The 60,948-nt window shown below is 51.0% G+C and overlaps 2 protein-coding genes and 1 pseudogene across 4 annotated transcripts; 1 reads left to right on the top strand and 2 right to left on the bottom strand.

Annotated features, from left to right (window-relative positions):
• Positions 1 to 5,397: 5,397 nt before the first annotated feature.
• LOC112322016 (RNA-binding protein 8A pseudogene) lies at positions 5,398 to 6,246 on the bottom strand (annotated as a pseudogene).
• Positions 6,247 to 10,663: 4,417 nt separating this feature from the next.
• On the bottom strand, positions 10,664 to 33,882 carry EIF3L (eukaryotic translation initiation factor 3 subunit L). 2 transcript variants are annotated; one of them, XM_024579068.3, is made up of 13 exons: positions 33,716 to 33,882; positions 33,156 to 33,204; positions 31,831 to 32,041; positions 29,775 to 29,854; positions 27,632 to 27,693; positions 24,890 to 24,959; positions 24,427 to 24,500; positions 21,179 to 21,350; positions 19,508 to 19,662; positions 18,646 to 18,816; positions 17,143 to 17,640; positions 11,971 to 12,051; positions 10,664 to 10,879 (listed from the first exon to the last, which is right to left on the bottom strand). In XM_024579068.3, exons 1-13 carry the CDS (start codon positions 33,746 to 33,748, stop codon positions 10,841 to 10,843), a joined length of 1,695 nt encoding a protein of 564 aa, XP_024434836.1. In that variant the 5' UTR covers positions 33,749 to 33,882; the 3' UTR covers positions 10,664 to 10,840. The 2 variants fall into 2 exon arrangements, with proteins under 2 accessions (XP_024434836.1, XP_045043172.1); XM_045187237.3 differs by lacking the exons at positions 29,775 to 29,854; positions 33,156 to 33,204; positions 33,716 to 33,882 and having other exon boundaries at positions 31,831 to 32,039.
• Positions 33,883 to 42,513: 8,631 nt separating this feature from the next.
• ANKRD54 (ankyrin repeat domain 54) lies at positions 42,514 to 53,268 on the top strand. 2 transcript variants are annotated; one of them, XM_045187100.3, is made up of 8 exons: positions 42,514 to 43,040; positions 44,705 to 44,752; positions 48,718 to 48,816; positions 50,739 to 50,810; positions 51,318 to 51,365; positions 51,440 to 51,564; positions 51,758 to 51,865; positions 52,149 to 53,268. In XM_045187100.3, exons 1-8 carry the CDS (start codon positions 42,716 to 42,718, stop codon positions 52,221 to 52,223), a joined length of 900 nt encoding a protein of 299 aa, XP_045043035.2. In that variant the 5' UTR covers positions 42,514 to 42,715; the 3' UTR covers positions 52,224 to 53,268. The 2 variants fall into 2 exon arrangements, with proteins under 2 accessions (XP_045043035.2, XP_045043037.1); XM_045187102.2 differs by having other exon boundaries at positions 42,901 to 43,040; positions 48,723 to 48,816.
• The last annotated feature ends 7,680 nt before the right edge of the window (positions 53,269 to 60,948 follow it).

Here is a 60,948-nt window from a genome sequence, read left to right as displayed (position 1 = left end):
TCATTTATTTTTAGAGAGGGGGAAAGGAGAGAGAAAGAGAGGAAACGTCGATCAGTTGCCTCTCGCACACCTCCAACTGGTTATAGGCCCGCAACCCCAGACTGTGCCCTGGCTGGGAATTGAACCGGCAACCTTTTGGGCCATAGGCCAGCACTCAATCCACTGAGCCACACCAGCCAGGGCTGTTTCTTGCTTTCTCTTGTTTTTGTTTCACTATAAGTCGCCAGGAAGAAAGGACACCTGCCCAGATGCTGGCAGTGGTTCACTTTGAGAGTGAGGTTGATGTGGCGACTCGCAGTTTACAAGTCACTACGGCTTGAATTTATAACAACAACAGATAAGTTTTTTAAGGAATTCACACACCATAAACTTCACTCTTTTAAAGCATGCAGTTCAGGGTTTTTTCGTATGTTCCCCGAGTTGCGCAACATTACCACTACTTCATTTAGGACACTTTCATTGCTCCAAACACTCTACCGGTTGGCACGACATTCACTCCCAATTTCCCTCCCCCTCGCCGCCCCTGCTCCTGGCAACCACCACTCTACTCTCTGTGTATTGGCTACTCCAGGTGCCTCATATAAGTGGAGTCACTGTATTGGTTGCTAATTAATGTTTAAACTGTTACTCTGTCATAGTGTTAACCAGTTGCTTGGAAAAAAAGTCACTGTAACTCTTTCATACCAGCACGCTGTTTGTGCTTTCACGTTGCTAGAAGCAAATCAGGCTCCAGTTTCAAAACAAAACCAGCCCCAAATTGACAAGAGGAAATCTGTCCACACAGCACCGGAGCCCGCTGATCACTGCAGGATGAGAGTAAGACAGGTGGAACAAATGTAGCTTTATGATGAAAGAAATAAAAGATGAGGGAGGGGGGGCTTTGTGAACTGGCCCATCCCCTCAGTCCCGGCAGCCTGGGGCCTCAGCACCTGCAGTCTTCAATCCTGGGATTTTGTTTTTCGAAGCTATCCTGCCTGCCAGATCGCAGGATTCTCCGAATTCCATGCGGGCCTGCCCACTGTGCTTTTCTACCTATCCATGCCCCCAGATTCAGGGCCTTTTTCTGGCCCTGGGCTCTGAGCTGCTCCCTGGGGGGCGGCCTGGCAGAGCTGTGGACGAGGAGCATTGTGGGACCTTGGGAGTGGGGGCTGGGGTGCAGCAGGAGGCCTGTGTGAGGCTTCAGTAGCAGAAGTAGCAGCTGTTTTGCAGCTCCCCTCTGTCCTTGCTGGGCCAGAGGCACGCCCTGAGCAAGCCAGGATGTCCTGAGCCCCAGCCTGCCTAGATGAGGCCTGGGTCCCCTGAACCCCAGCTATGTCTGAGGATAGTTCAGCTCTCCCAAGCCTTTCTCCACAGACCATGCCGCTGCCCACATACACACATAGACACACTGTGGAACATCCATCCAGGACTGGGCAAGTGGGCTTGCATCCTTACTTACCCCCAAGCCAAACATCCACTAACCTCCAGAACAGAGAGGACCACATGCCACCTGAGAGGGGAGACTGGAGCCCAAGGAGTGCATGTGTTTGCCCAGGGAGGCAGAGGCGCTTAGAGGGGGGCTGGGACTAAAGCCCCTCCCCCGACCCTCCCCCTCTGTGACACAGGTGAACTCTCAGCCTGCCACACTGTCCCTTACTCCTTTTGTCTGCCCCTGAAATGTCTATCGCTGCTGTTCCAATCCTACACAGCCTTCAAGGTCCAGCATAGCCATCAACTCCTCCCTGAAGCCTTCCCTGATAAGCCCGGACAGAAGCCACAACGGCAGGTCTTCTCACAGAGTCCCATCCTTGTAATTAGATGGAGCGCTGGCTGATGTGGCTCAGTTGGTTGGAGCATTGTCCCGTGCACCGAAGGGTCATGGGTTTGATTCCCTGTTGGGCATGTGCTCGGGTTGCAGGTTCAGTCCCTGGTCAGGCAGGTGCAGGAGGCAACTGATAGATGTTTCTCTCTCCCTCTCTCTCTCTCTCTCTCTCATGAATAAATGTATGTTTGGGTGCAAATTTAAAAATTAAAAAAAAAAAAAAAAAAGAATCAGATGGAAGCCAGAGGGGTCTCACATGGGAATTTCCCCGTGCCTCCCCTGGAGGGACTGCAGGCCGGTGTGGGAGACAAACATGGAAACAACTGCAATAAACAGTCACAGAAAGACAAGGGGAGGGACGTGATGGACAGATGAGCCAAGTGCAACGGGGCTTCCAGCAGGGGCCTCTCGTCTGCCTGGGGACTGAGGGTACATCCCTGAAGGCTGTGTGGAGCAGGTGGCATTTGAACAATGGCCTTGCCTACATTTTGTGGCATTTATTTCTTCCTATGCGTCTCTCCCCACTGGACTGTAAGATCCTTAACAGTACTGACAGCTCGCTCACCTTTATGAGCCTCACTAACCACACGGTAGCTATAGTGCGCGTTTGCTGTTCATTACACTGCCTCTTTGAGTCCCCACGGCCACTCTATGAGCGAAGGACTAGCACGTTAGTCCCACTCACCGATGAGCATAAGGCCTGCTTGGAGCCACGCGGCTGTCGGAGGTGCGGTCGGGACTTCGGCTAGCTCTCCCTGACTTCACAAAGAACTTCCGCAGCAGAGATGTGTCTCTGGTGGACGGAGGCAGGCACTTTGCCCGGGGCCCCAAACAGCCAGTTTCCACTGTAAAATCACGCGTGGCTATTTGTTGGGCTGGCTGAAAAGTTCGTTTTGTTTTTGCCGTACGATGGCTCTAGTGGTGCTTAATTGTCTTTAACTTCATTCAAAACGATTTTGTTCAATTGTATTGTGACAGCTGTCATATCAGCATGCATTTTTTAAAAAGCATCAGAATTGGTGAATTTTTGTGCAGTCATTTTAACACTGAAGCTGGAAGAAGATACATAACATTTTCAGAGTATTATGCTTTATTTCAAGAAAGGCAAAAACGCCACTGACACGCAAAAAATGATGTGCGGTGTATGGAGAAGGTGTGGTGACTGGTCGAAGGTGTCGGAAGCAGTTTGTGAAGTATCTTGGGACTACTGATATTTTGGCCAAATAATCCTTTGCTGTGGGGCCGTCTCATGCATTGGAAGATGTTTAGCAGCACCCTTGGCCTCTACCCACTGGAAGCCAATAGCGGGAGATAGCCAACATACTCAACATATCCAAATCATTAAAGTTATTGGTGAAAATGAAAAATGTGTCTTTTATTTTACACAAAAGGCTAAATGGACTTTTTGGCCAACCCTGTATGTGCTGGTGAGCCTGGTGAGAACAACCCTCCCAGCCCCACAGCCCCCAGCACCCCACACACAGGCCCGGCTCACTCACAGCTGCAATCGACGTGCTGGCTCCTGGGACCCCCCAGCAGGCCTGCAGGGCCCTGCTAGGGTGCTGAAATAGTACTCAGGGCATGAGTAGGTGTGCTCCCACTGCTCCACAGAGAGGCTCAGGGGCAGTGGTGTGGCAGGAAGGACAGGAGGGAGACTGGGCCGTCTGACTCGGGGTTGGGTCTGCAAAACCAGCCCATTAATGTGTTGATGCTTTGGGGTGACTAGGGGTTAGGGTGGAGATCACGAGGGCTAGAGCCCTCCCGACGCGCCCTCAGTATCAACCCGGCCAGCTCTGCATGTCACAGTAGGCGGAGTGGGAAACGGTTTCTGAGCCTTCCTGGCTTACCTCTTCTCTGCGGACCCAGCGTCAGGCAGGAGAGAGCTCCGCTAGCCAGAAGGGAGGGTCTGTGACAAGACTGTCAGACACTAGAAAGGCACTGTTTGTGTCCCCCTAACCTGAGTGTGCCAACAGGACGGTGAGCAACAACGCAGCTCTTCCTGTCCGAAACAGAAAGTGAGACTCGCCTGGCGAAGCTCTGCCAGTGAGTTGCTTTTTTCCCCTAAATAGAACAGAGGTTAGAGAGGGCGCACCTCATCTCCAGGTAACACAATACAACCAGGATGGGTATGAGTAACACCAAACACAACTCACACTCACAGCTTTATGGGCTGAGACGTAGAAGGGCCAGGCACAGGCACGTGGGGGAGAATTACTACTCAAGAGGAAGTAGAGGCTCAGAGAATTTGAGCAACGTGCCTGAAATCTCCCAGCTTCTAAGGGGGCAGCATCAGGCTGAACCTAAGTTCCCTGCCACTTCCCAACCGTGACCAGAAAGTGCAGTCCACTCTCCCAGGTCCAATGGCCCCAGGGAACTTTATGGAGGGTGTGGGTGGGGGCAGAAGGGAGGTACCTTGACCTTGATCAAGTGGCTGGAAAGGAACAGGGTGGGGCCAGAAATAAGGAAAAGCTGGGATTTCCAGCTGCTGGCTTGACAGGAACCTGCAGCCACAGGAACCTGGATGACTTGCTGCTTCCTCTGCCTGCCTCTTTCCGGAAAACATCAGGAAATTGCTGGTCAGGCTTTGGATCTTCAAATTCCCACCCCCCAGCCTCTTCTACTGCCTTTCTCTCATACCAGAGGCCAGCTCCTGACCCCCAGCCACAGCACACCCCAGGCCCTCTCCTGTCCCCAGGGCAGGCTGGAGGTGGGGATGAAAGGCCACTGGAAGGAAGAGCCAGGGACAGCATAGGTGGTTTTCATTTGCTAAAAGACTGCAGGGCAGAGCATACCTTCAACGCTTATTCATTCTATGCTTCTATGTTCTAGAAAGGCACACCATCACTTACTCATACAGTAAGTCTTCACTTCACGTCGTCGACAGGCTCTTGGAATCTGCGTGAGGCACAACGAAACCAGTTTTACTTACCCTCAGCTAACGGACACGAGAGCTCAGTTCCTACAGCCTATTTCTGGTCACAAAAACATCAGCAAACTTCTAAATAACTACCCCAAACACTTCTAATATTAAGCATTGAAAAAAATGTAAGCTATGCATACATTCAAGACAGATGAATAATAACAACTAAGAGAATTATTTTCCAACCCGCTTATTTTAATTCAGGAACATGGGTGGCCTCTCCCAGCAGCTCAAGGACCCATTGCCCCGAATCAGATGCCCGAATCAGTGAGGGTGCACTCACACACACCTCTACTCACTCAGAGGGCACAATGCGGACATGCCAACTCCCCCACCGTGCACACCTTTGGGATGTAAGAGGAACCTGGAGTCCCCACAGAAAACCTGCAGAGACGTGGGAGACTGTGCAAACTCCATTCAGGCAGTGGCTCCCACTGGGAGTTATTTTTTTTTTTAGAAAACAAAAATGGGACACTTATTCTAAAAAAAACTGAAGTCTTTTTATAACTAAAAAAAGAAAACCCACAAAACAACAGGGTAAGACATTAAATATAACCAGTGAGCTCCATCCCAGCCCTATTTCTCTAAGGCTATATGGTGGATGGAATCTCTGGAGAGGATGTCCGCACAACAGGGGGCCGTCAGTGGTGCCTCCTCCTGGGCTCCTGCTGCATCTTCAGTGGCCCTTGCCCTTGGGTGGACCCCGAACAAAACACCAGTGTGGCCCTGGTGTGGCTCATTGAGTGCCAGCCTGCAAATCGAAGGGTCACTGGTTCGATTCCTAGTCAGGGCACATGCCTGGGTTGCAGTCCAGGTCTCCAGTAGGGGATGCACAAGAGGCAACCACACATCGATGCTTCTCTACCTCTCTTTCTCCCTCCCCCAGCCCCCTAAAAGTAAAAAAATAGAATCTAAAAAAACCCCCACACCAGTGCACGCAGATCGGCTGTCCTATCAAATCCTGTGCGCTGCACCACTCTAGACAGGTGGCCATTGAGTCCCTCCATAGCAGCCTGGGCCTCCATGTATGTCTCTTACTCAACTGGAGTACACCCTGTCTGGTATCTTGTATGCCCGCCCAGGTCGAGGTGGATGTTTTTTATTTCCCCATACTCTGCAAATTTGTCATGGATGTCTTCTTTGGTAGCTTCCTCATGGGCTGCAGCAACAAGAGAATCCAGCCTTCAGCAGAGTGTGGTGGTCCGGGTCGTCTCCCTCCTGATCCACGCTGCCATAACCCTCATGCATCCACACTCGAGACCCCTCTGCAGAGCCAAAGCTGCAGCCCTTCCGTTTCTTCACTCCCTTCAGTTTGTGGGTGCTCTTGTCCCCCTCCTCATCCATGGGGAAATCCTCACCCCGGCCTCATAAAGATCTAGCACGTCCGCCATCTTGTCTTTGTTGTCAGGAATTGATTTTATTTTTTCTCATCAACTTGAAACCAAAATGTCAATGAACGAAACATTATTCAGGACCTGCTGTACGTTTTTATTCTTTCATTCAATCCTCGCTCACTCACCTCCTCATGCATTCATTGTTTATTCACGCAACAAATTCTTTTCACCATAAAGGCCACTGATCCTGGGTGCTGCCTCTTTTCTCAGGGGGTCAGGGGCTCCTGGCCCAGTCCTGGCTGTGACCTGGAATTCTGGAACTGCAGGGCTGAGGCCCTTGGACAGAGGCGGCCTCGTTTTGCAGATGAGGTCATTTTGCAGATAAGGTCAAGGCCATTCTGAGAAGAGAAACGGGTTCTGAGCTCTAGGGTATGAAGGTAAGGGTTCCAGCCCCAGCGGCTCACTGCTTCTGCCCAAAGTCTTATGCCCAGGGCATCTCCACCAGATGTCTTGTAAGTGCCTCAAACTCTCATGCAAACCCAGTTCTCTACCCACCTGCATTTGCCGCCTGTTCCAAACCTGCCCCACCCACCTCATCTCTGCGTGGCTCCACTACCTCCCCAGCTGCAAACACCTGAGGCCTGAGCATCTCCCTCCCCCATCCCCCACTTGGCCAACTGCCAAGTCCTGTCCTTTGTAACCTTCCAGGTTGCTTGTGTCCCCTGCCTCTCCCCAGGCCGGCTGTCCCACTGTGTGCGGCCTGCCCCCTGTGCGGCTGGACCACTCCAGACAGGTGCCTCAGCCTCTCTGTGAGCCAGTCTCCACTGTCTCTACACAGACCTGCCTTGGGCCCCTAGAGGGATCAGGGCTGGAAAAGCCCCTGGGTGAGAGTCTGGAGGCTGAGTCCCATGCCAGCTCCACCACAAGGCAGCCATGCAGATCTATACGTGACCTTTCTGCTTCTACATGCTGACTTCCAAGGTCACGGACAGCTAATAATAATGGCCTTCACTCCCCAATCACACCCCATGGCCAGGTGCTGTGCTGGTACTTTACCAACAGAACAAACCTGAGGCAGGTGCTATCCCCATTTTATAGGTGAGGAGAGTGGGAAGCTACACAGCTTGGCCCCTGGTTACGCCGCTAGTATGTGGGATTCAAAGCCAGGTCTGACCAAGCCCCAGACCGCACACTCGGCTCTTCTACCTTCTCCTGCTGGTGCAGGGACTTAAGGAACTGGAGCACCCAGTGCTCGCTGTTCCGTAACTGGCAAAACCTCACCTGTTATGCTTGGGAGGATTCTGTACCTACTTCCTCCACTCTGGGCAGCAAGAATAAAAACCCAGCGAGTTGGCTGCAGCTGCTGAATGCCCTGCATTCCTTGAGCAGTGAGTACCAGGCAGAGTCCAGCCGTGCCTGTCCCCTCACAAAGGCTGCTGGTGCCCAGCACTGCCACTGGACCTGAACCAAGCCATGGGAAACGGCCCCACACTGGGCACACACACGCTGTGTCTGTGACCCGGGCTCCTGGAACTGCCCACTGCCCAGCAAGGCGAGAAGAGCACAGAGTCGCTGTGTCAGAGGCAGCACGCCTTGACCTGGCATAATTTTCACAACAGGGACAGGAGACCAGGGCTGCTCAGGTGGGTCTGAATTCCTGTAAGCCCCATCGCCAAGTGTCAGGCCAGGCAGAAGAGATGGTGCTGGAGAGGATGCTCTTTAGGAGGCCAGGGAACCGGGCAGTGAGGCACTGTGGCAGGCAGGGGCAAGGGGACCTGGCTGGCCCTGGGCTGGCCATCAAAACCATTGGCAGGATCCCGACTCTGCACTCAGTAGGACCCGACAGGGTTACAAATGAAGTGCTGGGGAAGCTGCAGAGAGCACTAGGAATGTTTGGACTTACTCCTTATTCAGTGAGGCTGCTTAGCTTCTTCCCTCCTTTGGGGGGAGGGGTGGGGCTGAGCTGCAGGCTGGTGCCCCGGAGACAGCACAGGCCTTACAACCAAGCTGACCGGGGTTTGATCCTGGCCCCTCCGCAGCCCTGGGAACTCGGACAAATCTCTAACCTCCCTGGTCAGGAATGGCTTCCCACCTCAGTCAGACTCAGCCATAGTCCTTATAGCCATGTACAGGGCCCTGTATGTATGGCTGGGAGCTGCCCCAGTCTCTGGCCCCTCGTCCCCCCTTCTGCTTTACTCACTCTGCTCCATCTGACCTTTTCACTGCATCCCCTCAACACACAAACAGGGCCCTCTGCCCTGGGCTCCCCGGGTATACGCAACGTCGCTTCCTCGCCCACGTCAGGTCTCTGCCCAGAAACACCGATCGTCGGCACGCTGTTTTCGGACTATCCTCCTCAGGCGGCACCTCCTACCCTTGACTTTCCTCCATAACAAGCATCTCCACCCCACGTACAGAATATGGTTCATCACTTGTCTCCACCCATTACAATTCAAACCCATGAGGACAAGGACTTAATTAACTTTTTTGGTGTTACTTTAGGGATTTTGTCTTTGATGTACGTCCATTTCCCCCTTGCCTAGCAGTGCCTGGCAGGCTCACTCGGAGCGAAAGGGTCAACCCCCGCACAAAGCCCTAAACCGTGCCTGACTCATAGCGGGCGCTGCTACCTTCCGAGGGCTGCTGTAACTGCTGTGAACTTCACAGTCCTGGAGGCCGATGGCCCCAAGTCAAGGTGTCAGCTCCAGGGGAGGGCCGTCGTCACCTCTTCCAGCCTCTGGCGTTAGGACACGGACCTGTCTTTTCAGGGACTGGCGTTCAGCATTCAACCCATCGCAGCACTAGACGGTGGCTGGCTGCCACAAGAGCCACAAGAACGGGGAGATCCAGAAAAGCTCAGGGAGTCTAATTGTGAGGGAGGAGTAACAACTGCGTGTGCACTGTAGCCCAGGCATCGTACTGGCCACTCGAATGTCATCTCACTCATTCCTCACAACTGCCCAGTGCGGCAGATCCCACATCCTCCTTTAGAAACAAGAAACAGGGCTGACAGGCGCAGAAATATGCAAGCAGGCACTTCCACCCCAAAGCCACACTGGTGCCCACCTCAGGGAACAGGCACAGCACTAACCCCGGGGATAAGGGAAGCCCTTTCGCCCAGCTCCCACTGCTGCCTGCAGTCGGGCTCACCGGGACAAGCCCCCGGGGCAGGCCCAGCCCTGGCTGGCAGCAGGCACTACCTAAGGCCCCCCAGGCGTACTGCACGCCAGTGGGTGACAGGGCACCTGCACGCCCATTACATCTCACAACCTGGGGACACAGAGCTTTCATTTTCAGACAAGGCTACCAGCCCAGAGAGGTCACAGAGAGAATCCGTGACACAATTCAGACTTGAATCCGGGTGGCATGCCTTCAAGTCAACGGTTCCTTCCAGGCTCGCAAGCTCCCTTCCTACTCCCTTCCTACCGGGACACGCAGGAGACTGACCACACACCGGGTAAGCACAAAGCCTAGCTCGGAAGTCACACCAGCCCTGGCTCTGGGAGGTAGGGACGGCCTCACCAGCTGTGTCCTTCCAAGTCACAGGAAATACCTCTTCTCTTCGGGCTAACACACACCAATTTTCATAGGTTATCAGTTCCCGTTTCACCACTGTGTCAGTCTCACGGTAGCCCTTTCTAAACTACCAGCACAAGTTTGGGTAACAAAAGCCCTGTCTTCACTACCTACTACCCTGACCTCGGTTGGACAAGCTATGTAATCACTCCAGGCCTCACCTTCCTCAACAAGGTAAGGATACCGAGTCCACCTATCGTCAGTGAGGTGGCGCATGCTGTGTGGAGACCCGCACAGGGCCAAGAACACTTCATCTTTGCCGGGTAGGTCGGGGACATGGCCGAGACAACCAGCCTCAATCAGGTTTTTAATTGTGGTGGGTCTGCACTATCTGCGCTTTGTCAGAAAAGCTTAGAGATCGGCTCCAACGGTGAACAGTGTGGGCTACTAGGTTTTGAGGTGCAGAAGACGCCATCTCAGGGAAGTCCCCAAGATGGCAGGTCCCATCAGGGCGGCTAACTGGAGGGAAGGCAGCGAGAGTGCAGACCGACCCGCTCAGCTGGGACCGGCTGTGAAGGCGACGGCAGGCCCGCTGGAGTGCCCAAGGCACTGAGGGTGCGAGAGGCTGCACTCGGGGAAGGAGTCAGAAGACCCGGCCAGCAGGACAGTGGAAAAATGTAGTCATTTGGAGTCAACTCTTGGCCTTTACAGAACTATGTGACCGCGACTGAGTCACTCAACCCCTGAGCCCGTTTCCTCGTCAACCAGAAGGGCGTACTGCCGCTAAAGCTGAGCCACGAGGCATGAGCAAGCACGTGGACTCCTCTCGGCAGCGGGGGTGGCGCTGCCGCTAGCGTGCACACAGATTCCGGCAGGCAGCTCAATGCGCACAGGTTCCAGCGAGGTGCAGGTACGACACCGAATGCGCAAGTGTCCCGAGAGCTGTGCGGTGCTGTGTGACACGGATCAAAGGATTCAGGGCGCGCACCAGCAACCGACGCACTGGGAGAGAGCGTCATGCACACGGGAGATGACCTACTGTTGCCCTCGCCCACAGCTGCTCCCCAACAATAACGAGATGACAAATCTGGCTCCAGAGAAGATCCTTTACTGAGACTTATTCCAAACATGTCAGTCTTTGAAGCGAATAAACTTCAACTCGTTGACAGGCTGATGGCGGAGCTACGGAAGCACTTCGCAGTGGCCAGAAACACTCCCCACCGAGGACGACAGGAACACAGGCTCCTGACTAATGCAGGCGTGAATGACTCAGGGTCTCTGTCCCATCTTCTTCAGGGTTCGATTGAGCTAGGAGAGAGAGAAAAGCAGAGTTACACAGGGAGCTTGCACCAAACCTTTCCTACAGCATGAGCGATCGCCAGGTCAAAGACCTCGGGCCAGCCCCCTAAAGCCAGGGAAGGGGTCTCTGATGTGAGCGTGGGCGGACACTCCGTGTAAAGCCCCGGTCAGGTCCTCCATCAGGCATTAAGAGGGCCTCTCACAGTCCTTGCAGGGGGTTCTTCTACCCGCACTCCCACTCAGCACACACATCCTACACTGCTCTGCCCACGGCAGACACAGGAAAGGGATCGGAGTGGCCAGACTTGCCAGAGCCACATCACGACCCTGGAGGAGGAGCCTGGTGGCATGGACCACAGCACAGCAGTGATCTCTGCCGGAGGATTCAAAGCACCAGGACACAGTGGCTCCAGCTATGGCCACAAAGAGACCCAGTCCCCTTGGAGTGTTTGGCCGGACCCACAAGACCTCTCGTAGGTCTTGGAATGCACCAAGTCTGTCAAAACAGAGCTGCGCCCTGTGCTCTGCCTGCAGGAGCTGGCCAGACCTGTCTGGGCTGCAGAGTAAGTGCCAAACGGGGAGGGATGGGCGAGAGCAGGCAGCAAATCCACCCATATTAGGAAATAGCAGGGAGGGAGAGAAGGCTCGGTGGCCATCCACAGAGGGAGATCTTGGAAAGAGATGCCCCAGAGAAGGCTGACACAGCAACTCCTAAAGGCCCAACCCCGTTCCCCAAACCCCAAGCAGCCAGCCAGTCTAGCTCAGAAACTTAAAGGGTCAATTTTGGGCTTTCTTTTTTTAAAAAAGAATTTATTTATTTATTTTTAGAGAGAAGGAAAGGGAAGGAGAAAGAGAAGGAGAAACATCAATGTATGGTTGCCTCTCTCACGCCCCCTACTGGGGACCTGGCCCACAACCCAGGCATGTGCCCCGACCGGGAACTAAATCGGCAACCCTTTAGTTTGTAGCCCAGCATTCAATCCACTGAGCCACACCAGCCAGGAAAAGTTTGGACTTTCTTAAAAATAAAAGTGAAAACTCCTCACCCAGTTCCCGACCTCTGTCCCCAGGCCACACCCCCTCACTCTCAGACCTCTCACCTCCTCAAATTTGTGAATCTGCCGGATGAAAAAATCCCCATAGCGCCTGGCGACTTTGGTGTCTGCGATGTGGATCATGTCCTGTGGGAAAAGCACAGTCAGATGACAGCGGTGAGGCGGAGCCGCTCACGGACTTGCAGATAACCAGGGCGCTAATCACCGCCCAGAAAGTGCTCTCCCAGCTCATGGCAGCTCCTTCTTTCTGGGTGACCGACTCCATTTTCTTCTTGTTAACTCACTATTGTTTTCTAGTCTTTTTCAGTGAACGTGAATCTTGCGGCAATAAAAACATTTAAAACAGCACTCTATTCTCACGCACAGACTGCAAATGAGGCCAGATTTGACGTGCTGTTCTTTAGCTCAGAGTATTTTGTTGAACACCATCTTACTTCTAAATTCCTACATAATCCAAGTTAAGACCCGAGAACCTTCTGAATCATTGACAGGACTTTTTTTCAAGTCGAGATTGAAAAAACAAAGCACCCTGCCCCTAACGTCAACAAAGAAAGCAGCACTTTGCCAAAGATAAACCTGAACCAGGAAGCGGAACAATAATAAAAACAAAATGTGCAACTAAACCTTTTTCACGCAGGGACTCTGAATCGTATCACTGTTATCAATTTAACCTAAGTATAATTTCATAGCAAAATTTCATTAATTATAGTCAAGCTAATTCTTGGGAGATGTGTTAAAGACGATCCAGATACCTGGCACTAGTCCATCTGGGTCGCCAGGATGTAGGAGAGTAGCAGGTTGCTGATAGCGCCAAGAATGCGCGTAAGCAAGCCGCTGGGAATACACTGAACGGGTGCGCGAGGTTGCTGATGTGAGACCACAGGGGACAGACAGTTTTGTTTGATTTTTTAAAAGCACGATTTAAAACACTGAGAAACTTCCACTACTGATGTGTTTCTTCTTTTGTTGAGAGTGTTCATATCGAGGACACTTGTGACAAACACCAAGTCTTCCAAAAGCCATAAAGTCTAAACGAGAGGGTTAGGTCTAACAGGACGAGCTTCCAGAAACAGACAACCCAAACCGACCCGGCAACCAGGTGTATACCCGAGAGCATGTTCACACGAAAATGTGCGTGCAATGTTCACAGCAGCATCACGCGCAAGAGCCAGAAGGTGAAAACTCAAAGTAATGAACAGACAAAACATGACACTGTCTCACCGTGGCCACACTCGGGAGTCAGGTGCCGACACGCGCTACAGCCCAATGAAACGTGCAAATATGCTCGATGAAGGAAGTCAGGCGCAAAGCCCACGTGTTTTATGATTCCATTTTTATGAAATATCGGGAACAGACAAATCCAGAGACAGAAAGCAGATTACTGGTTGGCAGAGATTAGGGGGAAGGGGGAACTGGGAATGCCTGCTAACGGGCAGGGAGTTCGTTTTTGGGGTGAGAGAAGTGCTGTGGGATTACAGTGGAGACAGTTACACGACATTGTGAACACACTAACAGCCATCTAAAAAAACTGTCAAAAAAGTTATTATGTTTACATCAACACACTTCCTGAAAACAACTAAAAATGTAGGAAAAATTATTTTTTTAAATCTCCTTATAGCATCAAAGAATTGAAAAGAGAATGAAGAACTATTTGAAAGAAAACAGAAGCTATTCTCCCCAAGCACAGAAGCTCCATCTGTGCTGAGGGCATTTGCTAACCCTACAAACTTGGACAGAAGGGACAGACCACGGCCAGGGCCATTCTTAACAGAAGACCCTCCTCATAATGCTGGGATCCTACAGGGCTCCATCCTCAAGCTCAAAGGAAACCCGAAGAGACCTGCCATCCCACTCTGGACACCAAGCAATGCTTGTGAGTGTGGGGAGGGGCATAAAAGAAAAACAAAAAAAGAGACCCACCCCTGAGACGTTAGAAACACAGGGTGATTCTTCTGACAATCTATAGCCTGGGCTTGTCTCCTAGCTGGTCCAGGGTTCATTCAACAGGCTGTGAGCTCAGTCCTCAGTGGTCCCATACCAATGACATTCCTAGGTGCCTTTAAGAGGCAAAAGCAAATACTCCTCAGAGAAATTAGTATTCTCCCTAGTCTTCAAAGAATGCCAACAAATTTTATTTCATTGACAATGAACCCTCCGCAGTAAAAAATAACCAGGCACATAAGGACTCACTGCACCATGACTAAAAAAATATTAGAGAAAGAAAGAAACAGAGCTGAAGAGATTAATTAGGGTTACAGTGATCAATCATAGGAAAATTATCCAAAATAAAGGAAAGAGATGGAAGAAGGGTTTAAGAGACATAAAGAATAGAGTGAGATCTACGTACATTAAATTGAAACTCCAGAAGGAAAAGAGAGCAGAGACAATATGGAGGGAATATCAGCAAAGGATATTCTAGAAGAGATGGAAGATACCAGTCCACTGATTTTAACAGACTGTTATTAAGTCCTTATCAAGGTTCCTAGTATGTCTGAATATTTTCTTTATTTATAAGTATAGACAATGGGTTGGCCAAGAAGTTCATTTGTTTTTTTTCTGTGTGATGGTTCTAGTAGAGCTTAGCTGTCTTTAATTTCATTCGAAACAATTCTGTCCTGTTCTAGTTGTTTGCTTAGTTTTTGTTTTTATTCTTTGGGTTTAGCTGTTGATAGTTTTTAAGTTTGTTGTCATTCTACTGTTCATAGTTTTGATCATCTTCTTTTTCTTAGGTAAGTCCCTTTAACATGTCATATAATAAGGGCTTGGTGATGATGAACTCCTTTAACTTGACCTTCTCTGGGAAGCATTTTATCTGCCCTTCCATTCTAAATGATAGCTTTGCTGAAGAGAGTAATCTTGGTCCTTGCCTTTCATGACTTGGAATACTTCTTTCCAGCCCCTTCTTGCCTGCAAGGTTTCTTTTGAGAAATCAGCTGATAGCCTTATGGGAACTCCTTTGTAGGTAACTGTCCCCTTTTCTCTTGTTGCTTTTAAGATTCTCTCCTTATCTTTAATCTTGGGTAATGTAATTATGATGTACCTTGGTGTGTGCTTCCTAGGGTCCAACTTCTTTGGGACTCTCTGAGCTTCCTGGACTTCCTGGAAGTGTACTTCCTTTGCCAGATTAGGGAAGTTCTCCTTCATTATTTATTCAAGTAAGTTTTCCATTTCTTGCTCTTCCTCTTCTCCTTCTGGCACCCCTATGATTCGGATGTTGGAACATTTAAAGTTGCCCCAGAGGTTCCTAAGCCTCTCCTCATTTTTTTGAATTCTTGTTTCTTTGTTCTGTTCTGGTTGAATGTTTACTTCTTCCTTTTGCTCCAAACTGTTGATTTGAGTCCCAGTTTCCTTCCCATCACTGTCGGTTCCATGTACCTTTTCCTTCATTTCACTTTTCATAGTCTTCACTTTTTCCTCTATTTTATGACCATACTCAACCAATTCGGTGAACATCCTGATTACCACTGTTTTTAATTCTGCATCTGATAGGTTGGCTATCTCTTCATCGCTTAGTTGTATTTTTTCTGGAACTTTGATCTGTTCATTTGGGCCATTTTTTGTATTTGCACCAAAACAATTTTATTAAATTATTTTGACAGCTGTCATTATCAGTGTGCATTTTAAAAATAAATCAAAATTGGTGAATTTTTGTGTAGCCATTTTAATATTAAAGATGGAAGAAAATATGCAATATTTTGGGCATATTATGCTTTATTATTTGAAGAAAGGTAAAAATGCAAAAAAAAAAAAGGTACAAAAAAAAAATTTGTTCAGTGTATGAAGAAGGTGCTGTGACTGATCAAATGTGTCAAAAGTGGTTTGTGAAGTTTTTGCTGAAGATTTCTTGCTGGATGATGCTCCACAATCAGGCAGACTAGTTGAAGTTGATAGCAATCAAATAGAGACATTAACTGAGATCAACATTATACCATGCAGGAAACAGCCAACGTACTCAAAATATCCAAACCAATAAAGTTATGGGTGAAAATGAAAAAACGTGTCTTTAATTTTATGGAAAAAACAATAGTTTTTACGGACGTGTTGGCCGGCCCAGTAGATGGGGAAACAAAGAGGGGAGATAATGTTTCACGGAAGAGCGGTCCTAGGAGTCTAGCATATTTTAGGTCTGAAAAACACCTCAAGAAAACAAAACAACTTACTTCTTTAAAAAAAAAGCTCACTGGGTCATTAAAATGCCCAACTTGGACTCAAAATCCCAGCAGTGAAAACCAATACTGTTCCTCACCCTACCTCTCCCCTGGGGAGGAAACCACTGCTACGCTGATTGTGCACCCTTCCGGAAGCAACTCTGCCTACACAAGCCTATACGGTACCTAAAAACAAACAAAAACTAGACGGACCATCGACAATAAAGCCATACTTGTCCTTGCTGTAATAGCCCAAACCACCCAAACACCCATTAGCAGCAAGAATGAAAAGCGGCAGGCAGTGACTGCAGTGGATGCTGGACTATCACAGAGCAGTGAGCATGAATGCGCTGCCGCTTCGCGCAGCCACACCGGAGGCGAGGCTCTCAAACACAAAGCTGAGCAAGAGAAGCTAGACGCGAAAACAGCACATACCGTACAATTCCATTGTAAGGGGCTCAAAACCAGGCAGCACTGATCCGGGATGGTACAAGTCAGGGCGACGGCTTTCCACTCGCTAAGTGCTTCCAACAGTCAGCCTACAACACCCCTGCCCCCACCTTTCTTCTCCCCATCTCACCTCCAGCTGCGGCCTCCTCTCAGGCCTCTCCACACACCGTGCTGTCCCTCACACACACACCACACCCCGGGGCTCACTCCCGCCCCAGGGCCTGAGCTCTAACTGCTCCCTCTGTGTGGAATGCTCTGTCCCCAAATATTTGGCAAAGCGCCTCACCTCCTGCAAACCTTAGCTTCAATCTCACTCTCTCAACAAAGCTGATCCTGAGCACCTAATTTAACACTCGCCCTGTGCCCTCCACCGCCATTGCCCTGACTCCACAGCACCTGGCAACTTCTAACCTACGTGGTTTGCTTAGTTACAAGGTTTACGTCTGTTTCTTAAAACTTGCACATCAGCAAAAGGGCAGAGACCTTTGTTGATCTGGTTCACGGATACATCCCAAACTCCCAGAGCAGTGGCTGGAAGACAGTGGTGGCTTAATGCATATTTACTGCTAATGGGTGACCAGAGAGGGCCCCGGAGAACCCAGCCCAGGGGCGGCCATACCTTATCGATGTAGAAGTCAACCTCAGAGGCTGACTGAAATTCGCCATCTAGGGCGGAGATGCCACTGGTCCACACCAAGTTCTTCATTTTGTGCTTGAAGACAAGCAGCTGGATCCGGAACTCCTGCTCGGTGAGGTCCAGGAAGCCGGCCAGCTTGGCCACAGGCATAGTGGTGTAGAGCTTCAGGAAGCTGCGGATGGTTGAGAGCTGGGCCTGCTGCTGCACTTCATCAGAAAACACCTTCAGCTGCTGCAAGAAGGGCTCCTTGTGGTAGTTGGGGTGCACATTGTCATAGTTGGGCACCACGGGAGACAGGAATTTGGGGCAGGAATAGCTGAAAAGTTCCTCGTAGACCTGTGGGTCACCTTTCTGCATGCGCAGCATCTTATCCCCGTATTTCTCCCGCAGCTGGAGGTGAATGCTCTCGTCGATACGCATGGGGTACATGGTGAGGGCGATGGCCAGCAGCGCATGCATCTGCTCGTTCTGCTTGTTAATCTGAGGGTGGGGGTGAGATTGGCGCAGCGTCAAATGAAGAGAACTTTCTGAGGCCCTGCCATCCCCACAAGCACACTGCCCAGATCTCTGACTTCTCCCCTAGTCTTGTACCAGGTAGTTAACTTTTCCAACGTCTCTCCCAAGCCTCCCTCCAGCTCCGTTCAATCCCGGCCTAGTTCTGGGTCCCCCTCAGTTGGATTCTTCACTGGTAACGCTTAGTCTCTCCATCTGCCACTCACATCACTGGCAGGCCATGCTTCCCACACCAGTTATGACTGAGTCACCCAGAAGCCTTTGCTGGCACCTCAATGCCTACAGTATAAAGACTAAATACTTCAGCTGTGTAATGAAGGCTGCCCCAGAATCTAACCCTTCAATTCAACTACTCTTCTGCTCTCCAGCCAAAAGGGTTTATTGTATCGCTCCATCACCACATATTCCCAAGTCTCAACAGCTCAGCTCTGCCTAGGATCCATTCTCCTCCATGCAAACTGCTTGAGCGAAACACCCATATCTAACTCACTTTTAAACACCCACAGCAAATTGTTCCTGAATAAATAAATGTAGGCACTGCCCTGGCTGGTGTGGCTCAGTGGATTGAGTGCCGGCCTGCGAACCAAGGGGTTGCTGGTTCGATTTCTGGTCAGGGCACATGCCTGGGTTTCAGGCCAGGTCCCTGGTAGGGGCGGTGTGAGAGGCAACCACACATTGATGTTTTTCTCCCTCCCTTTCCCTCTCTCTAAAAATAAACAAATAAAATCTTAACAAAATAAAAATGAAAAAAATAAATGTAGGCACTGATGGAGGATAAACCAGAGTTAAAGGATACTATCATCAAGGTGTTAATATCTGAGGTAACAGACTTAACAAAAAACTCCTCGAGGAGGCCAGCCGTAAAGACATCATTGCGTAGGAAAAGCACACTAAAAGGGCCCAAGTTTAGATGGTGTTCACCAAAAACTGGGCACAGGCGCCGAGGGGTCAGGCGCTCGGAGGCCCCCTTACCATCTCATACTTGTACGTGGTCCTCTGGAACATGCTCTTGGTCCTCTGGATGTAGAGGAGGATGTTGGCAAAGACCCGGATGGCGTCCTGGTAGCGACGCATCATCAGATATGCAAAGCCAACGTAATAGTAGGTGGTTACCTGGCACTCAGGCACACGGGAGTACATGCTCTGTGGAAGGAGAGGGAAGAAGCCTGCGTGAGGCCCAGACCAATTCGTCCCAGGTGGGACCTGAACACCAGGGGCGCCTGACGTCAGCTGGAGGCAGAGGCCCTGGCCACAGACCGGACTGCTCTCCAGTCATGTCACGTGACCCAAGGCCTCCACGTTCACAGCTGCAACAAAGGGACTGGCCCAGGTGACCAGAGCTAAAATCTTTCAGCTCTAAACCCTCTACACCTCAGTGTTTTTTCTTCCTTGCTTTCTACTACTTGCTTTTGTAAATAAGCCGTAAATAAGTCCTATAAGGAAACAGACATGTCAATGACAGACACATGCAAGTCAAACAAAAAGGTACTGGTATTTATGTGGCTAGGAAACACCACCTCGGTTAATCATATCACCATTTAAACCACCTTAGAACTAAGTCCTTTCGTTAATTAAGACTAGGGAAACGTGAGGAGTAAAAATCTGCCATTATCACTCTGTCGTGGAAGCAGCATCAAAGGACTACTGCATAGTTCAGGTACGCATCAGCGAGAAACCCCCTTGTCCGGGCCAGGTGTTCACTGCAGCGGTGTCCCAGTTCTCAGTTCTCCTCTGGCCTGGGGAAGAGTTCTCTTTCACCCCCTGACACTTGTCCCAACAGATGCAGATGGACTTTCTGGCCCTGAGGAGATGGGCAGAGGAAACAGGTAATTACCTTCTTGTTCAGCTCAATATTCTCTAGCACCTTGATGGCCTGGTAGTAATCCCCCAGCAGGGAGTGCAGACGCAGCAGCCCCACCAGGCTGAAGTAGCCAAGCATCTTGTAGAGGGAGTGCCGTCCATACTCCCCAGCCACGCTCTCGGGGTCCCCTGAGAGAGACAGACACCGAACGCTGCAGCGGGACAGGTGAAGACGGGCAAGCTGGGCCCAGCCCGACTGTCACTCAGTAAACTCCTCCCTCACTGGCAGCCTCTCCAGCTTCCTGCCGTAGGGAGTAACTCTGCCTTCGGAGAACTACCAAGGAACAGCGTGCCTGGCCCTCTGCTGATCTTGTATTTACCTATAGTTGGGTGGAGGGCAGCCGGTCTTTTATTTTTTGGCTCCAACACACCTGAGAATATGAAAGGCCCCTCTCATCAATGAGTGACTTGTCCAGGCCCCTCCTTTTGGGAAGCTCACGAGGTCAAAACGATTCTCCTAATAACACGAAGATGCTCTCTGCCTTTCCCGCTCAGCTGAAACTGGCACCAATGATGCAAAAACAGGGCCGGGAAACACTACTGACCACTGGGCATCAGCCAGGTGGTGGTCGCAGCTGTACCAGCAGTCACTCTATTCTTTACCCCACACACCTGCAGTAAAAAAAACTAGCTAATTTTTCACAGAACACCATTTTTACTTAAAAGAATAATGGATGCACAAACTAAAGTTACTTAGATTTGGGTAATTAGCAGTCATTTTCTCAAAAATGAATAAAGGCCAGCCTGTTACACTTCAGTGAAAGCAACTGACAATGTCTGCTGCCAAAGAAAAAATTGGGCTTTTAAGAAAAAACAGACGTTTATAAAACTTGTATCCACCACTATGAGCTCAACCGCTTCCAAACAGACTCATCTTTTGAGGCTGATGGTAAAAGTGGCGAAGAAGTCTATATAAAGCTGTACCACGGCACATGTCAGTCCCTGCAAAGTCCTCACAGCTCAGTGTCCCAGTGTCTCACAAAGGTGTGCACGCGTGAAAGGCCCACTCAAGCCGCAGGAGAACCCAGGAAACTTTAACGCGCCAAAGTAAAAGCTTGCTGCTCAGGCTTCAGACCCTCCCTGCCGCTGGCCTGCAGACCCCAGCACTCGTCAGGCCCCACTGCGGCGTCAGAGCCCACCCACACCCCCGGAAAGGCTGCTGAAAGCCTCTCCCTGCACCAGCTAAGAACCTGCAATGCCACATTCCCTCATCTACTTTGGGCAAAACAGCAAATTGCAACAGATTGGAAACAGGAATAGAAATGAGAATCCATTCTCTTCTAGAAGCCAGACACTAAAGACACTTGCAAAAATGCCACTGCTCTCACTGAAAAATTTACATAGATAAATATACACCACTCTGTGATTCTCTCGATCTACTAGGAGCGCACAGTGGTCCCGACAGCAGAGAGCTAGAACAGTGTGTACTCTCCGCAAGGGCCCCGGAGAGACAGCAGGAGAGCCTGAACGCACGTCTCTGAAGCGCTGCTTCGGGCCGCCAGCCGACCACTGCCGAGCCAGTCGGCTACCGCTCCCCTCCAGACACCGAAGGGGAACCACAGCCCACTGCCCGGGAGGAGGTGGTGGCTCCTCCGCACTCCGTGTGGCCCCTGCTCACCGGGAACACGTGGCAGGCAGCACTCACCCCCGCTCGTGTACACCTCCAACTGCCGGTTGATGTTGGACTTGTCTACCAGGGAGTGAAGGACGTTGAGGACACTGTGAACATTCCAGATTTTGGGGTTGGAACGAAGGAAGTCGATCTCCTCCTCCGACTTCTTGGCGGTCTTACAGCGGTACTGACTGAATGACTGAAACTGGGGAGGAAGAAGGGAAAGACGGATGCAGCAGTGGCAGAAAACCCGAGTGGCAGCCCGGGGCACAATGACTGCTGCCACTCACGCCGCACCTCTCGGAGCACCGCTTGTTTTTCAGAGCCGTCTTGGTTTAATTTAAGCTCTGAGTTTTGTCATTACTAAATGTGTTGGCTATTCCACAACTAAGTAAAAATCTCTAAGGTTAGAGGTAGTTTGTGGGGAAAATAACATTCACTTGGGAGTCAGACACAGCCTGACGTCACTTCGTGTCTCTGAGCCCCACAACGCAGTTAGCCAGGCCACCAGAACCAGGTGGTTCCTGACAGGCCGCTGTTCACAGGCGGCTCTGCACATGAGCGGCGATGCGGCGGAGAGGTGGCAGGTGCCCGTGTGTGTGAGTCTTCTCTACCAGAGCTGCCCATTAACTCTCCTGGAACAGGAACCAAGCCGAGCCACCTCTGTGCCGATCCCAGAGCCTAGCCAAACGTAAGACAGACGCCGGGAATACGCCACAGGCCTTCGCGTGGGACAGCGGTTCTACCGGACCGGCATGGGGAGAACAGCACGAGGCCGCCTGCTCAATCAATCAGAGTTTTTAAAAGCGCCCTGGCCGATGCTGGCGCACACTCAGGTCTGGAAACCAGCGACACAGAAAGCTCTGTGTCCTGCACGGCCCAAGATCGTGCTTCAACTCTAAAGTGCTATCTTCCCCTAGGAGTGCGCAGTGGTCCCGACAGCGGAGAGCTAAAACAGTGCGTACTCTCCGCAAGGGCCCGGAGAGACAGCAGTGCCTGCACGCACGACTCAGAAGCGCTGCTTCTGGCCGCCAGCCGACCACTGCCGAGCCAGTCGGCTACCGCTCCCCTCCGAACACCGAAGGGTATAGGAGAGAAGACTGTCAAATTTACAATAAACAAAGAACAATATCCAGAATACATAAGTAATTCTCATAAATTAGTACGATAACCCAATAGAAAAATAGGCAAAGGATACTGATGTTCAAAGAAAAACAGGATTAGTCTATGCACAGGGGAAAGTGCTCAGTCTCTTTGCTTATCAGCAAAATGTAAATTAAATTGAAAGTACCATCTTCTCCATAAAACTGACAAAAATTAGACCAACAGCATCCAGTATAGAGAGCGAGCTCCCAAAGGCTGCTGGTAGTAGCATAATTTGATACAGCCTTTCCAGAGGGAAATGTATTACGCTCTGTTGAAATTCAAACTGACTGCAACGTTCTGTATCTTGATTGTGGTTGTGGGTACTCTCGTCGTATTTCATCAATTACACCCTTAAATCGACACATTTATTGTATGTGAATTGTGCCTCTATAAAGTCGACTTTTTAAAATTTAAAAAGCAAATATCCTTCAACCAACAACCATACTTTTAGCGGTCCCTTGGGATACGCCTGTGTTTAACACACAAGGATGCACACTGTTCCGGTGCCTGTCACAGTGAAAACCAAGAGCCCACACGGCCACCACCGGAGGGGCACACCCGCACCAGTGCACCGCACCACAGGACACGGCAGGTCTCCGCACAGCCATGTTCAGTGTTGCTCCAAGCCGTAGCACAGCGCACGTATAGCAGGCGCCGTTCTCAAGTGCTGTATTTTACACGCACACGTTAACGTAAACGCCGGAGAAACACTAGCCCAGTCCCTGTCTCTCCAGACAAGACCTGACGCTTCTGCAGAGGAAGACACTTTCCTCTTATCTGCAGTTTAGAAAAACATAGACTGTCTAAAACACTATGAGCCCGTTCATGTATCACTTGTAGCGATAAAAACAAACAGAAGAGGGTGGCAGGAAGAGCCGCTCAGCTCACGGGGCACCCACCTGGCTGGGAGGAATTGCCAGGCCTTCACTGGCCAGTCTTGGTTAGAAAGGGAGCACCTCAAGCCCCTTAGCAAGAGAACGCCAGCTAAATAAACCGAGGGAATTACGATGACCTTAAGAGGGATGAAGAAGCTTAGCACCGATGATCTTCCCTGACGTGCTGCAAGCCCACGGGACTGCCAACCTTCTACAATCTGCCAGATCAGGGGCTGACACAGGCCGAGGAGCCAGAGAGGAAAAAGGCCGGTGTGGTGGGCGGCCTAAACCGCACAAAGGCGCTGAAGCCTCACCTAGAGTGGAAAGCGTCTTTTTTTTTAAAAAAAAAAGAAGCTTCTTTCTCAGAGAGCCCCCAGAAGGTTTTCTCAGCTCACCGATCACAACTTAGCAGCACTTTGGTCCATGTTCAAATGTCATCTTTAAGAAACTGATTCCCCTGAAATACACAGTGTGACTGTCCCCATAAAACACATGGAAAACAGGTATTTTTCCAAAATTAATTATTTTATTTTTTTATCTGTTACATTTTAAAGAATAAAACTGGGCTAAAAGAAGGTGAACAACAGTGACACTGGCCACAACCACACAACACACACCGAGTGGCTACACCGTGACAGGCACTGCGCTAAGGACTTCACACCTAACCCCCAGTCACCCTTCAACAACCCGTGTTATGGAAACCAAGGCACACTGTGGTCAGTAATGTGCCCAAGGTCCAGGGCTTGTGAACAGCCAAACTGGACAGTCTGCCCCAGGCTCCATGGCCGCAGCACCCCACGTCGGCCACCGTTCTCAGTGGAACGTCAGCACAGTGCCCCGAGTGGGTGAGATTTTATTCTGATCTAGCATGTACCTAGGTAACCACTATCAGGATACAGAACATTTCTGCTTCTGTAGGCAAGGAAAGTGAGGCTTGGAAAGCTTAACTAGCATTTCACCGTTACAGAGCGACCAGGTGGCACCTGGCCCCCAAACCTGGAAGACCCCTGTTCTTCCTGCCACACCACCTCTCAAGGTCAGTTAAAAGCTCAACTCTTCTGACTTCCAAGTTCCTCCCTGGAGCTCTTAGGCCTCAGTGACTCTTCAGAGAACCACGACAGAGGAGCCCACCGCCACGGGCGATTTCAGACTGCGGTGGGTGTGTTTTCACACGGTGCCCCTTTCAACAACACAGGCAATGGCAGCAGCACCCTTTGCTCTAACAAGTTACTTCAAACCAGGCCAAGGACTGACAGATACCTGGTAGATGAACTCATCGATGATGTCCCAGAGCCACTGGTTGGGTAGTTCAAGGGGAGCAGGACCATCAGCATCTACACAGAAAATCACACGGAAGTCAGACCAGAGGAAAGGACTACGCCCACTCAGTAAGGCTGCAGAGCACTTTGCAATTTTTCTCTTAAAAAGGCTGGCCCTGACTGGTGCGGCTCAGTGGGTTGGGTGTGGCCCTGCAGACTGAAATGTCACAGGTTGGATTCCTGGTCAGGGCACACACCTGGGTTTCAGGCCAGGCCCCCAGGTCGGGGCGTGCGAGAGGCACATTCCTTTCACACATTGATGTTTCTATCCCTCTCTTTTGCCCTCCCTTCCCCTCTTAAGGCATCCGCCCCCCCTCCTGCACATTAAATCCTGCTAAATTAAACTGTACGCCAATACTAGGCTTTATCACACCCTCCCCAACTCGGCCAAACCCTAGACTCACTTAGAATGTAGTTGAAGAGATTGCAGTAGTTATAATAGGATTCAAACCTCTGCTCCAAGGAAGGTCCCCCCTGTAAATAAAGAGAGCAGAGACATCAGGACATACGTAATTCATTTAAATGTTACTCATGGCCTGCCATGATGGCTGAACACAAATACAGGTGAGCTGATGTCTGCTCTCCCCTTAGTACGCAAAGGGCACTGAAGTGAGTAAGTGCGGTAGCAATTCAAAGGAGCACTGAATGCCAGTCTTCATGGTAACAACCCCAACCAAACATTAGGGAACAGGCATGCAGACCTGGTAAAGCAGAGGAGGGAAGGTGTTTCAGCAAAGACAGTACTAACAAAGGCAAAGCAGTAAAGTGAAGGCTGGAGTAAGAGGAGACAACGCTGCACGGGCTACAGTGAACTACACCGGCCCACAGAGGGAGAGGTTTTCCAGGGCCAGATAAGAATCTAGGCCGGGGGGGGGGGGGGGGGGGGGGGGCGAGCAAATCCTCCACCACCTGTTTCTGCAAATAAAAAGTTTTACTGGAACACAGTGGTGAGCGCTCACCGGCTACGGCTGCTCGAAAGGCACAGCGGGATAAATCCGACAGAGACCACCGCGGCCCTTAGTCTGAAACACTCTGGCACTTCACACAGGAGGCCACTGACCCCCAGTCAAGACTGGAATGGTGCAGGCGCCTGAGAACCACTGCGGGTTTCTGAGCTGGGGAACGTGATGCATGATGCATCCACACTGGAGCGGAGAGAACACTGCCTGGCCACCTCAGCTGCACCGCTTAGGAACGCAGCGTCCTGACAAGGTGTGCCGTCTCTCTAACAGGAGATCATGTAGTGCCCGAGAGGGGAATGCTCTCTCAATGAAGAGCCTCCCTCTAGGCTTTCAAACTGGTCACGTATTTGGTGCCCAGCAAAGAGGTTACAGGGTCAATAAACCTCTGCTCAATCTTCATCTACCGACCACAGGGAAGACCAGAGGTGGTCAGACCAGCTACACTATGCACTCCGACGCCTTGGTCTTCCACAAGCAGCCGTATCACACAGGAGGCTAGATCCTCAGCCTAGCCCTCCCAGTACCTGCCCCACAGCGTCAGTGGTAGGGGGGACTCTACCGTCTCAGATAAGGTACTCAGAGATCTCACAGGGATGCCAGAAGAACATGGCGCCCTGCGTTACTCTGGCAACAGAACTCCTCCAGCTCCCACTCCTGATGGCTGCTCCTCCCCAGCAGGAATCTAGTCAGCCAAGTGGTCCTCGGGGACAAGAGGTGAGCAACTGTGAGTAGCTGGGACCTCGTTTCTAAGGAGAGAGATCACAGTGCCAGTTTCTTTCCCTCGCACAGCCACACACACGCTCCAACGATTAACGTGTCGCCCTCAAGGGTCAGGCACCGGATCAGGGCAGAGAACAGGACAAGGCCCCTGCCCTGGTGGAGCTTACCCCTTCAAGGAGGAAGCAGACAAAAAGCACGTAAACAAATTATAAAATATCAGCTAGTGACACGTGCTCCGAAGTGCCACAGAGTATGGCCAGGAGCCCCGGGAAAGTGCCAGGAAATGAAACTGGCAAGTTGAGTCAAGGGCCAGTTCCCGCGCGACCCTAAGACTTGGCATTGTACTCTAAGCAGGACGGGAAGTCATGACAGGATTGAGGAAGGGGGTTTAGTGACGAGACCGGGATCAAAGGATCATGCTGGTTACCAGGCTGAGAAAAAGCCCAAGTGGGGAAGAGTGGAAAGCGACACCAGCTGAGAGGCTCCGCAGTGGTTCAGGTGTGAGGGGCCCAGCCTTGAACTAAGGCGGCAGCAGTGGTGGCGGAAAGAAGTAGTTGGTTTGAAGAAGTATGTTAAAGGTACGGCTGAACAGGATTTCCTGCAAGACTGTTGTGAAATGAGAGAAAAGTCAAGAATGATACAAGTAACTGGGGGAACAGTGGTATCATTTACTGAGACCATCGACATGGACAAACAGGTTGAGAGAGAAAACAGAGTTCCGTTCGGGGCATGTCACACCTGCGATGACGGTCGGACAGCCAAAGGCAGGTGCCGAGCACGCAAGCGATCACGTCGGGATCGGGAAGGACCGGCCCTAAGACGAGATCTTTAAGTCACAGGTGTACACAAGCAGTGCAGACGGTATTTTAAGAGGCCTCCGGCACTAAACTTTCGAATTAGGAAGTTAAGAATCAAACGAGTGCCCGAAGTTGAGGTAGGGCAGTAAAAAGAACACCGGCGTCACAGTAAGGCAGGTCTGGGTTCGAGTTTTGTCACTTGACTAATGCTGGGAATTGGAGAGAAAGCACCTCTCTGCACCTCAGCCTGCCCCCCTCACAGGACCACTGCGAGGGTTCGAGAGGTGCAGGTGCCTGCGCCCAGCTTCACTCATGTTTCAGGGGAAGGCGGCTCAGGGGCGATGCGCTCAGGGGCAAAAGAAAAGACACCCCAAACAAAGGCTGTGATGCACCATGAGCGCGGCAGCCTGCAACTCAGCGCACGGCCACTCGCACCCGGCCCAGGGGAGTGGGCGTGGGGAAGTGAAAGAGGACGCACAGGCCCCACAGTGTCCCAGTCTGGCTGGGACACATGCCAGCCTTCCAGGCTCAGTTGTCCCACTGCCACTTCTTACAAGAAAATATGCCCACTGCTTTTGGACACTGAACCAGTATCAACTAGCAACCGTGTTTAGGGAACAAAATGGCACGAAGTTAAAAAAACTGCCAGCAACACTGAGATACTCACACTGACTTTGGCATATATGTGCCTGTAGTAGAGTTCTTTGTACAAAATCAGGAAGACAGCATCTGGAAGAGATGGCAGAGGGGGACTCGGTGACCCACAGAACTAGGGTCTTCGGGCAGGTTCAGCCCCCTGGGGGCAGTAAAGGAATAACCGCGATTTTAGAGAACACTACAGCTTCCACCTAAGAATACATACAAGAAAATTCGTTTCTCGAGGGACAGAGACTTGACTTCAGGTGGTGAGCATACAACAGACAAACAGATGTCTTATGATAAAGTTGTACACCTGACGTTTTTGTGATGTTATTAACCAATAAATTTAATCGAGAAAAGAAAATTCATTTCTCATTTTACTCTTTCAACCTCAGGTCAATCTAATTCAGGCCCATTTCCGTTCACCATCTAGGGACCTTGGGCACACAGCTGCTTAAGTAAGTCCGCACAGTAGTCCTGGCTACGGCTCCGTGAAAAGCGGCACGAGGCTACCCGTCAACACTGCAGACACGCAGTATCACTGACCTAGCCGGACCTCAGCTGGCATGTGGGGACCCAGATTTCTGGGGGGTTCCCACCACCCTGGTAAGGGCATTCTCTCTGCTGTGCCTAAACTGTGCCAACACGGTTTACTCTGAGCACCTCCTTTTCCTTCAGCGAGTCTGGGATTTCGGTAACTGTTAGGCAGGGCGTGTGCTTACATGACGAGCCCCCCACAAAACCCCTGGACACTGAGTCTGTAATAAGCTTCTCTGGTAGATGACTTGTCACAGCTGTCGTTACAATTCCTTGCTTGAGGAATTAAGCGCTCCTGAGTGACTACACAGGAATGGAAACTGGCGCCTGGCTTCCTCTGGATTTCTGGGCACGTGCTTTTCCCTTTGCTGATTTTGCTGTGTCCTTTCGCTGCAAACCCTGAGAGCGTGGGGACAACTGTATGCCGAGTACTGAGTCCTCCTAGCAAATTGTCAAACCTGGGGATGGTCTTAGGAACCCTGGAGATGAAGAATCCCCTCCAAAAATACAACAAATAAAAAAATGGAAAGGGACATTCAGTCCATGTAAAGAAAGGAACAAACCAGTTACAGGTAAGCCTTTAATAGCACAGGTTTGAACCGCGCAGGGTCACTTACATGTGGAACTTCTTCAGTGAACACCTGTACTGTTTCGATTGTGGTCGGGGGTCCGCAGATGAAAAGGACCAACTACACGCAGTGATCTACGCCAGTTGACATAGGGGACTTGAGCATTCGTGCATTTTGGTATTTGCAGGGGGTGCTAGAGTCAAACCCCTGCAGATACGAAGGGACAACTTATGTTTCTGGGGAATCAGAAGTTACATGCACTCCTGGCCAATGTGATTCAGCTGGTTGGAATGCTGTCCCATAAACCAAACGGTCACAGGTTCGATTCCTGGTCAGGATATATGCCTCAGTTGTGGATTTGGACCCTGGTGGGGGCCCGGATGAGAGGCAAACAAACGCTCCATGTTTCGCTCCCTCTCTCCCCGCCTCCCTTCCCCCTCTCTAAAACCAATAAGCATGTTCCAGGTTGAGGATGAGGAAAAAGTAAAGTTACATGCAGCTTTGCCTGTATGCAGGCTCAGCACTCCTAACCCCTGCACTGTTCAGCAATCAGCTGTATCCTTATTTGCATATATATGTATAGAGTACCACGGGAAGGATAAACAAAAAGAATGATAATACTAGATGGCTCCAGAGAATGAAACTAAAGACTTGGGGACAGAAGTGGGTTGGGGTTGGGGGAAGACGGGTGGTTACACCAAATCTCCTTTTATACTCTAGAGTACTATGAATCCTTACCTGTTTAAAAACACATGATGAGCCCTGGCTGGTGTGGCTCAGTGGATTGAGCACCAGCCTGCAAACCGAAAGGTTGCTGGTTTGATTCCCAGTCAGGGCACATGCCTGGGCTGCGGGCCAGGTCCCCAGTGGGGGGCGCTCAAGAAGCAACCACACATTGATGTTTCTCTCCCTCTCTTTCTCCCTCCCTTCCCCTCTCATGAAAAATAATAAAAAACATTTTTTTTTTAAGTGAACAAAACAGACACAGATCATCCCAAGCTTCCAATGACCCCCAGTCATAGGATCCCATCCAGCACCCAGGACAAAGGGCTCACTCACACCTACCGTTGCCAACCTGCGGAGCAATGGCTTCTGCCTCAGGCCAAGGTGTATTCTTGAAGAATCTTTCTGTCAGCTTTGTCCAGCTGAAAGCCAAGCAGAAAAATTCTAGAACTCAAAAGCAAGGACCAGAGAGAGGCATTTTTACGGACAACGACCTAAGCTCCGAAAAGGGAAGATGTCAGAGAAACAGAGTAGGCCTGAGCCTTCCACACCTACAAGTCGCCTCAACCCAACTCTGCCTCAGACTGTCTTTCTTAACGCAGTAGAACACCCCCTTTCTATCAGTGAGGTGCCCACAGCACTCTTCAGGGTCATCTCTTGCCTCTGCACATGAACACCGGCGCTTGCTATTCCCTGATCTGAGAACTACTCTTCAGACACTCCCACCCCTCCCTTAGCAATACCAGTTCCACTTCTAGAGCACTGTGCCTCTTCCCCTCTGGATTGAGCACTGGACTGCGAACCAAAGGGTCACTGGTTTGATTCCCAGTCAGGACACATGCCTGGGTTGCAGGCCAGGTCCCCTGTAGGGGGCGCGTGAGAGGCAACCGCACAATGATGTTTCTCTCTCTCTCTCTCCTTTCCTTCCCCTCTAAAAATAAATAAATAAATAAAATCTTTATTAAAAAAACCAAAAAACAAAACTTAGCTCAGTTATTGGAAAACTTTACAGTTTTGGAACAATCAGGTATATGAATTTACTTTTCTAACTGTGAATGTTAAGAAATCTAAACAGAAATCAAGTATTTCTACTGCACACAAATTGAGATGTTATAAATGTAAAAGATGGGTTTTAAAAAACTTAGTACAAAGTAAAATATCTTAATAATTTAATGATTATGTATAGAAATATTTTAGCTATGCTAGATTAAATTATTAACATTAATTTCACATAATTCTTTTTATTTTTTAAAACATAACTGATGAGGCCCTGGCCAGGTAGCTGGCTGGTTAGAGCATCATCCCAATACAAAGTTGCGAGTTCGATTTCCAGACAGGACACATGCAAGAATCAACTTGCACAAATCAGCGTAACAACAAACCGATGTTTCTCTCTCTCTCTGTCTCCCTAAATTACAAATGTGGCTAGCACTGTATTTCTATTGGACAGCAATGGTCTATACATTTCTACCAGAAAGACCCAAGGGATGAAGGAAATACAGGTCAGGGATTAACCCCCATTCACTGACCCAATAGGTTTCTGGTCGCTTGCTTTCTAACCATCCTTACAGAAATTGCTTAAATTCTATTTCCTTAGTGAAGTCTTTACTGACTACCCCAACCCCGACTGCCCTGTCTCATCTCTAATGCCCATCACACAAGGGCAGCCCCTCATAACCAGAAGCAACCAACCACTTGAAGCTCAGCTCACCCTGTTATGCACTGAGAAGATATATGGCACGGTTTAGAAATTAGGCCCTAGCCTTGGCTGGTGTAGCTCAGTGGGTTGAGCACCAGCCTGTGGACAAAAAGGTCGCAGCTGGATTCCCAGTCGGGCACGTGCCTGTTTTGCAGGCCAGGTCCCCAGCAAGGGGCGTGCGAGAGGCAACCACACATTGGTGTCTCTCTCCCTCTCTTTCTCCTTCCCTTCCCCTCTCTGTAAAAATAAATAAATAAAACCTTTAAAAAAAAAGAAGTTAGGCTCTAGAATTAAATGGTGCAGGTTCAAATCTCAGCCAACCAGTTAAAAACTATCTGACTTACCCGTTCTGTGCTATTTCCTCATCTGTAAAATGAGGAAAACAACAGTACCCACTTCATGGGGTAACTGGGAAAGGTAAGCAGATAAACACAGGGAAAACACTCTGCACACTGCTTGACCTGTCCTGGTCACGCACACGAACTGCTACTGTAACTACTGAGAGTGATGCTGTTTTTGGCCTTGCACAAATTCTGGGGATACAGAGTCCAATAATATAACATGTCCCTAGCCCTAAGGAACCACAGAAAACATTCTCTTTACGGAAAAATGGTTCAGCTGCACCCCCTTTTTACGGGCTGTAACACTAAGCCAGTCCTACCCACCCAGAAAGAGATCATTTCAGCCAGCAGCCCATACCTGTTCTCATAGATGTCCTGGATCTCATACACTTTCTGGTCAATGACATCACTGGAGACACGACTTGCCTGTAGCTCATACACCTTCTGGTCAATCAAATCGGAGACGGTTTTGTGGAAATACTGGATGAAGTTTTTGATCACTTCAGGGATCACCTGATAGGTCTGCTGTTCATACTGACGTTCGTAAGCCAGATCCTGCTTTGGATCTCCTGGAGGTTGGACACGATAAACACTTTACAAACCGCTTTCAGACGAGATCGGGTGTGTTCAGGGGGTATGGCCGTAGACACAAACCGCTTTCAAACCCACATACACGATATAACCGAAGGGCAAGACCAACCCCAAACTAAGCTCAAACCTATAAAATCAGACATAACTCCTCTTTTAAATGTAACATAATATAATCCTCCCAAAGGCACTCGCAATACCATCGCCCCATTTCTTCACACCCTTTCCACTAAAGTCATTCATGCATTACCTGTTTCTCCACCAGAACCTAAAGTCTACGAGGGAAAGAACCACGTCTACCTTGTGCCCAGATGTACCCTCAGGACCTAGAAGAGCTGTGTGTGTTGCGGGGGGCAGGACTGTGGGCAGGAACAGAAAGTAGTAGGTACTTAACAGTATTTGAATGAGTAAACCACTGCCATCTTCTACCTATGTGACTCGGTACCAGTCACTAAACTTCCCTGTGCTAAGTTTTCGCCTCTGTATAATGGAGACAACATTTGTTTACATACTTCACAGAACTGCTGTAAGCACTAAATGAGATTCTTCACACAAAGTACACAGAACAAGGCATGGCAATTACTACGTGTAAAGTAAATCAAGTCACTATGACATTGCAGAAAACCTCAAAAACCTTCCAAAAACATTAATTTTGGGACCTGGACAGAGAAGCTCGGTTGGTCAGTGCAGTGTCCCAATACATCAAGTTTGTGGGTTCGATCCCTCGTAAGGGCACATACAGGAATCAACCGATGAATGCATAAACAAGTAGAACAACAAACTGATCTCTCTCTCTCTCTCTCTCTAATCAACTTTTTAAAAAGAGATTTCGTTTAGGCTTGGTTTGAATCAATTTAATTTTTTATAAACAAAGAAAAATTACAGCTAGGATAGAGTAATCCTTCCCTTCCGCGATGTTTAGATGGACCACAAAAAAACCTTGTTTACTAGACTCCCTACCACCTCCTGCTGAGAGCTAATAACAGACTCCAGCTCCAGACCATCAAGAAAACCAGTTCCCCAGCAGCGCCGCTCAGCCACTGAGGGGCCAGTCCCTGCAGGTACCCGGGGCACCGGACAAACTCGCAGACTCACCTGTGTGCATATCATAGTCGCCTGGGTAGGCGTAGGGATCATATGCCGCCTGTTAACGAAAAAGAGAGAGCGTCACTAATTTGTGAATCCAAAATGCTGGTTCTAGGGCTCATGAGCCGAGCAGGTCCTAAGGATACAAAGTTGGATCCAGCGCAGTCCCTGCCTTTGAGAACTCACAAGCTTGTGAAGAAAGAGAGTAGAGACAATGACAACAACGTTTGGGTGAGTAAGGCAGAGCACAGCGCCGGAAGACTGGGGAATCCGCGGGCTTTGACAAGACTGGGCCCAAACCGTAAGAGCCCGGCTACAGAAGCACGGAACCCACAACCAGCCTCGGACCAGGACAGGCCAGCGGACCGGACACGGGAAGTGGGCGGGCAGAGACAGGGCTGAGCAGGAGCCGGCAGGGTGGCAGCGGCACGCGTGTCGCGCCGGCCAGGCTGGAGCTGGTCGCGGCCCCTAGGGGCTCCCGGAGGGCGGACTCGGGCTCACCGCGAGCCCAGAGTCCAGAGAGCCCCGCCCCCGTCGCGAAGCCCGGCGCCCACTCAGGACTAGGTTACCTCGGACTCGTAATCATCCGCGGGGTAAGACATGGCTGCGAGGCCCGAGAACAAGGCCGGAAAGAGCGAAAGAGCAGCCTGCGCCTGCGTCGTGGGGCCGGAAGTTCGGCCCCTCCGGGGCCTGCGGGAGACCGGAAGCTCTTCCGCGACGGCGCGCGATCCGAGACGGCCACGTTAGGAAAGGCGAAATCTGCGAACGCCTAAATTTTTCTTTCTTCAAATAGAGGCTTTACAAAGAAGGCGACGCTGAAGTAATTGCGCGAATTCAGGAGTAAGGGCGTGAAATCGTTCAGCATAATAAACTCTGGGCAAAGAAACCCAAAGCGATGCCACACAAAAGATGGCTGAGAGCTGCTTCGGGTCGATTTCCCGCGTGAAGGGAAATTCGGGTAGAGAGGGCTTCGTGTTGAATTTAGGTGTAAGCGCTTTGCCTGCGACGACAAATATCTTCAAACGTTCTGGCCTCGAAAGACTAAACTTACTGGGTGTTAACGTGGAGACTTGGTCCCATGCAGTGGGAATGCATGGAAAAAAGGGTCCTCCCGACTTTGAACGTTAAGGTTGGAGCAGGGAAGGCTGCATGAGGCAACCATGACAGTGATCCCGTAGTAGTGTGGGTTTGCGAACCCAGCGTTGACCGCTGGGGCTGTGGGTCGGAATCCCGTAGTAGTGTGGGTTTGCGAACCGGGGAAGCCCTCAAGTTGGGACGGGGTTATAAAGCCCCAGAGACCGATCTGTGGGTCAGGGGCTAACTTAGCTCAGCTGTCTGTCCATCCACAACACCAAGAGGAAGGAAATCTGCATTCCAGTCCCTGCTCTCCCACTAATTTGCTGTGTGCCAGGGAGCACCCTCTTCTCACACGGGCCTCCTTGCTTTTCTCAGCGTAGCACACTCTGCCTCAGGGGCGTTTGCATTCACACTTACCTGGTCTAGAGCCTAGAATGCAGTCCTCTGAGATAGGTGTATGCAAGGCTGGCTCCATAACGTTCAATTGTTTGATCTGACGCCAGTGACTCAGAGCATCCTGTTACGGGGTTAGCCAAAAAGTCTGTATGGGTTTTTTTCTGTAAAATAAAACACATTTTTCATTTTCACCAATAACTTTATTGATTTGGGCATTTTGAGTATGTCAGTTAGCTCCAGCTACTGGTGTCTAGTGGGGAGAGGCCAGGGGTGCTGCTAAACATCTTCCAACGCACAGGACAGCCCCACAGCAAAGAATTATTTGGCCAAAATGTCAGTAGTACCTATGGTACCAAGAAACTTTGCAAACCATTTTTGACACTTTCGATCAGTCACAGCACGTTCTCCATATGCTGCAGAAATCATTTATTTTTGCATTTCAGTTGTGCTTTTACCATTCTTGAAATAAAAGTATATGCTGAAAATGTTGCTTATTTTCTTCCATCTTCAGTAATAAAATGGCTGCACAAAAAAATCACCAATTTTTATAAAGTTTTTTTAAATCTACGCTGATATCATAGCCGTCCCAATACAGTCTAACAATTGTTTTGAATGAAGTTAAAAGACAACCAAGCACTACTAGAGCCACTGTGCAGGAAACACTAAACGAACTTTTCATTTAGAATTGGGCGCCAGGCCACAGTTCTCTGCGCTGGGTTTTTATTTTGCACTCCCTCTGCTCTATCGCAAAGAGTTGGTACCATCATGGAACCAAGGCGTAAACTTTAGGGCTCCTCGATTCCCCAGGACTCTTCCATGGCCCACAAAGGGTCCCCAGCAATTGGCTCCCCTGATCCTATGTTTTTGTAAAATGTGCAAAAGTAATATTTTTACTACAATCCCTTAAAACCTCTCTCTATTCGATTTCCCCTCTGTAATAACTTTCCTTTGTATTTAGTGGTGTTTTGAATCCAGCTAGAAGAAATCCAACTGGGAACATTCCAGTTTAGTAGAATACGTTATATGTACAGTTAAGTTATTGCTGGCCTTCGGCATGTAAGCTATACCTACCATCCACTGTGATCAGTGAGTATCCCCAATGAAAGGAATATTTAAGGTTAATTGGAACTAGAAAGCTTGAAATTACCTGACATCTTACAGTTCACGTCAGTCAAAAATTTGATGTGGGTTGCTCCAACTCTGACAACTCTCAAAATGTTCGTGACATTACTGAAAAGGAATTGTGAAGTCAGACGTTTTTCTTTTCTTTTTTTTTCTTTTTGATATATTTCTTCTTCTTTTTTTTTTAGATTTCATTTATTTATTTTTTTAGAGAGGGGAAGAGAGAAAGAGAAGGAGAGAAACCATCAATATTTGGTTGCCGCTCACGCGTCCCGCCACCAGGGACCTGGCTGGAAACCCAGGCATGTGCCCTAGACTGGGAATCGAACCTGCAACCCTTTGATTTGCAGGCCGGCACTCAACCACTGAGCCACACCAGCCAGGGCAGAGGTTTTTCTAAATTACAAATAAAAAAATAGAGCTAACATGCTAGAGCAATGATTTTCAACCTTCTTCATCTCATGGCCACATAATTACTAAAATTCTGCAGCACACCAAAAAATGTATTTTTTGCTGAGCTGACAAAAAATTGGTATAATTTTGATTCATTCACAGCGGGCGGCTATTGTTCTGTTGGTCATTGTCATTTGTTTACTTGACAATCTAAGGGAAAAGAGGTCAGTGCCCCTGACTACATAGTCAGGTACTGTATGTTTTAAAAATTCTTACAGCACACGGGTTGAAAATAGCTGTTCTAGAGGAAAGGCTTAGTTATTAATATTGTCATTATGGAAAATGATGATACAAAAGTATCATAAAAAGAAGCAATCAAAGCATATTCAGCCTAAAATAGAAAAAAAATACTATGGAGGTGTTTAAGAATGTTAATGAATGCATTTGTTTTCTGGATTTTGGGGTGTTTATGCTATTTGTCAGCTTTTTAAAATTGCAAATTGCAACTTGTAATTGCACGATTTCTCCCACAATTTATGTTGCAATTCCTTGTTCTAAATATTCTCCTTCCAACCAAGTTTTGGTTTTGAAACTCTCTATTCTCCACTCTTCACATAAGCTTCGGTCACCAGAAATTTGGATCCCTTGTTTACAGCCGTCTCGCACACGTTTTATTTACGTATGACTTTCCAACTCTCCCAGAATGTACACCCTAACTTAGAGAATAGAGCAGGCTCCGAGACGGCCTTCCTCACTGCCTACTCTTTCTCCCTTTCCTTTGCTGATTCCTTCTCATCTCTCCAATCACTCAATGGTGGGCTGCCCCTTCACTCCGGGCTTGGTCTCTTCTCGCTCTGCCTTCACTCTCAGGGCGGCATAGCCAGTCCACCAGGTTTAAATATCATCTGTATGCTGTTGACTCCCCACATATCTCCATCCCAGACCCCACCCTTGAAGTGGGCTCAATGGCCCAAGTGAATACCTGGAAGTCTAACAGGCCTCTCAACCCCAACCTGTCCAAACTGAGCTTCTGATTTGCTGCCTCAACCTTGTTCCACCCCAGTCCTCCCCATCTTACTTAAGGGCAACTTCATTCTTTCAGCTGCTCAGGCCCACACCTTCAGAACCACCCTCGACCTGACTCCCTCACACCACACATCTGATGCATCTGCGGTTGGTTGGCTCTATCTTCCAAGTATTCCCAGACTGAATTCTCACCACCACGTCTCTATCATTCCTGTCTCCGCCTCCATCATCTTGTTTGCATTGTAATAGCTACTCACCCTTCCTGCTTCCAGTTTTCAATCCATGTTTGTTAGAATTGCTTTGGAATTGAAACAGGCCATTACTGGGCAGCACATTAGTCTGCTCAGAAATGCAACTTTGAACTGAATTCAGCTGGAACTCCATTACAGACTTGAAACTTCTGATCACAGGGTGATTTTTCAAGGCTCCCTTGCTAACAGAAAAACAGTACTGTATTTTTCGGACTATAAGACACTCTTTCCCCCCCAAATTTGGGAGGAAAATGGGGGTGCATCTTATAATCCGAATGTAGCTTACCTTGCTTGCAGGGGGTGGGGGGTGGCAGTGGAGTGGGGTCACAGGAGGCGGGAGCAGGGTCGCTGCTGCAGGAAGCCAGGCAGCGGCAGGAGTGGGGCGATGCTGCGGGCCCTGGGCTGGGAGGGGGGGTGTCCCCGCAGTATGAAGCAAGGGAGGCAGGAACAGAGTCCCCGCTGCAGCGTACTATAGTGCTAGGGAGGAGGGTACAGGCGGAGCGGGCACCTTAGGAGAAGAAAGCCTGCGGCAACCATACATGCCTCCATCATGTGACTGGTGTTTCCCCCCCATTAACATTAACATAGGCGAATTCCACTGCAGGTCACCTGTCAATGTGGCCCTGCTGCTGTTGCAAAATCACAACTCCCATCATGCTTGGACAGGTTGGGATGATGGGAGCTGTGATTTGGCAACAGCTGCAGAGCCACACAGGTTGTGCACAACTGCTGTTCCCGTACAAGGGTGTTGCACAACCTGTGGCCCTCCAGCAGCAGATCGCCCTGTAACAGTGTCAGCAGGAGATCCCCCCATAACAGTGTCAGCAGCAGACCCCCCCATAACAGTGTCAGCAGCAGATCTCCCCGTAACAGTGCGTCATCCACTGATGTTCTCGGCTACAGCGCCCCCATAGCTATGAAGGACACATTGCTCATAGTTCTGTCATTACTGTATTTTGTTGTAGAAAGATACGATAGTGTACTGTAGTCTCCTGCTGAATCTGCTGTAATTGTGGAAAGATGTCAAGCAGAAAAGGATTTCTGCTTTAAAGGATGTTACTAAATATTTTACCACATTTTTTGCTTCAAAATTTTCCTTCCTATTTTCCTCCTCTAAAACCTAGGTGTGTCTTATGGTCCAGTGTGTCTTATAGTCTGAAAAATATGGTACTTCAAAGGGAAAGAAAGTACAGACCGAAGCTCCTGGTATTTTACCGGAGAGAGTTGTTGAGAGAATTTAGCAGGTGAAAAACTGCCCTGATTCTCTTCAGCTTCCTTTGCCTGGGATTTGAGGCAGGAACTTCTCCGACTTAGAAGAGCCATTAGTTATATTTTACAGTCGGCCTGGGCTCTTCAGCCGGGTTCATTTCAAGCTTCACTTCCCGAGAGCCTCGCGGTTGCAGTTCACTTACTGTCCTGTTCGATTCACTCGCCTGAGTCCATCCGTCTCACAAGCGCCTGCCCGCCCCTGTACTGCAGTAATCTGTGGGCCCCGGGAGGCCAGTAGCTCAGTCTTTATAAATCAGAACTAGAAGCATCCTTAAGGAACTTTTGGTACAGGAGCCCACTAGATAGAAAGAAGAAAAAAACAAAACTAGACAGTGCAGCCCAGGCTGGTGTGGCTCAGTGGATTAAGCGTGGGCCTGTGAACCAAGGGGTCACTGGTTCAATTCGATTCCCACTTGGGGCACATGCCTGGATTGCAGGCTGGGTTCCCACTTCTGGGCACATGAGAGGCAACCAAACATTGATGTTTCTCTCCCTCTCTTTCTCCCTCCCTTCCCCTCTTTCTAAAAATAAATAAATAAAATCTTTAAAAAATCATCAGCCTTGTACACTTACTGTGGAAATTTTACTGTATGTAATTTCTACCTCAATAAATTTGATTTTAAAATTATAGGTAAAATTAATAAAAAATGCTAACCAAAATTTTTTTGGAACTTACACGATGACAAAAGATTACACCATAATTCTCGTACCAATAAAGAGTCAGCTCATTTAATCATCAATGAAAGAACCAACAGTATGACAGAACTGGTTTGAAAAGAATTTGAGAATCGTCAGTGGGCAAAGGAATGCTGAAATATGATTGCTAGGTTAGAGCCAAACTTCTTTCATGCCCTACAGGGTAATTATTTAACAATAGTCACCTTTAGGGTTGGCTCTCTTCTCTATAAAAGTTATGGCACCTTATCAGTTTCCTGCAAGTTAACCTCTAACTCTACAGCGTCATAAAACATCACTGTGTCCTAGTCAACTGTCAGTCAAAGTTAAATTTCCCCAGAATGTCAGCTGTCCCTTATGTGGGTTTATTAGAAATTCTCTAGCACGATATTAAAAAATCACATAATCATCACATCATAGTTTCAAATACTCTACACGTTTTCATTATTCCACATTTGAAAATGACAAGAAATATATTAATTTCCTGTTAACTCTACCTAAGCATGACAATAAGTGGCAACTGACTTTCGGCCGCGATGTGAAGGTAACAGCAAACAGCAGGACGGTGGCAAACCAGAACACCATTCCCCCTCTGAAGGGGAAGCTGCTGGGCAGCTCCAGCCAAGTGTGGCCATGTGGCCAGAGCTGGTCCTGTACCGCCATACTTTCCCATTTTTAAGAGCATCTGGAAATAGAACAATTTATGGGAAAGCTCTCAACTCTTAAAGTTGATTTAAAAATTAGAAGTAGCAACTACCTCTAGATGGTTAAGGGTCCTGTTCAAATTAAAAGATTTGTGACAATGCAAACATATTCCATGACCAGGCTTCTTGAAGACCAGACCTGCTGGCGGGAGGAAGACAGTTGTCTTTCCCGCTAGGATGAAGGGTTTGGAGGTTACCTGAGCTCAGGGGGCAGGCAGATCCTAGAGACATGAAGAGAATCGAGCTTTAGGCGGCAAGGGCCCCTTCTATTCTACAAAGACTGGAGGGATGAAGACTACTTTGGAGGTCATTACATGGAAAAAAGGAGGGATGAATAATAAAGTTATTTCAGGGTCAATGTAGCAGGCATGAAGTATAAATACACAGATGTCACTTCAACTCTTTAGGCTCTTCATTAACAAAAGCCGTGTGGCCCTGGCTGGCTGGGTTTGATCCCTGGTCAGGGCACATACAAGAAACAACCAATGAATGCGTCAATGAACAGAACAACAAAGCGATGTTTCTCTCTCCCTCCGCTCTCAAATCAATCAGTAAATTTTCTAAATAAAAAAAGCGGTGTGATGGAAAATCCCAGTTCTTCAACTTTCTAGCCTTGTACCCTTGGACAATTCATACAACATCTCAAGACCTCAATTTACTGACTTGCAAATGGGTGTAATAATATCTACCTTCTAAGGCCCTTGTAAGGGAGAACTAAATGGTGTAATATTCATATATCAAGCGCTTGGTAACTGGTACATGTTCAATGTTTACTTCTTTCCTCTGTTTCCTTCTGGTTATCAGTGGAGTGGGCATACATCCTTTGGTTATGGGGCAGAGGACTTCAGATAACATTTTCCTTTATGCGGTACAGTGGCACACCTCACAGTGGTGTTCCGAGGACACTGCAAACTCTGAAATTGCTTCTCAACTGTCAGAGAAAAATTACGTTTTAACGGGGTTGAATGAGATGGAAGAACTTTTGCCTGGACTCAAGCCCCAGTCCTAAGAAAGATGGGCATCCACGAACGAGTCCCTTATCTCTCTGGTTTCAGCTCCTCATCTATAAAGTAGGGATGGCTCTCCTTGTCCACCTTATAGAAGTGTTTGTGGGGTATGTCGAACAAACTTGAAAAGTCTGGAGGCTTTGGCTAGAAATAAATGATAAAGATTTATTTAAGGGTCTTAGAATATACACACTGGGAACAGAGCTAGGCAAAAACCCAGAACTGTGCCATAGAAGAAAGAGAAGTTCGTACAGTAGCCCTGGCCGGGTGGCTCAGTTGGTTGGAGCTTCATCCCTTGCATGAAAAAGTTGTGGGTTCCATCCCTGGTCAGGGGGCGCAGGGGAGCACCCTGGCCACCAACTGGCAACCAACCAGTTGATGTTTCTTCCCCATTATGTCTCTCTCTCTTCCTCTCTCTTTAAAATCAATAAACATATCTTCGGATGAAGATTTTTTTAAGTTTAAAAAGTAGCAAAAAGTACATTCTTGAGAATTATCAGTCCGGCATTCTTAGCCCTAGGATTGGTCTGGGACAGTTATCAGCCACATGCCAGGAGGTCTGGGTATGTGAGTCCTGGGGCAAGCCGGTAATCAGAGGGTTATCCGGACGTCTGGTTTATGTCCAGATGTACCTTCAGGCATGAACACAGTACTGGAAAGTTAGAAGAGTAAGTTACCAGACTAGTTAGAACAAGAAGAGTCTTTCCTCATGTCTCAACCTTCACAATAGCAACTTTTAGTGACTCTACTTTATACATTCCTTATCCTCACTCTTTCCTCGGGTACAGGGTTGTTACAAAACAGTTCGCCCAGTTGCATTGTTCCTAAGCTTAACATTAGCTGTCTGCGGAATACTTCCGTGTTTCCAGCTCGGACTTCTCCCATAGGACTGTGAGCATCTCAGCGGGAATGGAGTCTGATCCTGCGTCCAGAACTTAACCCAGTTACCTAGTTCAGGGGCTGACTTTCGGTCTATAGCGTCGCTCTGCAGTAACTACGTCGAATTAAAATGCTTTGTAAATCAGTGATCAACGCCGGGGTTACCGAGACAACCCTGAATAAAGGGATCTATCGCATTCGGAAGGTATTACTCCTCAGTTCGTGGTGACAGGCAAAATTTTAACATATTCTCATTTCCCTACTTACACTACGCAATTGTGGGAAGTATTTTTTCACGTTTATTGATTTAAAATCTATCTATATTTCTCCCTCAAGTTTGGCTTCTCAACATTCCTTTCCGATTGGCTGCATATCATCTTAATTGATTGGATAATGCATTTGTCCGTTACCTTTCTCCTGAGCCGATGGAGGAAATGGAAAAAAGTTTCCTAAATTCATCTGTTTTATTGGCTCCGGTGTTGGGCACTTCAAAAATATGATTGGTTCTTATGCCCGCCAGTCACTCTACCGGAAACCAATTCTATTGCCCGAGCTTACTGGGTTGAAGAGAGGGGCTTAGGCTGGAAGAGTTTTCATTGGTTCGGAGCGCTCTAGCTCGCGACCCTAGATCCGCGCCCGCTCCGTTGCCGTGGTTGCAGGCCGTCCCTCCCGCTCGCCCGCTGACAGCGAGGCTTAGGGCGGAGGGAAGTGGGTCGGTTGGTCGGTCCGGAACGAGGCTCCAGCGGCCAGGCCCGCGCGGAACTGTTGCCATGGCAGCCGCCGCCGGGGGCGCGGACAACGAACCGCGTTCGGGCCGCTCGAGCTCCGATGGAGAGTGCGCGGTGGCGCCGGAGCCGCTGACGGGCCCCGAGGGCCTCTTCTCCTTCGCCGACTTCGGGTCTGCGCTTGACAGCAGTGCAAGCCTCCCGGGCCGAGGGTCCGGCGGGGCCCAGTCCCCGCTGCGCTACCTCCACGTCCTATGGCAGAAGGACTCGGAGCCCCGCGATGAGCTGCTCCGTAAGATCCCCGCCGGCCGACTGAGGCGCGCCGCCAGGCCCCACCGCCGGTTCGGGCCCATGGGCAAGGAGGTGCACGGTGAGGAGCGCGCGGGAGGCGGGGCCGGCCGTCCTCGGGGATCCAGGCTCCATCAGTCTGGAGCCCTCCGACGTCCGATCTAAGGGTCCAGAGTGACCCCTGAGTCTCCTTTCAGTGGTAATAATTACTACGTATAATTGCTAAGGACCATGAATGGAAAAAAAAAGTATTTACACTTGACAATTCCTGAATAGAAACTTTTCATGAGTGCGGGTGTGTATTAATAGATGGTAAAATGGGGCACTGGCAATACTTTTACTGTGGGGGGTGGGGAGCAGGCTAGAGCCTGTCGCCAAGTCCTACCAACTTGTTTCGATGCGCAGACCTGGATTGCACTCCTCTGCCTCATTTCCACCTGAGGCAAACTATACAACCTTTCAGCCTTAGTTTTCTCACTTGTAAAATGAGTACAATACCTGAGTTCCAGAGATTTTATGAGAGTTAAGTAAGTTAATGCATATATAATTATTAACCTGCTTCTGTTGTGCGCCAAACACTTGTGGTCATTTCTAATTCTGACAATAACAACTCACTGAGATGCAGGTACGGATCCCATTTTAGGGAAGGGAAGCAGGCCCAGAGAAAATGCCTGGCTCCCAGTCACTCGGCCAGCGCGTGGCTGTGGAGCATTAGAACGGGTCTGCCAACCCCAGACTCCTGCTCTGTCAGTCTCCTGCATTGTCCTTACAATCTGTGGGTGACGTGGAAAGCAGCGCGGGAACAATATACAAATGGAGACTAAATTTAGAGTCCCTTCTAGTACTGTGTGACTCCACCCACGCCTTAGTGGTGTTACAAAGATTAAATGAGAATCTGAGAGTAGACTGCTGTAAAATCCGTCAAGTACTCTGTGAATGTAAGGAATCATCGTATATCTGAGTTGCAAATTTTGACCATTGTTCTGATGACAAAGGCATGGCTTTCTATAAGCCTCTAATACAGAGGTAGTGCCATTGTAGGAGAAAATGTTTCTGCTGAGGGATTACCAAATTTAAGTCATCTGGGAGTGGCCTGTTTTGAAGGAGAATGTAAGATTATCTGTGTAACCTGTTCACACAGAACTTCATGTAAACATCTCATCTTGTTTAGCGATAACTCAGGGCTGTCCGGATGGAGCTCAGCCTCGTTTTGCAGGTGATACACCTGAGGCCCAGGAGGGCCAACTAACTTGCTCAAGCCGCCCAGCTACGACAAGTGGCAGATTCAAGATCTGGCTCCAATGGCCTTGGCGGATTTGCTACAGAATGGGGCTTTCGCACTAGTTGTGCCACATTTCAAGCTTCTCCTTGTCCCCGGGCCAGTGACTCCTGTGTCCTGGCAACTTTCTTTCTCTTTAGATGCTATTGTGGCGGAATGATGGGTTAACTTGGAAGCCATCCACTTTCTGCTTCATCATGGCTGCTGCTGTTATTGTTGTTTTTTAAACTGGCACTCCCGTGGCTCAGTGGGTTGAGCACTGGCTTGCAAACTGAAGGGTGGCAGGTTCGATTCCCAGTCAGGGCATGTGCCTGGGTTGCAGACCAGGTCCCCAGTTGCGGGTGTGCGAAAGGCAGCCAATCAGTGTTTCTCTTTCTCTCTCTTACCCTCTCTCTAAACATAAGTAAATAAAATCTTAAATACAATAATTAAAAAAATAAACTGGCACTCTCTTACTCTCTTCACAGCTCTGAAGAGGCTGAGGGACTCCGCCAATGCCAATGACGTGGAAACAGGTGAGTGTGCAAAGCGGATCCAGCCCCATGGGTGAGTTAGGGGAGGGGAAATCCCTGTAACTGAAACCTGGGAAGACAGCGCGTGAATTCATTCAGTCTGACAGCTCGCCCACGGACCATGCTCACTGCAGAGTCATCTCGCAGAAGTTATGCCTGGCTTAGATGCTGCTCCCCATGCTTCCCTGTCCCCATGGACTTCCTGATATCTTAATGTTTATCACCCTGTGGTCTCCTTGATGGTGGGGACCATGTCTCCCTTTCTGTCCCTGACACCTGTCAGATTAGGAACTTTTGGGCACTTCTGGCTAATGGGATTGGACCGTTGATTTTAGCTGTCACCAGAGCCACCGTCTGCACAGAGCAGCCACCTTCAACTGCTCACTGAGGCTTAGTGGTAATTGAGTCACTGGTTCTCAAACTTGCTTTCTGGCAGAACATCTGGAAGGCATAGGAGGGGCTCCTGCAGGACCCCACTCTGTTTTTTGGGGGGGGGGTTGAGGGTTTTTTGTCATTGCTCTCCAGCATTCACTAGGTGATGGGGCAGTAGGAGTATCAAAGGTAGAAGGACAAGGTAGAGGAATAAGTTTTAATTTTATCCACTGACTTAATTCTTTCTGTGAATCAGGGGAAAGCGGTGTATTCATTTCTACAGCTGCTGTAACAAACTACCGCAAACACAGTGGTATGATACAACACGGCTGTATTGTGATACAGTTCCGTAGGTCAGGAGCTCAGCACAGCTCCCACCAGGCCGAAGTCAAGGTGTCTGCAGGGCCGTATTTCTTTCCGGAGGCTCTCGGTGAGCATCTGTTTCCCTGCCTTTATCAGCTTCGAGAGGCCACCCTCTCCATCTCCACATTCTGCAATAGTGGACTGACTTCTCACACTGCCGCTCTCAGGACCTCCTAGCAGGGAAAGGTTCTCTGATATTAAGGACTCATGTGATTAAATTGGGCCTGAATATCCAGGATAATGTTCCTAGCTCGAGGTCCCTAACCTTAATCACATCTGCAAAGTCCCTTATGGGTGTGTAAGGTAATGTATCCATAAATTCCAGGGATTGGGGCATGACATCTTCGGGATCCCTTACTCTGCCTACCTCAAGGGGACATCATTCTGTTTTGGTGGGGAGATGCTGTGGTCAACAGATGAAATGTGAGCATAGATGGAGGGCCTTGGGATAGGCGAGCCCATGCACAGCAGGCGTGGAGAGGAGGTCATTCAGCTCAGGAGCTGGGGTGTTGCACGGTGGGCCTTGAAGTGGCTCCCTTATCCCTGAGGGCATAGCACAGTGAGCAGGTCTGGAAACTGGAGGGCTTTTCAGCTCTTCACTTTGGTCTCTTTTCCATGAACTTTAATATTTTGGAATATTTGGGCAGCAAGCTAGATAGCTTTTCAAGGAAAAATGATAAGTGTTCTCTTTTTACTATCTCTAGTGTGTGACCAGAGTATTTTAACCAAACTTCCCCTTTCCACAGAAAATCTAGCTCATCTTGAATCAGGTGTTCACGCGGCGGTTTTATTATTTGGACAGAAAGGGTGCGCTTTTCCATTCAGAGCCTCTAACACATCCATCTTGAAATCTAAAGGGCGGTTAGATTTGCCAGGCTCTCGCAGGGCTCTGACAGCGAAACTGGCCGTGGGGTTAGCCTCTTCGCTCCTTTTCTTTTACGGTTGGACTTTTGTTTCTTTTGTGTACATTTATTGGGTTTTTTTGGTATAGTTTAGCAATTACAGTGGACACAAAATATCCCCTGCTATTGTTAAATCGTAAGTGCTTTTCTATGAATTCATAATCATTGAAAATATTTTAAGTATGGAAATAATATATGCATTTAAAATGCTTTTGAAATTGACAAGTAAAACATTCATAATGTCAGTAAAGAATTTAATCTCTGTTAATGTTTTGGTGAATATCCTTCTAGTTCTTCCTATGTAGAGAAATTTTCTTTTTTAAAATTTTATCTTATTTATTGATTTGAGAGAGAGAGAGAGAAAGAGAAAATGTCAATATTGTTGTTCCACTTAGTATGTGCCCTGATCCGAGATCGAACCCACAACCTTGGCATATCTGGATGATGCTCTAACCAACTGAGCCACCCGGCCAGGGTTCTGCACAGAGGAATTTTCCTTGTGGGCTTGTGCATTGTGCTCAGTTTTGTAGCCGCATAATTTTTTGTGTATCATACACATTTTTCATAGTCTTTGTAACTGTTTCTTTTTCCAAATGGAAGTGTCATTTTTCCTATTTATAGAATGGATACATGACTGTATGATTTTTCTAAAGCTTATAAAATAAAAAGCAAAAAACCCTTTATAACTCCACTCCCCAATTACAGTCGCAATATTTACTGGCTGCGCACAATGCCTTTTGAAGGGACAGAGGGAGAGCGCTTTAGTCAGTTACATATTTGCACACCGGCATTTCACTTTTAAGATGATTGCCTAGGAATGGGATTATCACATCAAAGGCTACGCATGTTTTGACGGCTTCTGATAGAGGTCGCTAAAATGCTTTCCAGAGACTGGCTGCGCTGATCACAAAGCAGAAGCGGCTGCTTCAGCTTCCTGTATCTCTTTGGGACTGGCTCTCTTTCGGTGATGGGGCCAGTGAGCACTGGGACGTCCGACGCTCTCATTTCCCCCACTCTCACGCACCTTCTCCCTCATTGATTCATTCAGTCAGCCGGCCGCCTTCACTGAGCAAGACAAGTAATATCTTGGACCGAGGTATTAAGATAAACAAAACAAAAACCCGACAATACTGTTGGAGAAGAGAATATTAAAGCAATAGCATTTCTGAGATAAACCCCCCAAAAAACTGAAGTTATGTATTTAGTTGGAGAGGTGTAAATTCTGGAGCCAGTGACGTGTGGGTTTGTGCCCCAGCGTGGCCTCCTGTCAGCTGCGTGAACTTGGCTTGGGCACGTCACATGAGTTCTCTGGGCTGGGGCCGCTGGGTCTGTGAGGTGGGCATGATGTGTTGCTGGGTGGCCGAGGGGCCTGGCAGTCAGCTGCCTGATGCCTGGCGGGGGGTCAGTGTACAGTCGCAGTTACTTTGAAATGGCACAGCTCGCTCTGTGAGAGCAGTGGGCTGAAGTCGGGGGCAGGAGAGCCAGTGGCTAACTCAGCTTCAGGAGACAGGAAAGGTTCATGGAGGAGGAGACTCCTGGGCCTAGTCTGGAAGGACTCAAGTCCTTGAGAGGTTTGCTGGAGCAGATGCAAATGTTCTTGCCCTTACATGATGTTGGCAATTTCTGCATTTTAGTTGGACACGTACATGCAATAGCTAATGCCTTGCATTTTATAATGGTTCCATACTTTCCAGAGAAGGAAATTCACATCCATTATTCTCATCACAGCAGCTCTGGTTGGCAGGGCAGCAATTACTGCCATTTGCTGGTGAATTAGGGCCCAAATGTGGGCCCTCTCACTCCCAGCCCAGCTCTCTCCAGTGCCCCATGCTATTGGCAATGTGCTCCTTCCTTTTTAGCTTACCTTAGCCTGGGATTTAGTGTGCGTGGCTCCGGAACCTGTGCTCTGTCCACTCGAAAGGGCTGCCTCCTGGGAGCAAAGCCAGCGCCGACCAAGAGCTTGAGCAGCTGTGTCCAGCTGGAGTGGATGTGTGTCCGAGCTTAGGTAGTGGCATGGGGCCAAGTCCGTGCTGGGGATTTCTGTGGCTCTAAAAGTCCTGATGCTGCGGGCCAAGGTCCTTCTATCACTAGATAAGGAGTCTGAGCACCCAGAATCCGTGGCTGTAGCTGTGCCCTCAGAAAAACAAGCCCTTTGTCATGGCAGCCCCCGCAGGGCAAGCATCCAGGAGGGACTAGCTGTCCCATGCATTGGCAGTGCCTTGCCTGGAAGGGCCCCCGAGTACCCCTCTCCATCCCCTGGGGACTGCAGCTTAGCCAACACTGTCACTCTGTCCCTGTCCCCCCTGCTTCCCTCTGCCTTGGTGGTGTCAGTGCAGCAGCTGCTAGAAGATGGCGCGGATCCCTGTGCAGCGGATGACAAGGGCCGCACAGCTCTGCACTTCGCCTCCTGCAACGGCAACGACCAGATCGGTGAGTCCTGGAGCAGAGGGGCGGGGCGGGGCGATGCCTGCTCCTCTCACTGCCCCAGCCTGTGGACCCAGCACTGCCAGACTGGGGAAGGGGTAAGCCTGGGGGAAGAACATGATCGCCTGGAGGCGGGGCCAGTCCCTCCAGACATGCAGGCCACCTTTACTCAGTGCCAAGGCTGCAGCTGGACAGCCCTTGTTTTTAGGAGTCTTTTTGGGGTGTGGTATAACTTATAAACAGTGACCTTTCTGTGTGCTACACTGCTGTAACCACCCCCCAGATCAAGACAGCGAATGTGTCCGGGACCCCACAGCCCCGCCCAGCCCTCACCCGGCTGTGGACCTGTTCACCCTTGCACGGGTTTTGCTGTGTCTGAGTCTCCCGTGAACGGAGGCGCTTGTAGAGTTTGCACTCTTCTGTATGTTGACTCCTTTCACTCAAACTTAGGTCCTTGAGACCCGTTTCCAAAGGCTGTGTGTCTGCCTCCTTGCTGGGTAGTGTTTCTCTGAGTGACGTGTGACAGCTCACCCTTCCCGCTGTGGATGGATGTCCGTGTTTCCGGGTTTGGGCTGCGAATGGATACAGTTGCTGAGAACGTTCTTACACATGTGGCTGGATGGATATAAGCACTTCCCCACATTAGATGTAAACCCAGGGACGGAACTGTGGGGTCACTGGGTGCACGTATATTCAGCTTTAGTAGGCACTACCGAACCTCTCCCGGGCGGTTGGATCGATATGCACTCTCTCCCAGCATTGCAAGAGAGTTCCAGGTATTTGCACGTCCTTGCTAGTACTTGGCATTGCCTCTTTTTAATTTTAGCCATTTTGGGGTGGTGGTATCTCACAGTGGCTCCATTTGCGTTTCTCTGACAGCCAACATTGTTGAGCAGATCTTTCTATATTTGTTGGCCATTTTATATCCTCTTTTGTGGAGTATCTGATTAAGTCTTTTGTCCATTTTTTAATTTTTTAAAATACTTTTATTTATTTATTTTTAGAGAGGAGAAAGGGAGGGAGAAAGAGAGGGAGAGAAACATCAATGTGTGGTTGCTTCTCGCGCACACCCCATGTGCCCTGACAGGAATTGAACCAGCAATCCCCTTGGTTCACAGACCGGTGCTCAATCCACTGAGCCACGCCAGCCAGGGCTGTCCATTTTTTAAACAAGTGCCTATCTTTTATTGATTATTCTGGTTACAAATCATTTACAAATATAAATGACTTACCTGCCCTGAGCTTGCCTTTTTATTCTCTGAATGGTATCTTTTGATGAATACACGTTCTTTTAAATTTTAATGAATTTATCAATCTTTTTTAATGGTGAGTATTTTTGTGACCTATTTAAGAAATCTTTGCCTCTCCCAAGACCACGAAGACAGCGTCCTGCTTTCTCCTACAAGCCTGGCTGGGCTTGCACGTGTAGGTGTGTAGGTGTAGAGTCAGTTTCCGCACATGGTGCGACACTCAGCCTGGCCCTCGCTACAAGTCAGCCTGCCCGTCTGGTAATTGAGGAGCTCCGGCGATGCCACAGCCCACTCCTGAGGTGGCCTACAGCACAGTGTCCTGTCTGATTGATTCCCACTATGGCACTTGGCTGTGAACAGAGCGGGCGTGCTCCTGAGGACCTTCACGGGCAGCCACTGCTCTTGGGAGAGCTTTCTCTGACCCTTAAAATCTCAGCCTCGTAACACCTGCATAAGCCGGAAGGGCCTCCTGGAATCTTCGGTTCCTGGCTCTCAGGGTCCTACACGTGAACTCGGGGAGGGAGGGAGGAAGGGAGGGAGGAAGGGAAATGACATAGGGAACCGTGCTGAGTCTCCGCGTCCACACTTTCAGTGGGCCTCTTCAGCCAGGTTAGGGGTGGGGTGAGGGTGCAGACCTCAGAAGCCTCTGACAGCTCCTCTTGCATTTTCCCATTCCAGTGCAGCTGCTACTGGACCACGGGGCTGACCCCAACCAGCGAGACGGGCTGGGGAACACGCCGCTGCACCTGGGTAAGTGCCCGGAAAGCTGCCAAGACACCCTCGTCTGCAGCACAGATGGGCTCCTCTGGTGACAAACCTGGGGTCCTGCAGGCTCCCAGCAGGATCTCCTGTCACCTAGGGAGAACCTCGGCCCCCAGTCTGTGCGCCGTGGACTTCCCTGTCCGTCACTAGTTGGTTGTGCCCTGAGCAGAACTGACTTAGCAATGTAAATTGACTCAGTGGCAGCCCTGCTAGGGGCAGTGAGGCCTGCAGCTGGCTCCTGCCCTGTGGCCGACTCACGCCAGGGCTCGCGGTGAGGCAGGTACTATCTGCAAGCCTCAGTTTCCCCAGTAGTACAGGGAGGAAGCCAGACTTGGATTTGACTATTGAGTCCCACCGAGTTGCTGCCTCGCTGATGCCTTCTCAGGAGGTGTGACCTGACACAGGCACACTCAGGGACATGGTGCCACCCCCGCAGCGGGCAGCTGGGGCCAAGCCCTGGTGGCCCTGCACTCTCAAGTCCCCGTTCTTCCTCAGCGGCCTGCACCAACCACGTCCCCGTCATCACCACGCTGCTGCGAGGAGGTATGTGGCACCCTCCCCTCCTCCCTCCTCTCTCACCCTCAGCCTCAGCCCGCTCACCTCTGCCACCCCCACAGGGGCCCGTGTAGATGCCCTAGACCGGGCTGGCCGCACACCCCTGCACCTGGCCAAGTCGAAGCTGAACATCCTGCAGGAAGGCCACTCCCAGTGCCTGGAGGCCGTGCGGCTGGAGGTGAAGCAGGTGAGTGCCCCTCTCCCGCCGAGCCCATGGTGCTGCCCTCACCACAGACACCCCGTCTGCAGCACCAGCGCTCCCAGGTCACTTCACAGTGACCCCGGTTGGTCCCGGCTCCACTGTGCTCCTGGGCAGCAGCGGCAGGCCTCTCTCCGCCTCCTATCTGGGACCCCCAGCCCAGCCCGCCCTCTCCTTCCAGATCATCCAGATGCTGAGGGAGTACCTGGAGCGCCTGGGGCGGCATGAGCAGCGGGAACGGCTGGACGACCTGTGCACCCGCCTCCAGATGACGAGCACCAGAGAGCAGGTGAGCCATGGCCATGGAGTTGCAGCCCCCTGTGAACCTCAAAGCCTCTGCTCACTTCCTGGGAAGCTGCCCGTTGCCCTTCTCTCCAGGGGGTCTGAAACTTCCTGCTGTCGTGGGTTAACCTCGGCCAGCTGTTCCATCGTCACAGTGAAGCCAGCACATGCCTTAGGAGGAGAGACAACACCTACCCTCTGGGCCTGTGCTATTGAGAAGGGGACCCGGGGACCCAGGCGCCTAGGCCTGTCCTGACACCCCGTGACAGAGCCTCACTTTTGTCCCGCAGGTGGATGAGGTGACAGACCTCCTGGCCAGCTTCACCTCCCTCAGCTTGCAGATGCAGGACATGGAGAAGAGGTAGCACCAGGGGCTCCCTGCCTTCCTGGCCTGCCCCTGCCCACCCTGCCCACCTGCTCTCTCTTTACCAAGGAAGCCTGAGGCCTGGGACTTAGGAGCTGCACTTGTCTGGGAGGCCCTCGGCCTCACCCCCAGATGCTGTGGGCTGGAGATGCTCTCTCACCAACCTCAGAGCCTCTTCCGGTCACTATTCCTCTCCTCTCCATGGGCTGGGACCATGCCCCGGCTTCTCCCTCTGACCCCTGGTGACATGCACTGTCCTCGCAGGGCCCGCTTGTCTCGTGGTCTCCCTGGCACCCTTAGCAGGCTCAGGACCCTCCTCTGGGCCCCTTTCCAGTCGTAGGCTGTCGCAGCCAGCAGGGTGTGGGCTCAGGGCAGGCGCCCTCGGGCCCAGGGCTGACCTGCGGCCCTGCGCCTCACCAGCACTTATATTTAGACTCGGCACCTGGCTTTCTAGGAGGCACCACAGCGAGTTTCTCTGGTTGGAAGGGGACGGCTGGTGAAGCCTGGACCTTAGGGACACACAGTTAGGGAGGACCCTGCACAACCCAAAGCAGAAAACCCCCAACTCCTCTTCCTCCCAATCGTTGAAGCACCAGGAGGGCACAGCGATCCTGCAGCCTAGTTGTAGTGGGGGGAACAGTGGGCCCTGAGACGGCCACATTCTAATCCCGGGAATCTGTGAATGTGACCTCATGTGGCACAAAGGGACTTTGCCTGCCTCATAAGGATCTTCAGACAAGGCGAAGGGATCCCCCGCCCCCCCGCCCCAGCCCCGTGGGCCGAAGTGATCACAGAGACCCTTCTGAGAGGGAAGCAGATCAGGGAGGAAGTAGGAGGCAGGCTCACAGAGCAGGAAGTGGAGCTGAGGAAGGGTCACAAGCTAAGGAATGCAGGCGACCCCAGAAGCCAGAAAAGGCCAGGACACGGTCCTCCCTCAGAGCTTCTGGACGGAACTGGCCCTGCCGACATGACGGTAGCCCAGTCAGACTGATGTTAGAGGTCTGACCGTCCGAACTGTAAGAATAAATGTGTGTTGTTTTAAGCCACTAAGTCTGTGGCCATTTGTCGCAGCAGCAACGGGAAACTAATATACTAGATATACTAGAAAAGGCTTGCAGCTCCCTGGAAAGGCGACAGCCACTCCCAGCCCCGCAGGAGCGGACACTTCCTGGGTTGTGGGCCACTGACTCAGAGAGGCAGCAGGCTGCCCCCAGGGGGTGGGGGTGAGGCCGCAGGGAAGGCGCTGCCTGGCCCGGCCCTCTCCAAGGAGTATCTGACCACAGAGCAGAGGCAGGCTTGTTCTAGGCCATGGGTCGTGTCCACTGGGGTCTGCCCCACTTCTCCCACCCGTTGGAGGAGGGAGCTTACCCCCCAAACCCCAGCTTGGTCAGGTGTGACTTAAACTCATGCAAGCCAGCTGCGCCCTAGACCCTGAAGACGAAGGGCGTCTCTGCGGGGGAGAGATACAGCCCTGAGAGAGGGGAAGCCCGGAGCTCACCAGGTGGCAGGTTGAGGGAGGGAAAGTGTGGTGGGGGCTTCAAGGGTGGGAGAGCGAGGGGCAGAGGAAGAGCAATAAGCTGTTCCATGAAACTCCAGCTGCTGCTGCTCCGAGTGAGGTAGCTGCCCGCCTGCTGTGGGGTGGGGAGAGGAGCCAGCAGGAGAGGTGCAGCCGGTGGGCGGCTTTTACTAACTTCCCACAGGGCTTGTGCTGATCCCTGCACTAGGGGCGGGGGGTGCAGGGAAGAGTCCTGGGCGGTGCAGAGGCAGGGGTGGGACGTAGTGGACGTCAAACAGGTGGGCCACTTGGGGCCTGCTTCTCTGGGCTGCCCCAACCCCAACCCTTTCACCTCTGGGGCCGATCACCCTGGAAAGAGCCAAGGCCAGGTTTCTCCACCTCAGGCCTAAGCGGTTCAAGGAACAGGCCCTTGGCTGTGAATCCCGACCTGATGCAAGGTTTCGCGTGGAGAGTGCGTGTGTGTATTTCGGGTACGAAGGCCCACAGCTTGCGTTCTCAGCAAGGTGCATACTCCAGAGAGGTCAGAAACTCTTGCTGTAGACCTTTGGGAGCAGACAGGGGAGGGACCTGCCAAGGACATCCTGGGGGACTGCCTGGGCCCTTTCGGGACCTGTTGTCCCCTAGGGCAGGCTGCTTTGTCCTGGCAGAGCTGAGACTGTGGCGCTGCCTGGAGAGGACTGTGTGTGTCTCCAGGACATCCTGACATGGAGACCCCTGGCTAACTCCCAAGTCCTTGGCCTGGACCGACCCGCCCCCTCTGGACACCAGCTCCCTCCACCCCGGTGCTGCCCTGCCCACCCACGTTTGGCCCTGTAGCCAAGTGATCATGAGAACAGGCCACCGGGGCAAGTGAAGGGACCCCTGTCAGCTCCCTCTGTGGCCATGGAGACTGTGAACAAGAGGCTGGGCAGATGAAGCCTTGGAGGCATCATCAAATACTCCCCAAACAGTGAGGCAGCCAGCCCCATCGCCTTGCCCCATTTCCAACCAGGATTTATCCTGCAACCCCAAATCTGTGAAGAGCCGGCCAGTCCATGTCAGCCCCAGACACGAGTGAATCGGAAAACCCGCAAGTCGGTCCTGAGCCGGCTGGGCTGGGCAGGGGGCAGGAGGGGGGACCCCGCAGAGGTTGCCTGCACAACCAGTTAGTTCTGTTACTAGCTGCTTCGGGCACCACTGAGTTTGTGGGGGAAGCAGGGAGGGGGTGGGGGGCAGGAAGAAGAAGTCTGTCTTTGTTGACTTCACCTCCTGGGAGGGGCCTCTGCTTTCAACCTCACACCTGTTCCTGTCAGAAATCATGAGCCCCTGCCGTGCACTCGGCCCTGTTCTGGGTGGGAATGCAGCCATGGAGGGAAGGACGGAATCTCCGCCAGACACGGCCCACGGCGGGGGAATGTGGGAAGTGCTCAGAGAATAATATTCACAGGTTCTCACAACTGTGATAGCTGAGAAAATGCGGGTTTGCCAGGGCGACTGACCAGGCAGCGAGGCTGGGACCTGGATCTCCGCTCCCCCGCACCTGCCCACCCCCCAGCTGCTGCGGTTTCCACCAGGCCTGACACGAAAGCCTTCTCAGAAGCAGTGTCCTCAGCAGTGTCCTCAAACGGAGGGCGGCGACGTTTGCTGAGCTCCCCCTGTGCGCTGGCTGGCCCTGCATACAAGCCCTTTGATTCAGTGTTTGCCATAAAACGTGAGGTGGCCAACATTTCTGCTCCCACTGTTTTACAGACGCAGAAAGTTGAGGCTCAGTGAAAGAAAGTAACTTGCTTGAGATCAGAGAGCTGGCGCGTTGGGCCCAGCCCGGGTCTAGAGTGACCTCTGCCAGGGTTTCCAAAGTGCCCACGTCTCCAGTGCCCCTGAGACCCAGGGTGGGAATCCGCAGGCCTTCCTGAGTGAGCCTCTGTCTCCATGGCCACCTCAGGTACAGCAGGGTGCAGCCCTTTCCTCACTCATCAGAGGATACAGTGAGCTTGGTGGACAAGGCGTGTGCCTGGCCCCCCGGGAGAAGAGAAAGGACAGCACAAGGCGATGGGGCTGAGCTGAGTCTGGAGGGGCCCTGGCTGATCTTTGCTGGCTGCTGCCACTGCCACAGCCCTCCCGAGGTGGTCGCCGAGCTGGCTGTGGGACCTAGAGGCTGGCCAGGGAGGGCAGCGGGACCGGGCTGCAGGAGTCCTGCGGTCTGAGGTGGCAGATACCAGGTGAGGCAGGCTGTCACCCCCATCTGGATGTGGCCTCACCAGAGCAAGCACCACGCACTCTGGGGGAAAGCCGCTATCCCCACCAGGGCTGCCTGCTCCCCAGACTGCTTCAGATGCTGAGCCCAAGCCAGGGTGAGGAAGGAGGACAGGAAGCTAGACGGTGCCTGGGCAATCCGGACAAAGACCCTGGCCCCCCACCAGCTATGAGGCCCAAGGGGCATTAGAGCCCGAACGCCCTGCTGCTGGCTCACCAGCTGACACCAAGTCAGTGCCTGCAGGGACACGTGGTCAGCTGGCTTCATAGGTGAGGAAACACTTGGAAGCAAAAGACCAGGGACCAGTGGGTCCTCTTGTTCCTGTGACTGGCCCATGCCAGCCTGGTGACTCTCCTGCTTTGGAAGCCCGGGAGGATGCCATATGCTACAGAAGCACTCGCCAGTCAGCACGTTCACGGGGCAGAGGTGGAGTCACGCCTCCTTCTCTGGAGACCAGGATCTGCCCAGGGGAGCCCTGGAAACATCACGTATTGCTGGCAGCCGCGGTGAGCAACGCAAGGCAGTCTGCCTCCAAAGGGACCGGCTCAGGCAGAGAGCCGGGGTCTACAGCTCACTGAAGCCCAGAGAGATCAGAGCTAGGAAGTGCAGCAGCCAGAATCCAACTAACAGTGTGGCTCCAAGTCCGCTCCTTGACCCCTGCACTATGCCACCTCTGAGTGGACCTGCGAGGTCCACCCAGTGCCCAGGCCAGTGCCCTCCCCAGCAGTACCACCACCCAGTACACCCCGAGACAGTCCAAGCTGGCACCATGCCCCTCAAACCCTCCTGCTCCCGTCTCACCCCTCCACTGAGACTGGGCCGCCAAAACAACATGGCACCTGGCAGATGCCTCAATAAATCAGTCTTGTCCTTGCACCAGAAACAGGTCCAGCCAGCACAGCCTGGCCCGCTGGCCTCAGGCCATCTTGGATCCAATGGGCAGCCTGCAAATGAGCCGTGCATCAGGGCTGAGGCACTGATGTTCGTTAACAGGAAACCTTGGGTCCTTAATTGGTATTGACGTCCCCAGGTACACACTTGGAAGCTGATAGATGGTGCTGTGCCTGCCAGCCAGAGGCAGGGAGGGCAGCTGATTAACTCAGCCACTCCAGGGTCCTCACCTCGCTCACCCTCCCCAGGGTGAGTTTGAGCCCTGACTACAGTTGCTATACGGGCGGAGGAATCACTTTTGCACATCCCAGCTCCTCCCTCCCCCTTAATCAACTCCTTCCTGCCTCTTCTCTTGCCCAAACACCATGGAACCGTAATCAGACAAACCTGAACTAAAGATCGCAGCTCTGTTTTTGGCCAGCTCTGGGATCTTGGGGAAGTTACTTAATCTCTCTGAGCCTGAGTGCTTCCATCTTCCGACTCTCAAGCAGATGAGACATGTGTTCTGGGCCCAGCCCAGGACCTAAAAGGTAGTAGGTGTCTGGGGCGCCAGGGCCCTGTGGACACTCCTCACCACGTGCCACAGGCCCCTCAGCCTCAGCATGTTCCAACTGAGCTCTCTTCAAACCTGACCCTCCTCATCCCCACAGCCATCCCCATCAGCCCAAGGTGGGAGTCTGGGGTGTCATCTGGGACAGCTCTCTCCTCCTCCCACATGTTCGATCACCATCCCGACAACTGTACATCCTAAGTGGTGCCCATCTGTCTCGCCACATCTGCCCAGCCACTGCCCGTGCCTGCTAGCGTCCTCTCTGGGTTCTGGCAGGAGCCCCTTAGCAGCAGCCCCCCACCCCGCTCTCCCTCCGCAGGAAAGCCTGCCTCAAGCCAGAAAGAGTTCCCTAAAGAGTAAATCTCGCCAGGTCGTTCTTGTATTTACAAACTTTCAGTGACTCACCGTTGTCCTCTGGACAAAGTACAGTCTCAGTCTCAGAGAAGAACTTGCAGGCCCCCAGCACCCCACGCTGTGCCCGACTCCAGGCAGCCTCGCACATGTTGTTCTCTCTCCCTGCCCGTCTGCCCTGATTAACTCCCACTTCAGGACTTGGCTTGGGCACCAGCCCCGCAGGAAGTCCTCTCTGCCTCTCCAGGCTGGCTCAGGGCCCTCCACTGGGCTCCCAGAATCCCCCGGGCCTCTGCCTTTCTTTTCTGCAGAAGAAACTTCTACCCACTGTGTGCTAGACATCCGTGCTGCAGGCCCATTCCTAAGCGGTTTGCACAAATGAGGAGGAGGATGACAGGGATGCCGAATTTAACTCTCCCGCCAACTAATAGGGTTCCTTCCCAGGCCTTGCAGGGGGCTGTGGTCAGGTGGCTTCTCCTGGGCCCTGGGGGCAGCAGACAGGGCTCATTCAGCCTTTACTCCACCCCACCCCCCCAGCGCCCCCTGGCCTGCATCTGGTCCTACAGGACTCACGGCTCTCTCCTCACCAAAGTACAGTAAGTTCTCACTGAACATCATCCATAGGTTCTGTGACCTGAAGCAGTTTTATTACAGGCTGATACAAACTAGAGTTATGTTCCCATGGCATCTCATCAATGTTCTAGCGAAAGGACGTCGAATGAAATGACATTATTCGAGGACCTGCTGTATTGAGACCATCTGCTCTTCTGAGCATTTCATTAGCCCCCTGAGGCAGACCCAGGCATCTCTGGGGCCGAGCCTGAGCCCAGCAGCCGGCTGTCAATCTTCCTGCCAAATCCATAGGAAAAGTCATTTCCCAGCCCCAGGCAAGGCCCTTGGAGCAGCTCGCTGCCAGCCTGCCAGTCCCACCCAGCCCCAGGGCACTGCAACCCCAGGGCCCCTGCCCTCCTGAAAACTTTCAATGGTATCACCGCCTGCCTGAAGGAGCAAGTCTGGGAGCTCCAGCTGGCCTGGGGGGCCCTGGTGACCTCCTGGCACCCACCCTCTTAGCCTCCCTGGACCCCACCTGCTTCAGTAACATGAGCCGCTTATTGCTCCTTCTTGTGCCCTGCCTTGGTTGCTCTACCTTGCAGACTCTTCCTACCTTTTTCCAGGATAATGGGTTTGAATCGTTTCCTTCTCTGGGACTCCTGCCTGGATGGCCCAGGAAGGCAGGAGTACCCTCCTCTGTGCCCCTTCAGAGCTGCACGTTCTGTTACGGCCCATCCCATGGTGCTGTCTGTTCTTCTTTTGGTGTCTGGCCCTCCAGCTGGGCTGAGAGCCGCTGGAAGGGAGAGGCCAGGTCAGACTCATGCCATCTCTGTTTTCCCTGATCGGCCTCGCCTAGGGCAGGCACCCAGATGTTTGGGGCATAAGGAAAGAGGGGCAGGGTAGGTACTGTCTTTCCTTCCTGGGCCCCTCTAACCTCATGTATCAAATACCCCTGCATCTACTCTGGGCCTGGCCATACTGCCCTCCCTTGGCCAGGGCCTCTGGCTTCTTTATTTGGCTCCGATGGTCCAGCCAGACCTACTTTCAGAGGTAGGAGGCCTCCAAGTCCAGCCAGAGCCCAGGGCTGGACAACTGTCTGTCGGCTGAGCAGGGACCCTCCCCGGTGGCCTGGGGTTTCGTGCAGGCTTGGACTCTGCCTGCCCTAGATGGAGGCTGTCCCCAGCAGGTCACCTGTCCATGCCTACAGAGGTGACTGTGGAGGAGCAGCGGCCCAGCTGGGAGATTTCATTCCCTTCTTTGACTTTCGCTTTGCGGGCGCTCACCCTCGTCCTGTGGCAAACTCTGTCAGATGTGCTTGGACGTCTTCATGATGCTGCCTGGGCTGCCCTGAGAGCCACGCCTGGGGCCCAGTTAGGGTACCAGCTCGGCCACTTGGCTCTGGTCAAGCTTCCTCACCTCCTTGAGCCTCAGCTTTTGCTTCTGAGAATGGAGGTGATATTCCTTGCCTGCCAGGGTTGGTGCGAGGCCCGAGTGAGCCAGTGGAGGTGTGAGTGAGGCCACAGGGAGATAGAGGCCACGCCGGGTACTGTGGAAGCGGGCGGCATCACCCCTGAGGCCTCCCGGAAACAGTCCCACTGCTGTGGCCCGAGTAAGCCGCGAACACCTTGGCAGAGGCGTGGGAGAAAGAACCAGGCGTCAGGCTCCCGTGCTGGGCCCCTGAAGCAGTTGCTCCCCGAGCTGGGTCTCAGCCTCCCCCTGTGAAGGGTGACTTGTCGCTCTGACCCCAGGGTCTGTGGCAGGTGGCAGGTGGCAGGTGGCAGGCAGTGACCAGGACTCAGCAGCTGCTTCTGTCAGGGAGGGACCCTCCCAGGGTGCCCAGCAGCCAGCAGGCGTGCTGGGGAGACACAGAGGCCTGCAGGTCTCGGCCCTGACCAGAAGCTGATGCGCATTGTTGGTGTGTGGTGAGGACGGGAAGGAAGCGGTCGGCTCTGCAACCACTTAAACTGATTTATTGGTTAATTAGGAGGTTTCCACAGCCACAGATGACCCCAGCTGTACGCAGGAACAGGGAAAGAGGGCTCCACAGGGCAGCCTGGTAGCCAGCTGGGCCCTGAGCATGGCTCCATGTCTCTCCTGAGCCAGGAGTGCCAAATGGCCAAGGGCTGATGCAAGGGGTTTGGGCCAGGCAATGCCCGAGGCCCAAAGTCCAACAGGACCTGCCGGCCTACAGAACTCTCCTGAGGAAGAGCCCTCCGTCTGGGAGGACTGGGAGCCCTCCGAGGTTTCCAAGGCATCCGACTGGGGTGTGGGGAGCTGCAGGGCTGGGGAAGAGGGCTGATGCAGAATCGGGAAGAACCAAAGGAAAACCTTGGAAACCATGGAAACTGGGAGCAGAGGCCTCAGAGGTGGAGGAGGGGGTTCCACGGAGAAGTTAGACTGCTGCGGGTTTGAATCCAGCCTCTCCCAAACACTATGTGACTTTAGGCCAGCAATTTTCACCTGGTGCGCCGCAAGAATTTCTAAAACGTGCAACACCCGACTGTTTAGTCAGGGCACTGACCTCTTTTCCTTTAGATTGTCAAACCAGAACCTGACAACAGCCAACACACAATAGCCGCCTGGTGTGAATGAATCAAAATTACACCCACTTTCTTTTTTTTTGTCAGAGCAGC

This window comes from Desmodus rotundus, chromosome 3, assembly GCF_022682495.2.
Source record: "Desmodus rotundus isolate HL8 chromosome 3, HLdesRot8A.1, whole genome shotgun sequence".
Classification (NCBI taxonomy): domain Eukaryota; kingdom Metazoa; phylum Chordata; class Mammalia; order Chiroptera; family Phyllostomidae; genus Desmodus; species Desmodus rotundus.
This window is presented reverse-complemented; position numbering and strand designations above follow the sequence as displayed.

Coding starts and splice junctions, on each gene's coding strand:
- EIF3L (XM_024579068.3), bottom strand. CDS start 33,748: ATGTCTTACCCCGCGGATGATTACGAGTCCGAG. Junction 29,855..31,830: donor CAGGACATCTATGAGAACAG/GTATGGGCTGCT, acceptor CTTGGCTTTCAG/CTGGACAAAGCTGACAGAAA. Junction 24,960..27,631: donor ACATATATGCCAAAGTCAGT/GTGAGTATCTCA, acceptor CTTTATTTACAG/GGGGGACCTTCCTTGGAGCA.
- ANKRD54 (XM_045187100.3), top strand. CDS start 42,716: ATGGCAGCCGCCGCCGGGGGCGCGGACAACGAACCGCGTTCGGGCCGC. Junction 48,817..50,738: donor CAACGGCAACGACCAGATCG/GTGAGTCCTGGA, acceptor TTCCCATTCCAG/TGCAGCTGCTACTGGACCAC. Junction 51,866..52,148: donor TGACGAGCACCAGAGAGCAG/GTGAGCCATGGC, acceptor TTTGTCCCGCAG/GTGGATGAGGTGACAGACCT.